The 57667-nt window shown below is 43.2% G+C and overlaps 2 protein-coding genes across 3 annotated transcripts; both read left to right on the forward strand.

Annotated features, from left to right (window-relative positions):
• Positions 1-3584: 3584 nt before the first annotated feature.
• LOC133925448 (glutathione S-transferase T2-like) lies at positions 3585-4482 on the forward strand. The gene is made up of 2 exons (XM_062371375.1): positions 3585-3884; positions 4093-4482. Exons 1-2 carry the CDS (start codon positions 3585-3587, stop codon positions 4480-4482), a joined length of 690 nt encoding a protein of 229 aa, XP_062227359.1.
• A 32671-nt stretch (positions 4483-37153) lies between these two features.
• LOC133924135 (potassium transporter 1-like) lies at positions 37154-44046 on the forward strand. 2 transcript variants are annotated; one of them, XM_062369538.1, is made up of 10 exons: positions 37155-37353; positions 40567-40705; positions 40787-41009; positions 41262-41510; positions 41605-41655; positions 41742-42002; positions 42077-42129; positions 42255-42369; positions 42466-42720; positions 42821-44046. In XM_062369538.1, the coding sequence occupies exons 2-10, from the start codon at positions 40583-40585 to the stop codon at positions 43822-43824; spliced, it is 2334 nt and encodes a 777-aa protein (XP_062225522.1). In that variant the 5' UTR covers positions 37155-37353; positions 40567-40582; the 3' UTR covers positions 43825-44046. The 2 variants fall into 2 exon arrangements, with proteins under 2 accessions (XP_062225521.1, XP_062225522.1); XM_062369537.1 differs by having other exon boundaries at positions 37154-37353; positions 42255-42720.
• Positions 44047-57667: the final 13621 nt, after the last annotated feature.

Consider the following 57667-nt stretch of genomic DNA (forward strand, 5'->3'; position numbering starts at 1 on the left):
ATGAGTCTCATCAGCAATCAAAGCAGATAATACATCAAATGGATGGAGTAGTGGGATTGTTGAGCAGCTGCATATGAATAGATTCCCAAATCTAATTGGAGGCCATGACAAAACTGGTATATAAGGAATTTCTCAATGAAATTATTCTTCTGGTCACAACAACATGAACCTCCTCAGGTGCAGTGAGATACCATTGAGAGCAATGGTCCCATCAAGCAATCAAAAGCGGTGTAGTACTCATCTATGGACAGATCATTCTGCTAAAGGCCATAAAATCCTATCATCAGAGTATGCAAGAGCACCACTATTCTGAACATATCGGCTCTGCAAATAATCCTACATTTTCTTAGCTGTCCAGTGATGTTCAAGACTCATAATAAAATATTCCTTCATACTAGTGACAATGGCGCTCATAACCCTTCCACCATTATTCTACCAATTCTTAACTTCAGCAGCACCAAAACCATCTTTTGACTGATCAACAGGTGGAACATCACTCAAGTGATATGCCAGAGCATAACCCGTCAATACGATTTTCACAGAGAAAGCCCACTCTCGATAATTATAACCATCAAGCATAATTGGGATAGAAATTGCACATGTTGTGACATATTGGAAGCAAATGAAAAGCTGATGAACAGTGCAATAGATAAACAGTAATAGCAACAGCAGCATTAGATGAACAGGTGAAGCAATAGTAGATGAAGAGTGTTGAACAGTCACACAACAATAGGAACAGGAGCAACAATGCTTAACAGTGCCAATTAATACCTCCCTTCAAGGCAACCGCAGAGGAAAACAATTAGCAGCCTGAGCTCATCGATTGAAAGGAGCCGCCGGCAATGAAGAGATCTAGACCCACCAACAAGCCTCTATGACATGCGGGGGGGGGGGGCACTGTGACGAACAGGGCGCGCACGGGAGGAGGTGCAACGGGCAACAGTGGACCTCTATGTGCCTTCATAATGGGTGGGCGAAGGTGAGATAGCCGGTGGTTTTTGTTGATAGGACATGTGGACAACATTGGCAGTTGGAGTCCGCCGGTAGAACGGGTGAACAACATTTGCTGAAGGGCCACCGGCGGATGGATCCGATCGATGATGGGTGGGACTGCAGCTAGCACCATCAGCGGGACGACCCCAGCGGCTGGAGTCTGTCGGTAGAATGTGCGGATAACAGTCGTTGAAGGGCTGCCGGCGGATAGATTCGATCGACGACAGGCGGGCCTACAGCTGGCACCGTTGGCGGGACAGGTGGATGACCTAGCGGCTGCCATTAGCGGAACGAGTGGTGGATGAACCTGATCGATGAGGGGCGGGACTGCAGTTTGTGGCCATTAACGGGCCCCCAGTGGATGGACCCAATCGGCGTCAGGAGAACGACGACTGTTGATGGGATGGGAGGACGACCACAACATGCTGCAACAGCGGCCGACGACGAGTGGAAGTGGGACTCAGCGCGACGGCACCAGACTAGAGACATGCGGTAGCAGGACGTGGCGCGATGGCATCGGACTAGAGACATGCGGTAGCAGGACGCGACGCGACGACACTGGACGAAAAAAGGATCAGGATTAGGGAACCCTAACCCTAGACTCTAGTACCATATTACCTTAGTTGGAATTGTGGATTAGAGATAATGATCATCCATTAGACTTGCTCTCAATATATAAAATCAAAGATGGGCCAACATGGGCCTCGAATATATATGGGCTAGATATACGATATACTAAACAACAGGAAATCTGCAATGCTTGAAATCTAAAAGGTGAACACAGGAAATCAACATATTTGGATGACATATATCAACTTTAATATCTAAAAAATATTATCTACCATGATAAAAGGGTATTCTGTAGGAAATACTTTTGAATAGAAAATACTAAGAGGAGCAGAACACATCATTTTCTGACAGTTACTGATTTGCTTGTCATTACATGATTCTGCACTAGCTCAAGTCATATAGTTCTATCTATCTATCTATACATCACGTTTCATTCTTCCACTGTATCATTTTTCGTTCAGGTGAAAACGTGGCCTGTGAAACGTTAAAACACTTAAGTGCCCTTTAGGCTGCTTAAGGGACACCAAGAAGCACCATTCAAAATTAGTACTCACAACTGAATGAATGAAAGTAGAAAAATAATTGATTATGTCAGATGAAATACGTATCGAGAAAATTTCTTATTTGCCATCAAATAATAAGATTATTCCCTTTGTGCCATCCCGGAGAATGAACTTCCTTGAATGCTATTTATCCCTTCCTCGCCACTACCTCAACCCCATTAGGCCTAACCACCGTTAACCCCATCAAAGGTGTCAGATTATTGGCAAAATGCCATCCTTGCCCTTGTAGAAGCCATGGCCTGGCCAAGGAGAGGAGGCTACCCGCTGGCCCTGGCCTATGGAGCGTGCACATCCTGAGGTGGAGGGAGTGCGATGGCCTGCGCAGAGGGGGAGGCATGGGCAGGGATGGTCTGATGTGTAGGAGGAAGCAGGAGGCAGGTAGGGCCGCACAATGGCTTGTATGGAGGAGCTGTGCAGTGGCATGGGTTGGAGGAGAGCAGTTGCCTAGGGTGTAAGAGCAACTCCAGCAGATTCCCTATCCCCTTCCCTATAGCTAAAAATAAGGAATATAACAAAAAATATTACCTCCAGCAGATTCCCCATCCCCTTCCCTATCCTATCTCCTTCCCTATCCTCCTCCTCCCGTTCCCCAAAGATAGCATACCATCCTCGTTCCCTATCTCGCGTCCTGGAGGTCGGCGGGCGTCCTCGAGCGAGCGGGCGGGCAGGAAGCTCGGCGTCGTCGATCTCCCGCGTATTGGCTGCCTCCCCCATCAGCAGCGCACGGTGGCAGGACACGGCGAGCGGCTTGGAGGAGGAACTGCTCGGTAGGCGGGGCGGCTCGGCGGGTAAGTAGGAAGCTCGGCGTGCAGGCAGCTGCTCGGCGGGCGGGGCAGGAAGCTCGGCGTGCAGGCAGCGGCTCGGCGGGCGGGGCAGGAAGCTCGGCGAGCAGGCGGACAGCGGCTCGGCGGGCGGGCAGAGGTCGGCGTGCAGGCAGCGGCTCGACGGGCGGGCAGAGCTCGGCGTGCAGGCAGCGGCTCGGCGGGCGGGGCAGGAAGCTCGGCGAGCAGGCGGGCAACGGCTCGGCGTGCAGGCAGCGGCTCGGCGGGCCAGCAGAGGTCGGCGTGCAGGCAGCGGCTCGGCGGGCGGGCAGAGCTCAGCGTGCAGGCAGCGGCTCGGCGGGCGGGCAGGAAGCTCGGCGAGCAGGCGGGCAGCAGGTTGGCGGGCGGGCAGGAAGCTCGGCGAGAGCCATTTTACAGGGACGGGGAGATCCAAAAGCTCCATGCTGCTGGTTCTTGCTTTGTTGCAATTGGAGCAACAGGGAGGGGAGGAAGGTGGTAGCCATCAAGGTGGTGGCATTCGCTTTCTGTTTCCTTCGATCTTTGAAGCAAGCTGCTCTCTTGATCTAGGTACTATCTGTTGCTCTGTAAGACTATGATTGAGCCCGTGCAGTTCGTCCCTAATTTGACACTAGAATTCTTCAATTGTTGAATGCAGTAAATTGGTAGTTTGTGAAGAATGGAAAATAGGGAGGACTATTTTGTGAACTTGATGAATGAGAGCAACAATGTTGATGACCTTGAACTGTGTAGTCCAATTGGGGAGCAAGAGTTCCCGATTGAACATGCATCTCCCCCTGTTAGAAAGAGTCAAAAAAGATCAGCCAATTACAGTGAGAAGGAAGATGAGGCGTTGGTGTTGGCATGGCAAAATATTAGTCTAGATGCAGTCCATGGCAACGAGCAATCTCGTGCAACTTATTGGAAGAGAATTCATGCTTACTTCAATGAGCACAAAGAGTGTGAGTCTGATCGTAATGTAAGTTCTCTCACCCATCGTTGGTCTACCATTCAAGAGTGTGTTAATAAATTCGTTGGATGCTATGAGCAAATTGACCGTAGGAGACAAAGCGGGGTGACATTGCAAGATAAGGTTAGTCAATACCTCTGTATTTTGCTTGTAAATGTTTATGTTCGGTAAATTTATATGTGGCAATATGTTTAACAAAATTTATTCACTTGTACAGATTGTGCAGGCATGTGCTTTGTACAAAGAAAAAGACAAGCAACATAGGTCCTTCCAAATGTTGCATTGTTGGAATTTGTTGAAGCACAATGAAAAGTGGATTAGTAGGGCAGTTGAGATGAATGCAAAGAAACAAAAGACAACTGCCAAGTCATCTCCTAGCACATCTTCTCCTAGTACCAACTCAAATAGTTGCGAAGGCCATCATGATGCACTAGATCTTGAGAATGAGACTGTGACTATGAGAAGACCAACTGGCAGGAAAGCGGAGAAAGAAAAATTACGGCGAGGTGGTGATAACTTGTACAAGGAAGCTCTAGATAATTTGTGGGCAAAGAAGGAAGAGGCAGAGGCTGTGAAAGAGAAGAAAAAAGAAGAGCGCTATGAATGAGCATATGCGCTAGAACAAGAGAGGTTGGCAATTGAGGGGAGAGCCTATGAACTTGATAAAGAGAAGGTTGCAATTGAGGCAAAAAAACTTGAGGTAAAAAGCCAAGCGATAGAACTGAAGAGAATTAAGGAGGAAGAGAGAATTAGGTTTATGGATCTTAGTGGCATGAGTGAGGCACAAAAACAATACTACATGAGCCTGCAGAATGAGATCCTGACTCGACGAGCCCGTACCTCTAGTTGAGTAGTTGTTGTAATGTAATATTTTGCAAACTATTATGTTTAGCACTTATCTACTAGCTTTTGTGAAAGTGGCAAGAACACTTGTTGTAATGTTTGTTATATTTTACGAACTATTATGTGTGGCACTCATATGTTAGCTTTTCTGAAATCAGCAGAAACGATCATATTAGGGATAGTTCATGTTATTACATATGCGGCATACAAGATCAATAAAATTACTAAAATAGTCCAACACAACTGCAATAAACTACATCCCACCATGACGTTGCCACAAGTGCTCGACTAAATCATCTTGTAGCCGACAGTGAGTCTGCTTGTTTCCAATACTATGATGAATTTGAATAAACTCTTCTAGTTCGGGAGTAGGAGCATGGGAGGGCCTGGCAGTGTCTCCCATAGCTTCATACTGGAAGTCTTCAGCATCATCTCGTTCATCTTCAATTATCATATTGTGCATGATGACACAAGCGGTCATGATTTTCCACAGTGTGTCCTTATCCCAAAACCTAGCTGGTCCACGAACAATGGCGAAACGAGATTGGAGAACTCCAAAGGCTCGTTCAACATCCTTTCTAGCTGCCTCTTGAGCCTGTGCGAACAATTTTTGCTTGTTTCCTCGTGGAGATTGTATTGTCTTCACTAATGTGGCCCATTGCGGATATATGCCATCTGCAAGATAATACCCCATTGTATAATTATGGCCATTGATAGTATAATTTACTTGTGGAGCTTGCCCTTCAGCAAGTCTGGCAAAGACTGGGGAACGTTGAAGAACATTTATATCATTGTGAGACCCTGGTAAACCAAAGAAGGCATGCCAAATCCAAAGATCGTGTGAAGCAACTGCTTCCAGAATGATTGTGGGCTCATGCACATGGCCACTGTACTGACCGTGCCATGCCGCGGGACAATTTTCCCACTTCCAATGCATACAATCTATGGATCCTAGCATTCCTGGAAAACCATTTGCCTCTCCAATTGCAAGTAACCTAGCAGTATCATTCTCATTTGGTTGTCTCAAATATTCATCTCCAAAAACTTCAACAATAGCTTTCACAAACCTTCTGAGACTCTCTATGACAGTGCTTTCTCCAATGCGAAGATAATCATCAGTAGCATCCGCTGGTACTCCATAAGCTATCATTCTAAATGCTGCGGTAATCTTCTGTATAGAAGATAGTCCAAGATGTCCAGCAGCATTTCGTTTCTGAACAAAATAGCCATCATGGGCTTCTACAACATTCACTATGCGCAAAAATAAAGAACGCGACATCCTAAACCTACGCGGAAAAGAAAATTGATTTATAAACAAGAGATCATCAACAAAGGTGAATAAAACATATGACCTAATTGTAAACCTGCGCCTGAAGACAGTTGGACCATAGGTAGGAGCATCTGAAAAGTAGTCATTGTGTAGTCTCGAATGCCCTGCTTCCCTGTTGCGATGAACTTCTTGACGGCCAGGCACAGAACCGCCATTGCGTGGGGCATTCAAAAGCTTATATTGATTGTGTGCTATGTGTGCAGTAGCAATAATGAGCTCGTCGTCATCATCAGACGACGACGACTCCAATGCCTGTTGCATGAGGAAACTACTACGACTCATTATGGTGTGGTGGAAGAGAGGCATCAAGAACAGGCAATATATAGAAGTTCAAAATATAGCTGTTGGAAAAGGAGCCGTTTGAAAAGGAGCCGTTGGAAATGTAGCCGTTGGACAAATAGTCGTTTGAATTATAATCTTTTGAATTTTTGCCGTTTGAATTTTGCCATTTGAATTTTTACCGTTTGAATTATAACTGTTGGATACAAATGAAATAGAGAATTCTGAGATATAGGGAATGAGTTTTAGGGAAGCTGCTGGAGACTGAAGAGATATAGGGTTGGAATCTTTTTGAGACATTCCCTATATAAGAGATATAGGGAATAAGATTCAGGAAAGCTGCTGGAGTTGCTCTAAGATGGTGTGCAGTGATCTGGATCAGAAGAGTATGGTAGCCTGGGGAGGATAAGGGGGCATGCTGGTCTACACACAGGCGGAAGGAAGGACTTGTTCGACGTGGGAGGCGGCATGAGTGGCGAATATGAGGAGATCAATCGGGAAAGGAGCAGGCTTTGGTGGAGATAGCGAGGAGAAGGAACAAAGGAAAAGGTGTCTTTTCTAGTGCCACTTAAAAATTTTAGGCGTTTGAGAAACCAAGTTGAAATGTGCCTTAGTTTACTTGTGATGAGTGATTGATATTGTCATTTATTTGGTTTGATGATCTTCGTTTTGTATGAGCTTTGATGTGATTTGAATTGATTTGGGATTTTATTTGAGCATATTGATTATGGACTAATTAGAATTAGAGTTGGAGATATGTGTTTGCTTGTCTCATGGTGTGCCGGTGATGGGTGTAACTTGGTGGTAGACAGCGGGATGATTGGGGCTAAGCAGAGTGCTTGATACCAGACGATCAAGGAGGCCGGACGGAGTCAAGGGTGATTCTAGCTGAACACGTGGAGGTCAAGCAAAGCATTGAAGGTGGATGGAGACGGCGTGTTGATAAAGTCAAGCGAAGAGGATGCCGGTGCAAGTGATAAGACGGCCTAAGGGATCAGGAGCGGGAGAGACTTTCTGGTGGTCAGGATCGCATGACGGAGTACACATGTCGACATCAAAGCACTTGCTTAAGGTGTAAACAAGGCGGTGAGTCACGCTTTGACAAGCGTGCCGGCGGTTTCGCGATTTGGCCTTAGAACTGTGTATGAGAGGACTGGAGGAGTACGTGGCACCATCGCGAAGCTTGTGTCGAGGTGAAGCTAAGTCGTGAAGGTACCGTGGCCGTCCGATGAATCAAGAAGAAAATGGACCAAAATATCCTCGGTGGTAGATAGGAGTGTACTACAAGAGAGGGGTATTTTGGGCAAAAACTAGAAAATTTAGGGGTCAAGTTTTCTAGGTTTATAAATAAAGGGGTAGGGCTATGGGAGAGTTTGAACCAGCTATTTAAGCCCCTTGTGTCACTCATATGAGAGCCTTGTGTTAGGGTTTTAGTAGAGAGGAAAAGGAGTGTTTAACCTATGTATTAGGTGAGAGTTTTGTGAGGAAAAATATTTGTAATCCACCTAAAATAGACTGACCTCTGCTGCAATGAAGTTTATTTTTCTTCATGTTATTGTGTTCACCTCCTTCTAGTTTTCCTCTATTGGTTCCCTTGCAAGTTTGCAAGTTTTCGGTGTTTCTTTGTGATTTTCGTTTTGGTTTTTGAGCTGAATTTTGAGCACCTTGGGAGGTTGCTATTCTTGTTGCTAGAGGCATAAAAATTCACATATGAGTGTGCATTTATGGGTCTTAAGTACCCTCGCCTCTAGATCATCAACTTGGAGAGATTCCTTGTCCGGTGATCTTCTCTTTGAGCTGCAGTTTTTCACCTTCGCAGAGTTATTTGTTTTATGCTAGTGGCTTAAACACTCACATCCGCATGTATTTGAGTGGGTCTTGAGTCCCCTTGCCACTAGACTATCATCTTGGAGGATAACTTTATCCGGTGATCATCTTCTCTAGTTTCTTTAAAAGTTACGAGTTTTTATGCACAAAGACAAATGGAATGATCCTAAATGGAACCTATGGTTCATATTCCATCCGTGGAGTCATGTAGCCATCTTCTTGCTTTGTCTCTCTGATTCTTTTACTTCCACTTGAGCGTTTTGAGGTGCGTTGGGTGAGAAATAGAAAAAGATCATCTATTTCGAAAGAAATTTGTTGAGACGTCTATTCATTCCCCCTTCAATTGTCATTCTCGGTCCTACAACGTCAAATGGACAATAGTGATGAGGAAGGAATGAAAATTAGAATTAGTGGTAGTCAAGAAAGTTTATTATCTAGGATGACACAAAGGGAATAATCTTATTGTTCGATGGTAAATAAAGAATTTTCTCAATACATAATGTCATGTCAACTAGCATAGGTAAGGTCTAGCTCAACACTTCAACTAAAATAATAGCAATGAGTGCACCTAAACTAAAATTCTGCTGCTGTTGAAGCCATGTGAAAGTCGTCAGCTTAATGTGCTGCCTTTGAAAGAAAGTTGTTTGCAGGTAGCGCTATGGGTGAAAGTGTAAATCATTTGTTTATTCATCCCATGAATCAGTTATATTCCTAGTCATCGGGGGCAGCCAGGATATTCCGATGTAAAGCAGTTGCATCTCTTTGTGGTGACTTTACATTAAGTATTTGAATGGTGATGAAGAGAGAAATATTCGACATGGATAAAAATTATGCAGTGAGTCAACAGCATAACTGCAATAATTGGAGCTAAACAATACGCTTCTGTATGATGCTAATTTTTGTCAAAGTATGATTAATGAACTGTTGAATATTTTTACGTTCTATTCCTAAACGAAACGGCTTGGGTTAGGTCAAGCTTTTTGGTGTATTCACGGAGGCAGGCTAGTAGAATATGGAGTTGTTTTCGTTCTCTTGTTATTCTTGTTCAGCAGTCCTTTTCCATCTTGGTACTGTTGATGGCAGTACCGCTAGAAGTGCTTTAAAAAACATCTCTTTTCCTGAATTTCGAAAATCAACTAACCAACAAATCCGTAGCCCAGGTAATCTGCCTCCCCTCTCGCCAAACCAAAATGGGATGAATCTTCTCATGCAGCATTTTTCTTATTACGAAAATGAGATTCTGACCTTCCACGACAGGGTCTGGTACTGGATGAAAAGCCATTTCGCGCTTTTGTTATTCGTTTCGATCAATTGTCCCCCCAGCCAGAATTTCTCAGCCATGTTCTTCTTGAACTGCAGCCGTGCATGCTATATATTCTGATTTCATGGTAGACAAAACCCCCTAGGAGCAGCCCGGAATCAATGAAGGAGTTCATTCAGCACCGAGCCGAGCACCTTTATGAATCGATAATATGAGGAAACAGATGCTCCAAAAGACAGAGCGGCAAAAAAGTCAAGATAGAAGGGGCAGTTCCTGAAAAGTTTGATTTTCCTCTTTGCTGATCTTCTTGAACGTAGCATACAACTCCCCGTTGTATTGCGCTCTTCAAGTGTGCTTCTTTCCCCTTCTCCCCCTTACCCTGACACATTCTTTGGCTCTACCTATCCATTATAGAGTAAATAGCTCTTTTCACAATAAGAGTTTACAATCAACCAACAACTAGTCTTATCTTAGTCCATGGAGAGGAAAAAGCAAACGAAGCACGTTGAGTTGACCTCGTTTCAAAAGAATCTTTGGCTATGCTCCACCTTCTGTGCTTTTAACTGAACTCAAGCTGAAGAAACTTATTCAGTGGTCACTGCTAAACGCTTTTGGACCGGCCTAGTACAGCTGAAATTGCTCTTCATTATTGGTTGTTAACATTTGAAGATTCTGAGCATTTCTTTCTCAATGAAAGTATTATTATCCGAGAACGATGTGTACAGAGGAAGCTAGTTCTGTACTCTAGTTCTATCCCCAAGGCACGAGTGAAGCCCTTCTCTAGTAATGGTAAAGTAAAACCGCTTCGGAGTTTATGCTTCCCTTTTTATCTACGGTATGATCGTTTTCCTATTGCCTTGTCATTCTGCTGTCATGAAATAGCTGTTATTGTCTTCCTGGTCAACTTTCGACGAGTGACTCTTGGTTGCGGGGCCAGGACAATGCTTTGATTTTGATCTTGACTTCTTTCTTGGATGTCACATACAATTTAATAACCAAAGGTGCTAGGCCTAGATCGCTTAGCCCCGTTCATCTTCAGTGCAAGGGAGCAAATACCAAAATGAATTGATCCGATTAAATTTCACTAAGGTTAAAAAAAGAGTGGCCCCAATCATAATGGCAAAATAGTCGAACTCGGGAAATAGGTCGAGATAGATGACCATATCACCATATCCTGCACAGATCACTCCTGATTAATCGTCATTATCTCACATCCGAGGAAGTAAACACACGAAGTTCCTCTACAGTTTAAATCACTACTACTGGTTGGAGGCAATGGCTTTAGGATATGCTCGAACCGAGCTACGTATCTTTCCTATGGGCAAGACCCAAGGTGAGATGGGATTTAACATTGAGAATGAATGTAGATTCCTATCATCAAGAAAGTCAGCTACATCAATGAATTGCTTTCCCCTAACATTGCTATTCTTAACCTCCTAAATCAAAGAGCCTCCTTTAAAGAGCAAGTAGTTTTTTGAATGATTCGTGTTAGCCAAGAGTTAGAGATGTACTTTCTATTTCAATGAAGTAACCAACCAAAAGAGGGTGTTAGTAGGCCATTGGCCAGTTGTAGTTCCATTCCGAGCCTATCACGTGCTGTGTTGCTGCCTGATCATTGGGGAGGATGAGTGAATATGTAGCTTTGTCTTCTCTTATTCAATTTCGAGTTAGAGGGAAAGAGAACTCCCCCAAAGTTCATTGAAATTGTTCATTTGGAAATTTCATGAAAAGTTGATATCTAGAATTCTCTCCCAACATTGGTTTTTGACTTCTTCTCTTTCAAAACATGGGACTTCAGTCACCGACTGTTCCCTATATCTATCTCCTTTCATTTGCCCTTACCAGTGGATGTCTTATTTAAATATTTTGTCGACCTACTTATCAAAGCGCACGTAATGGTAGGTATGTTCTCCTATGTGTTGAAAGAAGTGCTTTTCCCTCAATCCGTGGCTATAGTGATAAGGCATGGGTCAAAAAAGAAGATATAGAATTGTAGCTAACGGGGTCGCTTGCCCTCGCCTGTCACTATAGCGTGTCAAGTTCTCTGATAGGTTTCTCAGGGAATAATTGTTGTCGCAACAAAAGGTTCACAGATCACTTTAAATGATTAAAAAAGAGTACGAAGCAATCAACGAATTCCGGCAAAATAGAAGATCTATGTGACCCCAAAGCACAACCAGAGTTCTCCGCGGGGTGGAGCGCTAAGAAAGAGAAAGCGTTATCGCTATATGAAAAGAATAAGTGAAAGACAAAAGCAGCCGGCTTAGGATTTGTAGTGAATAAAGCAAGGCAAGTAAGTTCAAAAAGCGAACACATTCGATGAAAGTCGTATGTACGGCTTGGAGGGAGATCTTCCTGTTTTTCAAGATCCACCCTATAATATGGGGTCAAAAAGCCAAAAAACTAAGTGATTCGTTTAGCCCTTGGAAAAAGAAAACGGATTCTTGAACCTCTTTCACGAACCGTCATAATAAGTGAACAAGTGTAAGCTTTGCTGTCCGATAGTATGGAGTACTGACCACACCGAGGGACAGGCCCTAATGAAAGTTTGAAAGCTCACTGCGGAAAGGGTTTACCAGCTAGTCAGATTGCCCCATTTCTGGTGTGTTATGCCAGAAAGTTCCTCAATCCTGTGCCTGTTTCCGGGCGAGTCAGTCTCATTTTGATGACGAACGACACGATGTGTGCCTCCATAGAGCTTCCCAGTTTTTGATGAAGCCACAGATACTACTCTTGTCTGATACCTGTTGGGTTTATTTGCTGTAGCCTCTTTATAAATATGTGTTTTAATTTGTCAATTATTTGCCAAGATATAGGGACCTAGAGTGGTAAATGAGGCAAGAAGAAAACGTCTATTGTTGGGTTAAGATGCCAATCTGTATTATTACTGCATAAAAAGATCGTCAATACCGTTGATTTTTCTACAATAATTACAAAGTTGACATTTTCCTCGGTTCAATATTACTCTAGCTTAGAAAGATGTGTTTTGTCAATTGCCAAGATACAGGGACCTAGAGTGGTAAACGAGGCAAGAAGAAACTTTTAATTGTTTTGTTAAGATGCCAATCTGTATTATTACTGCATAAAAAGATCATCAATTTCGTAATTACAAAGTTGACATTTTCCTCGGTTCAATATTAGCTTGCGGAAAGGGTTATTCATTTTTATTTGAATATGGTAATAGCAGAGAATGCACTATTCTATTCTTTTAGCTGAAGCAAAGTTAAAAACAGTAAAAATGTATTCTTCAAGGAAAGCTGAAAGGAATAAACAAGACATCACAACGAAATGTGAAGGCAGGAAATTCCTCTATGTTTCTTGTCTCTATGAAACAAAGAAATTGACAAAGATAGACGATAGCTCTACATCATTTGGTAAGTCACCCAGTAGTTGATGCTACCTATTAAGGTTCAAACTCTGGTTCTTACAAAAAAGGACGCCTCACTATGTGTTGTTTTCAGCGTGATCCTAAACAACTGTGAAATCGCTTTTAGAGATGCCACTGAGTGGCTAGCTTTCGATGCCTTTCTCGACCTTTAATTGCGATGTCATGATGGGCTGTGTTCCACTATAGGTCAAGTGGTTTTAGATTTCTTTGCTCCGGCATATATGCACAATCAGATCACCATGCATCAGTATAATTTAAGGGTGAAAACTAACTGAGCCGAGTCTGGCTTGGCTCGACTCAACAAGCTTGCCTGTGGGCGAGTCGAGCTAGGCTCTGCTCAGCTAGGTTACCGAGCTGAAAAATTAGCTCAGCTCGGACTCGTTGCTGGCTCGAGCCAGCTTGGCTGGTTTCAGATTAGCACCGGATTTGTTTCATGCGATCAACAGCCAAGGTTTCAGACTTTCAACCATGGCTGCAGACGAAGCGACAGGGGCTCGGGGTGGCTGTTGTAGTCGACGACCTCGGCGTTGGTGATGGTTCGGGAGTACTGGATGATGGACGTAGTCGAATGCCTCCTCCGAGGGCCACGTCATTAGCCACGCCGCGTTCGCCGTGTAGTCTGCAAAGCTCATGTACATCATCCGCTTCCACTTCACTTGCAAGCAAGAATCAGTGTGCACTGCATTTGGGCCTTTCGTTCCACGGTGAAGAGGTGTTGGCTTGCTTGCTTACCAATTGGGGAGATTGGTGCTAGCTGAACTGGAGTGATGATGCTAGCTGAACTGACCAAGCCCGCTGAGGACGGCGAAGAAGAGGTCCGGGTGGGAGGAGGGGGAGCAGACGCGGCACTCGTGGCCGAAGTGGAAGGGCTGCCTGCTCACGCCGCCGTTGAAGAGTGTGCCACCGACGGTGAGGTGGAGGTAGTCCGGCCAGGATGCCGGGGCGAGGCCGTGGTTCTTGATGCTCCAGTGGGGCACCTCCCCCAGAGCGTGCCGCCCGGGATGTTGCCCATGCCCATCAGCGCGCGTCACAGGCTGGCCATCATCACGTCGAGGGATTTTGGGATCGGGAGGGGAGGTTGCGACGGGGTAACGAGTCAAAGTCTATTGAACGGGGGTGGGTTTTTCCGTGCTAGATTCGCCCGGAAGCCTTTGGCGGCCGCGAGGGGGGGGGGGCAGGTGACGGGGTGAGGAGGATTGGAGGAACACCCAAACCCCCAAGGCCTGAGGTGAGTAAGTCTACGCTAAGCTCATGCACTGGGCTGACCATCGACCCACTGAGCCACTCGCGAGCCAGCTTGAATTCTACTCATTTGACCACCGAGCTAAGAAGGTAGCTTGGGCTCAGCTCTTTGACCACCGAGCGAGCCGAGTCAAGACAAGTTCGAGTTGGCTCACAAGCTTTATTTCCAACCCTAAAATAACATATGAGCTAATGCATGTTCGGAGGAACATGTGCAAACATAGGTACGCTAAAACGGCATGGCACATAGAACAAATTTAACAATCATGTAGCACAGAAGCATCTAGCGAAGCAAATTGATAAAGAATCGCGAAAAGGGAAACATACCGTACAATGCCCGATGACAAGCTCCTTAGAACCCTCCTCCGATCTGGATCTGAAAGGGAGAGTGGCCATGGAGGCAAGGTATGAGGGAGAGGAGAGACACCAAGCAGGAGATTGGAAAAAAAAATCGACTCTGGACGTCTGGTATCACTATCGATTCTTAAGAGAACTTAATAGTGATAAAAATTGATAGTAATAATTAGTATTACTATCAATTATCTTTAAAAACTGGTAGTAATAATAATTTATTATTGCTGGTTTTTCGATAAAAATTTATACCGGTCGGACCGAGTGAACTGACAATGATAATTGGTCGTAGATTAGAGTTTTTGTGGTAGTGTTATAGTACTTTTGGATAACTCATGAAAGGATCAAGTAATTTTCTCTCACCGCCCACGGTTATGCCACAGAAAGAAAAGCAACAATCAATTAATTTAGAAATGAAACCCCCAATTATTCCATCTGATCTAGAATTTAGAAACGAGGACAAGAAAGGGATAAGATTTTCTTTCGTGTAGTTCTGATTAAAATAGCACCAATCAACTAAAAGAATGAATAAGTCCAAGCTTTCAATGTCAGAACCTCAAACTGAAGTTTCGAGGTCAACTCTCAGCAGCACCATTTATTAAAGGGATAAATGCAAAAACCCCCCCAAAAGTCACTTGGATTTTGACTTCCCCCCAAAAGTTGTTTTGTTGCAAAAAAAAAACCCCCCAAAGGTTTGCTTTTGTTGCAAAAACACCCCTAAAAATTCAAAAAAATTGAAAAAAAATCACAAAAATTCTAAAAAAAAACTAGAGACAATTATAAAACCTTTTGTGAAATTTGTTTTCAAAAATAATATCCTTTGCATCATATTTCATGGAGAGTAAGTTTGAAAAAAAAGAAAAAAGTGCAACTCATTTATTAATTCGAGTTAAATGCATAGTTAATTATTTACTAATCCAAAAATCATGAAACAAATTTTTTTAGTCTTCTTACATGATCCTCTATCTTGTAAAAATACATGAAATCTTGAAATAGTTATTGTAACGTGCAGGATTGAGTAAATATATTGCAGATAGATTAATTCATAACTAATCCATAACACCCCCAAAATTAGTGAAACCACTTTTATTAGTTTACTTAAACAATTATTTGTGTAGGAAAAATAATGGTAGACATGAAAAAGTTAAAATAACATGAGTTAATAAATGAGCTGCACATTTTTCTTTTTTTTTCCAAACTTCCTCTCCATGAAATATGATGCAAAGGATATTATTTTTGAAAAAAAAAATTCACAGAAGGTCTTATAATTGTCTCTAGTTTTTTTAGAATTATTTTTGTGATTTTTTTATTTTTTTAATTTTTAGGAGGTTTTTTGCAACAAAGTTAAAGTTTTGGGGGATTTTTTTGCAACAAAACAACTTTTGGGGGGAAAGTCAAAATCCAAGTGACTTTGGGGGGGGGGGGTTGCAGTTTTCCCTTTATTAAAATGCAACTACTAAGATTCGCAATATGTCCGTACATCACGCCAGCATTAGCATTTACAGTTATCTTTCTTATCCGAAATTCTTTGCTCCGCCATATAAGACCATCTCCAACAGCTACCTCAAATTTTCATCCTCAAAACACTATTACAGCATTCCCTATCACTATTACAGCATCCCTTTTTACTGTTGCAGCACTGTAGCACTGGATAGAGGATCCGGTGGAGATGAATTTTCAGTGCTACAGTATACCGCAAAAACACTGTAGCACAGGAAAAGTGAGATTTGAGGACTCTCTTGGAGATGGCGTAAGCACAACCAGATCACCAGGCATCAGTATAATCTATGAGCCAATGCGTGTTCGAAGGAACATGTGTGCATCAGAAGGGTGTGTTTGATTGGTGGGATAAGGTTGAACGAGAGATAGCTATTTATAATTTTGAGATATTTGGTTAGAGGACGGGGGATAGGATCAGCCGACTTTTAAGAATATTTCTCAAATATATTGGATAGAAATATTATTTAAAAATATAATTATTAGTAAAATAATTAGTGATAATTATCATGTTTTATTGCTAATTAGTATTTATTATTATGATATTATGGTTAAATGTTAGGGTGTTTATTAGTACTCCTTCTGGTTGCAAATGTAGGTCGTTTTAGCCTTCTTAACTATTCTCTAAATATAAGTTATTCTCGAACTTCTATGTATTTTTTCTCTTTTGTTTCTGTTTTGTCCTTGTCTAATAAATGCTATCATTCTCACAAATAAATGAGTTATCTTTTCCAATGCAGAATAAATAAATGGCAATAAGATCATTTGATTTACTTTCTTAATCCTTGTGCACAAATTCAAAATAACCTACATTTACAATCGGAGGGAGTATACTATTGATATACTGATTAAAGTATGATTAGTGATAATTAGCATATTTTGTGGTTAAATAGTAATTGCTACGATAAGATTAGCATTATAAGTGGTAGCATGTGCTAATTAGTATATGATTATTGCTCTATTATTATTTAAAATTAGATATGTAATTTAATTAATTACTCTTATTCTATTCACTCTTATCTATCTAACTAAATAAAAAACTAGTTTATCTTATCTTTTCAACCAAATAGAAAATTTGAATGGACATATCAACGGAAAATCACCATAAAACGGCATGGCACATAGAACAAATATAACAATCATATAGCACAGAAGCATCAAGCGAAACAGATTGATAAAGAATCGCGGCAGGGGCAACATACCGTACAATGCCCGACGACAAGCGCACGCGCGGCCGACGGGCGTCCCCATCGACACCCCCTCCTCCCTCTCGGGCATATCGTCGAACAGTTTCCGAGCACGGCAAACCGCGGGACGAACAGGCCAAGAAACGAACCGCCTAGCCGGGATCGTCGGCGCAGGGAGGATCAAACGAGAAAGAAATGCGTAAACCTGCATCGGGGTTTCGGGACACTGGGGCGAGGGATGTACCCAATGCAAGAAACGAGTCCTCGGCGGCCGCGAGAAGCGGAGGGCCTCGACGAGGGTGACGGTCGCGCGTATGGAGGATTTGATCGCCGCTCACCAGCGACTTGCTGCAATGCGAAGGGAGGTAATCTACACATGAGTCGCTTTGAGACGACTGAAGACGCCATCGAGGTGCAAAAACGTACATTGTTTTCTTTTCCGAGGATAACGATCCCTTTTTGGGAACTAAAAGGCTATTTATCCTGCGTGGTTATAGAAAATCTTAATTCTTTTTGATCGCTTAAAAATGGTTTTATGATTATAAAGTAAAAAGATTGAAAACCATTATGGTCATCTTTTTCTTGTGGTTTTCTATGGATGAGCGTGGAGCATCAATAGATATACGTGGATTTATACCAGCCTAATTTAATTAACTAACTAGTCATTTTAATATAAAAATGATTAGTTAGTTAATTAAATTATATTAGCGTGAATCCACAGTACGTTTTACGTCCATTCCTACACTTCCAGCAAGTTTAGAGCAAGTAGCTCGGATCGAGTAAAACATTACTCCCTCCAGTCATCGATACTTAATATTTTGGACAAGGTTACAATTAAACTTTTGAAACTTGGATAATAAATAACTTCAAAAATAGTTAGTTTTCAAACTAAAAATCATCCTTGTAGACTTGTCTTCAGAAATATTTTTATAATATCGTAAGTTTATTAGATTTTATAAATACTCCCTCCGATTGCAAATGTACGTCGTTTTAGACTTATGCACAAGGATTAAGAAAGTAGATCAAATGACCTTGTTACCATTTATTTATTCTATATTGAAAAAGATAACTCATTCATTTATAAAAGTAATATCATTTATTAAATAAGGGCAAGAAGGGAACAAAAGAGAAAAAAAAGTGCATAGAACTTCGAGAATGACTTATATTTAGAGAATAGTTGAGAAGGCTAAAACGACCTACATTTACAATTAGAGGGAGTATATTCTAACAAAAAACAATAGTCAAAGATAATAATGTAAGGAGAGTGAAAAATAATGAGAAAAAAATCCAATTATGTGTATATAAGAGTTGCATGTCATCAATAAATAATACTATAAATAACCTCTTCTACAACTTAAATATAGCATTACCTATAAAATTAATGTAGGCTCGTCTGCAATAGATTGTACGATCAATTGATTAAATGATTAGACTATCTTTTTTTTTTGCGAATACAGGGTAACACACCACTATGCACGTATACCCTACTCACACATCCATAAATACGCACCTATCATACAGCTACAAATAATACTGTTAAAAAACACTCACGTATACGTAAATCGTAGTCATCATAATTTAAAGCTTGACGGGTGGAAACGTACCCTCACGACGCCACCACTACACAAGAGATGGTTCCGGAGTAGACTATCTATTAATCCATCCAATCACAAATAAATAATATTTTATAATGCGATCTCTTAAATATAACTTTTGACTAATACATTTTATTGTAATCATATATTTCATGCCATTATCTACCTGTTGCTCTTGCTAGAAAGACAAGGCAGAAAGAAACATTGGGCATGCCTGTCGCTAGACTCTACTTTTCTTCATATCTTTTCAGCGGTCAGCTTTGGTATGCTACTGCAGGGTTTTCGTTCCTCGTCAGTTACTGTGGAAAAACCCGGTTTATTGATTTTTTACTTTTAATTTTTGTTTGAAAATTTCCGGTCGAATTCATTTGGTAAATCCGAGAAAATTACCGTAAATCCGGTTACCTTAATGATGACCATCGATAAAATTTATTTACTGAGAATGAAAATCATGTGCTAATGGGCTGCTGGTTTTTAACTCACCTTTCATAGGCACTACTAAATAAAATATCATTACTGCCAGTTAAAAAACTACATTATTACCGGTTATTGAACCGGTAATGATTAAGCCGTAATGATAATTATTGATTATCACCGTTGGATATAGAACCGGCACTAATAATAAGTCACTAATAATTCTTAACTTCATCAGTGTAAAAAAACAAAAGACACAGCCGCACGGCACTAATAATAAGTCACTAATAATTCTTAACGTCATCAGTGTAAAACAAAAAACAAAAGACACGGCCGCACGCACAAAAGAATCCTAAACCCCATGGCAAGTCTACCACTTGGGATCGACCACGACGACGAAGATGTAGTCGTTGTCATGGCCTTCATCGCCGCTGTTGTAGCCGGCATCTTCATCGTCTTTGGCTTCCTCCCGCACGTCAGCCTCCACCTCCTCTTCATCCTCCTCATCCGAGCTGCTTTAGGGCTTTTTCGACTTCGGCTCATCGAGGAAGTAGTCCCAAATGTCATCCATGAGGGGGGGGGGGCATTGATTCACCAAAGTCCGAGGACTGCGCCTCGTCCGAAATTTCCGACAGGGCCCGAGCCTCGTCGTCGGACGACGGTGGGGGTGTGGGTCGGAGAAGGTGATGGAGAAGGAGATGGTGGAGTTGTGAAAGTGCATCTAGGCTCCCAATTTTGGTTTTGATGATTGACGACAAACGGTTAAGAGACTAATGTATCCAATGAGCATTTGAATAGGTAAAAGTCTCATTTATACAAGCAACATGATGTTGGTGACCCCAAAATTGAAGAAAGAAGACAATAAACAATTTTACTCTATAATGTACTCTCTTATTTTTTAAATTAAGTATAGGATCACCTTTCTATTAAAAGGGATACAACATTATAGTTTGATCATGAACTTAGTGCTAAAAAAGATCTACACTCTGTTTAGAAAGCGACATAAGTTCACAACATGAACACTAAGTCAAAACCTTCCCAGTGACATCAGATGTTTTGATGGTTTTATGTTTGGCTGGTTGTATAGAATGAAATGACTTAGTACAAGATTCTATTTGGTTGGCTGAATGAGTTTGATTATAAATGTGCTGTATAAGATGATAAAAATACAAATAAATAGAGCTTTACAAGGGAACTCACTTTTTCATCATATAATATGAGACTATAAATAATTTTAGAAATAAGTCCATCAAATAAAAAGATTATTAGTAAATTTTCTTAGATTTTTAGAAATTTATTTGAGACTCTAACAATGTTAGAAGTTATAAAAGTAGATTTTTTAGAATAATTTTAGTTTCAATTCTACACAGGTTTTTTATGAATTCAATTAAAATAGGTTGTACATGTATTATGAAACATGTAAAAAAAATTCTATGATTTTTTAGCAATAGAAAATCATGGTTTTAAATAGAAAGGTAAATTCAAACACGGTGACACGATTTTACTGTTCAGGGGGACGACGGGTTCTGATGGTGTTGTTCTACCAAATTTCCAGAACGCAGCATCTGTAAGAATATTTCCAACCATCTGAACCAACTTATCCCGTATGGGCTCATCTAGTCCAGTAATCAAACAAAGGACGGCACTGTGCATTCTAGATGGGATCATCCCATTCATACTCATACAACGAACCAAATGCATCCTTAGGCTCTCCTCCTGCCCCTCGCCGTGGTTGCATCTGCCTCCGCGGCCGTGCTGCTCGTCGGCGCGGACCATCGCCTGGTGGTCGAGTGCCTGGCCAAGGAGGAGGAGCAATCAGTGCTCAAGTCCGCTATAGTCGAGGGCCACCGCCGCCAGTTATACATGCACGGGTACATCATCAACAGCACTCTGTGGTGGGACAGAATACTGGATCAGTGTCGTCCGATTTGGATCTAAGAGAAAGAGAAGGAACTGAAAGGAGAATGATAGAGCTCATCATGTGCTCGTTGGTGTCCACCTTCTCGGTGCCGTCAATCTCGTCGTCCACCCGTGCGAAGAAGACCTCCACAAAGAAACCCTTTTCCCCGTACCGTTTCTTCTCGCCCCTGGAACCCTCCTCCAATTTGGATTTGAAAGGGAGAGTGGCCATAGAAGCAATGTGAGAGACAGAGACCTCCTTTTGCATAGGCTTTTTTTTAAGTTTTTCTTTGAAAAATACCAGAAGCTATTTAAAGGATTGGTTTTTGGTTTTGGTTTTTGATAGCTTTTGGCTAGCTAAAGAAGTGGTTGTGGATAAAATAAATTAGAAGTTGAGAAGCAAGTTGAGAGTAGCGCTTCTGACTTCTGGTGTGCTGAGAAACTAAAAGGTTACTGTAAAAGCCAACAACCAAAATTCAACAGTCATAACTGTTTTCTCAGCCATCCAGAAGCTCTAAAGCCATAGCTACTACTACAGAAATAATTTAGCAGGACCCCCCTATACAGACGCTTGTTAGGAGCCGTCTGTGCAAAGGGTATCATAGACGATTCTAAACTAGAACTGCTTGAAAAATGATACGGACTAGTTTTCACGAAGTGAGACGTTTTTGTACAGACGATTTTCATTTAGAAACTATTTGTACTAATAATATAGACGGTTCCCAAATAAGACCATCTATACTAAAATGTACAGTGCAGGTGGTCCCAATTAACTGAAGCGTCCCGCATGACCATTGAAATGGACCCGAAACTTTGTTTCAATTAACTTTTTAGCTCATGTACATGTCCACTCGGTTGATATTTTGGAGCCGATCTGCTCCACCTCTCTCATCCACTCATCCTTATCCGCTCGTTTAGGATTGAGAATGATGACTATAGGGAGGTGAATAGACGTCTCAACAAAATTTTTACGAAATTGATGGCCTTCTCCTATTTAAACACCAAACACACATCTACAAGAGAATCAAAATAGAACGCAACACAAATACACAGCGGAAAAACTACACCTACCCAAAAATTCTGAAAACTCTGAAGAAAGATCAAAAATCAAACTAGAAGATTCAACAAAAAGTGGGTCTCATCGTTAGAATCGAACACTAGATTTCACAGCAAACCAATCTATGACTCATCCCCACACAAATGTTGAATCTTGAGAAAAGATCACTCAAGGAACAAGAGAAGAACACCGGGTGAAGAACATCTCCAAGATGATGGTCTAAAGGCAAGAAAATTCAAAACCCTATCACATATACATGTTTATATGAATTTTATGCCTTTAGCATCAAGAAGAACAACCTCCTAATGTGTTAAAATTTTAGGAAACAAGAAAAACGAAAATCAACAACAAAGAAGAAAAACTTGCACACAAGGCAAGGGAACCAAGAGAGGAAAACTAGAAGGAGCAGAATAAGCATATGAAATAAAATAAACTTCATTACTCAAAGAGATTAGTCCTATTTTAGATGGATTACAAAGATTTTCCTCTTAGAACTCCCAACTATTACATAGTCTAAGCACTCATCCTCCTCTCCTGTAAAACACTAGCACAATGCTCTTATATGGGTGGCACAAGGGGCTCAAATGGCTGGTTCATCCTTTTTCATAGCCCTACCCCTCTATTTATAGGCCTGAAAAACTTAATCTTCAAGTTTCTTAGCTTTTTTCCAAAATACCCCTCTCTTGTAGTACACTTTTACCTAACATTGAGGGTATTTTAGTCCACTTTCTTCTCCATTCATCGAACGACCACGGTGCCTCTACGACTTAGCTTCGCCTCGACGCAAGATTCATAATGGTATCATGTACTCCTTCAGTCCTCCCATGGTTTTAAGGCCAAATCACAAAACTCTAGCAAGATTCTCAAAGCGTGACTAGCCGTCACTTCCACCTGAAGCAAGCGCTCCGATGATGACATGTGTTCTCCATCTTGCGATCTTGACTGCCGGCAAGTCTCTCTCGCTCCTGATCCCTTGGGCCGCCTTGTACTTGCACCGGTATCCCCTTCGCTTGACTTTGTCAATACGTCATCTTCATCCTCTGTTTCATACTTTGCTTGACCTTCATGTGTACAGCTAGGTCATCTTTGACTCCACCCGACCCTCCTTGATCATCTGGCACCAAACGCCCGCTTAGCCCCGATCACCCGCCGTCAACCGCCAAGTTGCATCTATCACTTGCACACCTTGAAACAAGCAAACACATTTCTCCACACTTCAAAACATCTCCAGGTTAGCATAAAATCAAAAACTTCAACTCATATCACATCCTGCAGAAAACATGAACACCGAATGTTCTGCTCCTGAATATCGGACCATCCGGTGAGTGTAACACTATCTGTTCCACGAAAATTTTGCTCTGTGCAAGAAAAGGTCCGGTGAAAGCTTCCAGTGATCAGATGTCCATCATCGGATAATCCGATGTGTGCCAATCCACCAAACCACCCTTCTGCAGCCTATCTGCAACAAAAGGTTTGGTGCACTCTCTAGTATTCATAATCTCAGCACCGGACTATCCGGCGTACATAATCAAACTTGGCGCCAAAAATCTCCTCTCTGCAGAAAATACTCTTGCGCTCTCAAAGTCCATCACTAAACCATCCGGTGTTTGCTTTAATTTTTGCTCCAGCACTGAAAATACTCCGATGCTCACTTCACCGTAACACCAGACTATCCGGTGTTGTCAAAAAATCACACACCGGATATTCTGGTGATGCATAATTTCTTGGACTCTGAAGCAGTCTGCTCCAATTCAAAGTTGGTTAGCCATAAGATCTCACACACACAAGCTCATGACAACTAAAATCATTTCAAATCCAACGTTATCAATGACTCATCACATGCAAACTAAGGCATATTTTAACTTGGTTTCTCAATCTCCCCCTTGATGAGTGCATTGACAACCCTCAAAACACAAAGATTTGGGTTTAAAGAATTGAAGCATGTCCAAGTGATCAAAACTCGAGAAAGCGTAAGAACCATGCCGCTTGGCATAAGAAAGATTGCAAAAGGCTGAAGAGAGGCAAAAGACCAGCCAAAACCTTAAAGAGTAAGAAAAAACTCACAAATTCAAAAACAAATGCTCCCCCTTAATGAATGCACATTTTTCATTTTTCTTTGAGGTTTGTTGCAAATATTCTCATTCCTCTTCCTTTGAAGCATATTTATGAATATTGTCGTCTTTGTGCATATGCTCTTTGTATTTGGCAATGCAAACATCAAGGATAAAACATTATGAACATACAATCCTAAATGAGCTTTTACAAGTATATCACAAAGCATTTGCGAGAGCTAGAATGGTCAAAGGGCTCCGAAGGGTAGAACGTTGAGCTCACAATTACTTAGAGGCTCTAAAAGAGACAATGACACAAGAACATGAAGCTTGATAAGTTAAACCTGAGGAATTGATTGGCGCAGTTAATTTCACATAGCCGAATCATTTTCAAAGTGACCACCACATAAGCATACACTCATGTTAAGGCGATGCAAGCATTAACAACTAGCCAATTTCAACCTCAAACTAGGCAAATAAGCGTTATGACAGTAGGCTTTGCAAACGCTCACATATAAAACCAAGACTTAGATTGATCAAGTGATTAAAAAGAATTAAACAGTTAGGCATATTTCTTTGAATTTTATTTTATCCTTAAGTTACCTCTTATCTAAGCAAAGTGTTGTGCGACTAGGTACGACAAACACCTTGAGGCTTCAAGAGACTTGATTTTTCATGATTATTTGGTTCGCACAAGTTATCAAGATGGTCACAAAATCAAGTTAAGTAGTGCATTTGCGACACAGAGAACATATGTTCCCCTAAGGTTCTATCATGAGCTAAACATTTAACAAAGATAAAAAATATAGTGCAATATTTTTCAATCCACTGTCTTGAACCAAGAAGACCTAGAGCAAGATATTCATCAAACTAGTCTTAACACAAGCATTGACTAAGCCTAAACAATTACAAACATGGTGATCAAGAATATAGCATTTCATAGCCTACATGATTTATAAAATTGCCAAATTTCATCTTAAGGAAAGCAAACTTGCTTGAAATGCATCATGTCAAAGCATCAAGAAAAACCTAAGATTAAAAGATTGCTATACATAACTACTCAGCTTAGTCCAAATTCAAGTCTAGCAATCAAAAATGCTAAAGACATACAAGTCAAAGCTCAACTACTATGATTATCTTACATAATAAAATGTAATGTAAATGCAACAAAAATAAGATAGAGTATGTACAAAAGAAAACTCCCTCTCACATAATGCCATAGGGATGGTACACACCAAGCTCTCCTTTCAAATAGGCAAATCTTGTAGTATCTAGAGGTTTTGTGAATATATCAGCTAGCTGGTGTTGGGTATCTATATAGCTCAACTCAATGTCTCCTTTCTCATTGTGGTCTCTTAGAAAGTGAAATCTCAAATCTATGTATTTGGTTCTGGAGTGTTGAACTAGGTTGTTGGCTAAGCTTATAGCATTGGTGTTGTCACACAAAAGTAGCACACTCCTGAAATTCAACTCAAAATCCCTCAAAGTAGCAATTATCCACAAAATTTGTGAGCAACAGCTAGCAGTAGTTACATATTCAGCTTCAGCAGTAAACTGCGTAATGCTAGACTGTTTGCGAGAAGACCAACACACAAGAGAAGTACACAAGAAGTGACAAGTAGCAGATGTACTTTTCCTATCAATTTTATAACCAGCAAAATCTGCATCCGAAAAACCTCAAAGAGAAAGCAAAAATGAAGCAGAAAACTAAAGCCCATACTCAAGAGTATGCTTGAGGTACCTCATAATGTGTTTCACCGTTTGGCGGTGAGATATCCTCGATGAAGCCTGGAAGTGAGCACACAAGCAAACAACGAAGTGGATATCGGGTCTTATCACCGTCAAGTACAGGAGAGAGTCGATCATGCTCCTGTACTCCCGTTGGTCCACCTCCTCACCATCTTCATCTAGATCAAACACGGTCGAGGTAGCCATCGGTGTTACCAAGGGCTTCACATCACTCATGTAGAACTTCTTCAACAAATCTTTGGTGTACTTTGTCTGATGGACGAATGTACTTTACTTGCATTTCTTGATTTGTAGCCCAAGGTAGAAGTTGAGCTCGCCCATGATCGACATCTCGAACTCCCTGCTCATAGTTTCTGCAAACTTTGCCACAAGTGCATGAGGAGAGCCAAAAAAATGATACCTTCTCTCTCTCTCTATATATATATCTATCTAAACAAGGAAGAAATCATTATCAAGCCTAGAGTGAACAAAATTTTATCAGCTGACCCTATCACATACCCATGTTCTAGCAAGAAAGACCTAAGCCTATCATACCAAGCTCTAGGTGTCTACTTAAGCCCATACAACGCCTTTCTAAGCTTGTAAACTCTATGTGGGTATTTGGGGTACTCAAAGCTTAGGGGTTACCTAACATAGACTTCTTCCTTAATGAAACCATTAAGAAAAATACTCTTGATATCTATTTAGTACAACTTAAAACCTCGGGATGCCACAAATGCAAGGAGGATCCTAATGGCTTCTAGTCTAGCTACCGGTGCAAAGGTCTCTTCAAAGTGTATCCCCTCTACCTAAGTGAAACCCTAAGCCACTAGTCTAGCCTTGCTTCTCACTATAGACCCATCCCCCTCTGTTTGTTTTTGAAAACCCATTTTGTGCCTATGGTGTGAACATTAGGGCGTGACTCTACAAGGACCCAAACTTGGTTTCTCTCAAAATTTTCAAGCTCTTTATGTATGGCATTGAACCAACTCGAATCAGATAAAACATGCCCAACATCATAGGGCTCAAAAGAAGAAACGAATGCAGAATTAGTAAAATGAGCATGAGAAGCAGATTTGAACCTCGTTACCCTCTCATTGATGTCACCGATCATCGTCTGTGGAGAGTGTCACCGCTGAATGTGTTGAGAGGCCTCACACTGTGAGTGTATCTCCCCCTCAAACACTGCTGGTGCAGACTCAAAATCAGCTAAAGTGGTAGTAGAGGCTATAGAACCCTCTGCTAGAGTAGAAGAAGCAGAAGCCAGCTATGGAGCAGGTGTGGTAGAGGGAAGTAGTGGATCATTCTCGTCATCACCAAGAGCTGGAAGGTCACCATCTACAAAGATACTCTCGCTCATCTCCTGAGCACCTGCATACCCCAAAACCAAACTAGCACAGGGGGTTAACTCATCAAAAGTCACATCACATAATTATATGATTGTGTTAGTGTCAAGATTATAAACCCAGTAAGCATGACTATGAAGAGAATACCCTAAGGAAAAGCCATCGAAAGAATGCAACTCGAACTTATCAAGATTGACATGCTTTAGGATAAAGCACCGACACCCAAAAACTCTCAAATGAGAAACCTTCGGCTTCCTCCCAAAACGCAACTCATAAGAAGTCAAATTCAAGATTGAGCATAAGAAAATTTGATTAGAGATGTAGAACACCGTGCTAATGGCCTCAGCCTAAAACTTCCTAGGAGTCCTATGCTCATCAAGCATCGTCCTAGCCATCTCCACCAAAGTGTGATTCTTTCTCTCAACCATACAATTCTACTGAGGAATGTATGGGGTAAAAAATTAATGCTCAATGCCATGCTCAAGAAAGAAAAAATCAAAGAGATAGTTCTTAAACTCCGTGCCATTATCACTGCGAATTGCTTTCAATGCACCAGGGAGTTCTTTGAACAATCTCAAAGCTAAACTCCAAAAGTGTGAAAACACTTCATCCTTACTCACAAGAAAGAAGACCCAAGAGTAGCGAGAGAAGTCATCAACAATGACAAGAACATACCACTTCTCGCCTGCCGAACGAACTCGAGAAGGACCGACAATGTCCATATGAAGAAGTTCTCTCTGTCATTCAGTCATCACCAGATTGACTGGTGGGTGGGAGGCAGCAACCATCTTACCATGCCGATAAGGAGCACAAACAAGATTCTTCTCAAACTTGAGCTTAGTCAATCCTCCGATCAATCCTAGGGCACTCAAACGAGTAAGCAAATCAAAACTTATGTGTCCTAGTCTCCTATGCCACATCCAAAGCTCAGAAGAAGGTTGAGCAATCAAGAACAAGAAGAACCAAGAGACTCAGAAAAATTAGCTCCAAAAACTCTCCCAACTCAAGAAATCTTGCAAATCAAAGCGTCAGAAGAATCGAGAACTCGAGAAGTATCGCGTTTGAAATGCACTTCTAAGTCCTCATCTAACAACTGAGATACAGAGAGAATGTTGTTCCCAAATGCTCCACCAAAGCTACATCCTTGAGAGCAAAACTCCCATTCACCCTTACCATACATTTGGCTTTCACCATTCCTTTCCGATCATCCCCAAATGTGATGTACTCGTGTCGCTTCACGAGGGTGAGGCTAGAGAACCATGATGAATCTCCAGTCATGTGGTGCGAACAGCCGGATTCAATGAGCCACTTGTTCTCCAAGTCTTTGTCTGCCACCTACATATGAGAATAATAATAGGTGGATAGCTCAGTACTGGGGTTAGTCAAAAACCTCTTGGGAATCCAATACTGGGTCATCCGCTCTGAAGTTGTAAAACCAGGTGCAGGTAAAACAGGTCTAGTACGCTGAGGACGAGTACCACGATGAGGAAAACGTGGTCTGTCAAAGCGCTGAGACTCAAAGCCTCTTACATGTGGACCAAACCATATGAGTCATGGAAAAATTCATGCTGGGCAACACCTCTAGGAAGAGACTGAAAAGCGCTAGGGACTCGTGAGTGGAAGCGAGAAAAAGGCTCATGTACACCAACAAAGGGGCGGTACATGTCCCGGGTGCTCCACTCCCACTCACGCCGCTCATCTCTCCTACGGCAAAAGTAAAACCCAAAACCCAACTAAGTGACCCTCTCTCCGGCAGTAGGTGCAGTGGTAGCGTCTCTCAGCAACTCGTTTGCCGGTCACTCGGGGCTCTCTCACAAGCTCTCTCATCTTAGGCTGTGGAGCGCTCTTGGGTTGTGGTGCGGGTTTCTTCTTTGTGGGTTGAGGAATGTGTTTCTTGATGGGTTGTGGTGTTGCATTGATTTTAGAGTAGTAGGTGTGGTGAACACAGTCTTACTCTCTTAACTGTAAACCACCCTCTCAAAACCCAACCCAAGAGCCAAACATGCCTTGTCAGCATACATCTTAGTCTTTACCAAGATCAAATTTATTTTCCCTTTGCCCTCTGAGCATTTCTCCACCAAAGAAAGGAGGTACTCATTCTTAGTCAAAAGTTTTTGAACTTGTCCTCTAACCCAATTGAGTTTGTCCTAAGAGATGGTGCAGGTAGAACAATTTGGCTACACATTCTTAAACCTCCCAACACTCTATAATCTAGACTCTAGCTCCTTCAGGCGTTTGTCTTTCAGTTTAACATCATTTGCAAGCAAAAGGTAATTCTTACAAGCACCTAAGAGAATAGACCTAGACTCCTCTTCAAGGAGCTTCTTCTCAGCACTCTCAAGCCGACTGATGACTAGAGCGTGCACATTACAAAGCTTGGAAAGTTCAGCCATGACAATCAGGCAACTCTCACACTCCTCAACTTCGGACCTAGATCTAAGCAATGCAAGTTCAATAGAGACAGACTCATACTTAGACATAAGATCCTTCAACTTACGCACAATTTTCTTATGTAACCTATTCTGGCTAACAAGAGCATCATTCAATGTATCGATTTGGATGAAAAGCTAGTCCTAGGAAGGCAATACCTTGGAAGGATCCAACTCGGGGTCGATGTCATCGTTGTTGTCGTCCGCCATGAAGCAGAGGCTGGTGAAATCCTTGGCCTTCTTCTTGTTCTTTGCTTGCAGTTCATCCTCCTCCGAGCTCTCCTCCTTGCTGGAAGAGGTATCGATGTCGCTGAGAGCCGCCATGAACTTCCTAAAAGCCACCTTGGCCGCCTTCTTGGCCATCTTGTCACTGTTCTTCTTGAAGAGAGATTGTTTTTCTTCTTCTTGTTCTTACTTTAGTCGTGGTCACCATCCTCCCTCTTCTTGAACTTGGGGCAGTCTGCCTTGAAGTGGGTAGTATCACTACACTCAAAACAGGCATGAGAACCACCCCTCCTCTGGTCTCAGTGATTGTTGTAGAAGCGGGTGAACTTCTTCACAATCATCTCAAGGTCCTCACTATCCAGTGTGTCCACCTACTCCTCTGTGACAGAAACCAAGGAAGACAAAGCAAATCCACTCGATGAAGTGTTAGCACAAGAAAAGCCAGCTGTAGACTGATTGCTACCACAAGGTCCAGAAACTAACGCCATGTTCTAAGACAGGGGATTTTCGAGACCGATCCGAGCTGCCTTTGCTATCTCGATAAACTTAAGCTTGCTGAAGAGCTCATCACAAATCAACGTGTCGTAACTTGGAGACTCTTCAATGCTCTAGATTTTCACTTTCCATATTCTACAGTCACGAACATAGAGAAGCTTGATCGCTTTCTCATGGTCAGAATAGGGCAAAACACCAGTTGATCAAAGATTGCTAACAATCCCATCAAAGTGAGCAAACATCGCATCCAAAGACTCTCCGGGGCCTTGCACAAATATTTGGTATTCTTGGTTGTATATGCTTTGGCGTCTGGCCTTAATCTGATTCGTGCCTTCATGAAAGACACTTAGAGTATTCCAGATCTCCTGGGCAGTATGGAGGTGTTGGACCGTGTAAAACTCATTCCGACTCAGGTTAGTGAACAAAATATTTTTGGCCTTATTGTTGGTCTCATACTATTCGATTTAAACCTGAGTCGTGCGAGCGACAAGGATCTCGTAGTTGAAATCAACTACTTCACATATTGCACTTCCTTGGCTTAGAAGATAAGCCTCCATGCACACCTTCCAGTACAAAAAATCACGACCATCAAATAGCGGAATCTTCCCACTTCTCTTCATGTCGCCTACTGATCACAAAGCTGGTTAAGGTCAACAAGTGATCAAACCGGCTCAGATACTAATTATAGGATCGAGAATGGCGACTAGAAGGGGGTGAAAAGGTACTTCAACAAATTTCTTGTAAAATTGATAGCTTTCTATTATTTGAACACTCAACGCACCTCTACAAGATAATCACAACAGAACACAACACAAATACGTAGTGAAATAACTACACCTACCCAGAAATTTCGGAAACTCCGGAGAAAGATAAAAAAAAACTAGAAGATTCAACAAAAAGTGGATCTCATCATTGGAATCGAATACTAGATTCCACAACAAATCAATCCATGACTTATCCCTACACAAAGGTTGAATCTTGAGAAAAGATCACTTAAGGAACAAGAGAAGAACATCGGGTGAAGAAGATCTCCAAGATGATGGTCTAAAGGCAAGAGAATTTAAGACCCTATCACATATGCATATGTATGTGAATTCTACACCTTTAGTATCAAGAAGAACAACCTCCTAAGATGTTAAAATTTCAGGAAACAAGAAAAACAAAAATCAACACTGAAGAAGAAAAACTTGCACACAAGGCAAGGAAAACAAGAGAGAGAAACTAGAAGGAGGGGAATTCAAGCATGTAAAACAAAATAAACTTTATTACTCAAAGAGGTCAGCCCTATTTTAGGCAGATTACGAAGATTTTCCTCTCAAAACTCTCACCTAGTACATAGACCACATGTTCCGGTGAGGTATAATTTCCTGGACTTTGAAACAGGCTGCTCCAATTCAAACTTTGGTTAGCCATAAGATCTCTCACACACAAGCTCATGCTAACCAAAATCATTTTAAATCCAACATTGTCAATGACTCATTACATGCAAACTAAGACATATTTTAACTTGGTTTCTTAGCTCTACCTCCTCTCTCTAGATCTGCTCTCAAGTCTCTCTCGATTTGCTTAGATCCATCGCCCATCAGCGCGAGCTTCCGCGGTGGCCGTTTCTGTAGTGGAGGCAAGCTCGTCGTCATGTGTGGCTACAACCATGACCCAGTTCAGATCTAGATCTCTACCTTGCACTCCCACTGATGTGGGCACCAGCGGTACTCCGCTTTGCCGCAGCGACGCTCAGGATTACGGTGGTCCTCGTCACTGCCTTGTACCTTTTGTTCTCACACTTAATTCTAGAAGGTATTGTTCCCTTTCTCCCTAATAGCTCTTGCCTTCCATGCTGGATTTTGATGGCTTGTACCCTCCATATTTTGCCTTAGCTGTTTGGGCTATTTGTAGGTGTAGATTTTTTTTTTTTGGTTTAGTGAGTTAGAGCTGTAGTGTTCGAGATCTCAACATACTTGTTGTACTTCTCATTGTTTTGTGTTGGATGTTGTTCAGTCACCTAATGAATTGAATAGTTATGGTTTCTATGCATATTGGTTCGATTTGACAAATTATCATATTCAGTGCTAATAACATCACCATTTGATCCTTGTTAAAACAATGGGAAAAATGCACAAACCCCCCCATAAGTCACTCCATTTTTGAGATTCCCCCCATAAGCCATTTTGTTGCAAAAACCTCCCCAACAGTAATTTAGATTTGCAAAAACCCCCCCAGCAATTGTTTAATGCAGAAAATAGGTTTTCTTTAATATAAAAAATATGTAAATTCTTTAATAATTTAGATAAAGGTTTTAAAAATGATTTTTTGGTGAAATAAATAAAATAAAATATTTTTAATTCTATTAATCTTATATATATGTTTTTCAATGATAAAATAAATGTTTTAATTATGTCCCTTAGAGGAATAAGGATATAATTTTATTTATTATTTGTGTTCACAAATAACGACAAATGAATGGAGACTGATGCTAAATCTTGCCAAACTCTCTGCATCTACGGAAGAGAGGCCGGGCGCTGGAATGCGGCCAAGTGCCATGCCAATGGGTAGGCCGGCCGGACAAATTAGAGAAGATTCCCTTTATACCATTGCAACTTATACGTTTGCCTTATGTGTTATCTAAAATTAAAAACATAGAAAACCTAGAAAAATTAAAAATTCCCTTTATTTTCTAATTATTTACCATTTTTCCATAATTAAAAATATAGAAAACCTATTAAAACATTATTCTAGATTTTCTAAATTTTTCTCATAATTAAAACATTTATTTTATCATTGAAAAACATATATATATATATAAGATTAATAGAATTAAAAACATTTCATTTTATTTATTTCACCAAAGGAATCATTTTTAAAACCTTTATCTAAATTATTAAATAATTTACATTTTTTTATATTAAAGAAAACCTATTTTCTGGATTAAACAATTGCTGGGGGTTTTTTGCAAATCTAAATTACTGTTGGGGGGGTTTTTGTAACAAAATGGCTTATGAGGGGAATCTCAAAAATGGAGTGACTTATGGGGGGGTTTGTGCATTTTTCCCTAAAACAATTGATCTGGGAAGGTATAAGAAAGGTATAATACTCTTTTAGATCTATGAATTTTGCCAAGGATTAGGTGCTTTGTGATGGTTTCTTGTAATATTATAGTGGTTCTGCTTTTGGGATCTGTTCTGCTTGTAATATGGCAATTGATTAGCGAACTGAGCAGAGCCGAGCTGATGAGCACCTGTCGGTGCAGCAAGCAGCCGCAACAGGTGCTGATTTTATTTTTTGGTATTTTTTGAGTTAGTACAGATGATTCTAAACTAAGAGCCATCTGTACTCTTCCTGGTTCACAGGCTCGAAGTTACGAGCTGTCTGTGATATTTCTTAGTATAGATGGCTCCAGTTATGAGTCGTCTATATAAATCTTTTGTACAGACGGTTCAAAATCCGTCTGTACAAATCTGATTTGTATAGACTCTTTTTCATGGATGATTCAAAAAAGCATCCTGCATGGAGTTTAAACCGTCTGTACAAATATTTTTTAGTAGTGAGCCTATCCAGATGGGGTCAAAGATAGAGTGGAGAAGTGAGCAAAGAGACGTAACAAAGATGTCGGGTGGGAGACTTAGAAAAAATCAAGTCTGGACGTTGGTTATTACTGTCGACTCTTAAGAAAAAACCGATAATAAAAAATAATATTAATGTTGGTTTTTTCTTAAAAGCTGATATTGATAAGTTATTATTATTATCCGTTTTTCTCTGATCAAACATTTATGCCGGTTGAACCAAGCGAACCGGTAGTGATTGGGGCCTATGTGGTAGTGTTACCGTACTTTTCGACCACGTCATGAAAGGATCAAATAATTTTCTCTCACCGCCCAGGATTATGCCATAGAAAGAAAAGCAACAATCATTTAATTTAGAAATGAAGACCCCAATTATTCCATCTAATCTAGAATTTAGAAACGAGGATAAAAACAGGATATGATTTTCTTTCGTGTAGTTCTGATTAAAATAGCATCAATCATAACTGTTCTTTTTTTTTGGCTAAAAGAATGAATAAGTCATAGACGTGAAGGTCAGAACCTCAAACTGCAGTTTCGAGGTCAACTCTCAGCAGTGCCACTTATTAAAATGCAACTACTAAGATTCACAATATGTCCGTACGTCACGCCGTACAATCCGTTCCATGGACCGAATTCGGGTTAGTTTTAAATCATCAGGTTCTCCTGCAAACATTACGCCTGTACACTATGATGAAATCAGTGTTGGGACGTCTGTGGTTGGCTGGACAAATAAAGAACAGCTCAGCTTAAAGAACTCTCGTCTAGCGACAAGATGACAATTATTGTATATGAGCCTATCCTTTTCCTTTTTCTCTGAGTGATCTCACCAAGTTATTGAATTGCGTGACTTTTGAAGTAAATTGGACAATGTGAATTTCTGATAGTAACAGCATCTTACTTTCAGATCCTGAGAGGAGAAAACTATTTCCGAGAAATTATTGCTAAAAATTACCGCAAAGCTGAACCGTCTGATCAGAGATCAATGGATTAACACATGCATATGATTACAAGGTAGGAATGGATTCTTTTCTAGCTCAATTGGGAAATGAACAATACGTGAGGCTAAAAGCATTCAAACCGTTAGCTGACTGCCTCAGATGAGCACTCCATCTTGCCGTCAATTCGCGTTGAGAATACAGTTTCGATTAGTAACCTGCATGAACCATTTCAAGTAAAGAAGCATGAACAATTTTTATCTATGAAGAATTTGCAGTGTGCATGATATATATGCAGTGGGAAAGTAAGTCTAACCTTTCAGGGCGTGAAGAGACATATTAAGATTCTGTACTGGTTGAAATCAGCAGCTCTTTCACATGGAGATTGATGAAGTAAATATAGAAGTGGTGAACCAGGCACCTAATTGTCTAATGAAAAAAGGGCCATGGTGACTGGCGTTCATCCATGAACAAGTTGTTACTCCCCTAGAGGATGATAGGCCTAATAAACTTTCTGAATTCGTTTTCGACATAAATCCTGAAACTAAATAAGCCATAAAAATATTGTGTTATATCCTAAAACTATGACTTTAATTAAAAGATTTCGATAGGAGAAAAAAGAAAGTATTCTGGTTTCTTTCCCCAGAAGATAACGTAAATACAGTGGATAACCATTGTTTTTCTTTTTTATCATGTCTTTTTTTAGATAATGGCAAATAAGTTTTCAGCCTCTGCTCTGTACAGCGCACACAACCTACTTATCATATGCCTGTTTGGACTTCAGGGATTTGTATCAAAACCATGATCCTGCTTACCCAAACACACCCTTATGCCATTGAAAACCATGATGAACATATGCTACTACATAAATAAATTTACCGGGATTTTGCGCATCTTAACTACTTCCACCTCCCCATCAACAGTTGAGAGAAGGCGACCAGGAGGCGATCCCAATCTAGCACCGTCCCTTCTGGGTTCCTCCTCCTATTCGACTGCTTCCCAGCGCCGGAGGGAAGGGGGAACCTGGATCTGTGACGCCCTACTGTAGATATTAGCTTCTAGTAGCTTCCAGTAGGTTATAGGGTTGTTGATTTTGCCATGGTGATGCGGTCGCCGGGGACCTTTTGTGTTTTTCTGCTCCCTCTCCGTTGATGTATCTCCAGGTGGTGCAGTCTTCGACGGCGTTGCTGCTAATGGGTCCCAAGCGGAGTGGTTCAGGGAAGGTTTTTGGTTCTCATGTTTGTCACCGGTGTGAAGAGCATGTGGATTTTGTTTTCCCCCAATCTCTTCGGCGATGATGGCGACAAAATCGGCATCCTCTTCGGTGAGATTTAGGTAAGGTTAGTATCTCTAGTCCTTTTTTGGAACGATTGGAGTCAGTTGTCATCCTCTTGTGCGACTGCTTCTCCCGGGTCGTCAGTGTGTTCGCCAGCGGCAGTGGAGTTTGCTTCTGGGCTGGTATCTTCAGTGAATCTGCGGGTGCTAGCGTTGATGCTATTGCCCAACCACGCACGAAGAGGAGTCGGTAGCATCTCTTGCAGCGTCTACATGAGGGAACTCCTTTGTAGGTGTGGTTTGGGGCTTCGTTGTCCATCGATAGGGATCTGCCATCATGGCGTCCGGCATCTGATCCCACTCCTCGTGACGAAGTTACGGCCTTTGGCCGTTCGCCGGTGCGTTCAACGGTTCAAGGTCACGGCAACTCATTTGCCGTGCCACTCTTGGCGTATCAAAAATTTGTTTCTCATTCGTCCATGTGGGTTTTGACCTTATGTCGTCGACTTTGTGTTCTTCGTTACTATTTGGCGGTGCGGTGGAGCATGGAGCTTAGGAGATTCCAATAGGTGGCTATGAAGTTTGCAGGAACAACCTCACAAGGACTTCAATGTAATTTGTGTTTCTATCAAGGGTTCCCGTGCAAGGGACTGGATGTAATCTTACCTTCATATATATATATATATATATATATATAAGTCCGACCCGTCTCTAAAAAAAAATTACCGTAGCCGGAAAACAAATGACCGCGCGAGTAGGAAAATTTTGATTTGCATAAATTATTCACGTCTTTGGGTTGCGAAGACTTGGAAACACCTCTGAATCTCTGATCTCTGCAACTGGCATGTCCTGTATACCGCCAGGACCCTCAATAATACAGAACGCTGCATTATTGCGTTTTGTTTATTGTTTTCCACGGAAATATGGAGAACTACCCAAAGTCTCCGCTGCCCAGCCGCGGGTTCTCTCTCTCTCTCTCTCTCTCTCTCTCTCTCTCTCTCTCTCTCTCTCTCTCGTTTTGGCAATTTGCATGCGACTCTAGCTATTTAAAGAATGCAACCCTCTCCTGGCAAGGCAATAGGGCTTCACAGGACAGCTTCCCTTGCCCCTCAGTTGCTCGCTCTCCTGTCCGGCTGCCCCTCTTCAGCTTGGAACAAACAGCTCAGCTCGCACGCCAGGGCCGGCCACCGGCTGACGGAACATCGGTGGCGCCGCGGGGCAGTCTTCAGCCTCGATCATCTAACATTCTCTATCCACAAGCCAGGTAACCAGTCACCTTCTTCAGCTTTCTTTCATGGTTTATCTCTGTCACGCTCACACAAGGAGGAGAGATCCTACTAGTTGTTTCTTCTACTATAACCTGGTTCTCTCCCATAAGGAGACGACACCATCTTCTGCATAACCCTTGCTTTGCTTGCATTAGATCTCTCTGTTTCTCTCTCTAAGATTGCATATACAAAACTGTTCTTTACCTTTTCTCTGCCTGAGAAACTCTCACCAGTCACTGATCTCCCTACTTAAAAAAAGCCATAAGTCATGTTTCGTCAGCCCGGCTGATTCCTCTGCTTATTCCTTTGTCCAACGGACGCCCGTCAATTTCCTCGCGTGTTCATTCGCCCGATCAGACAGCCGTGCCCTTCGTCAGAACGCCCGCATTGCAAGCTCGTATACAGGACCCTTCCCGCAGGCGAGCAGGCTCCGCTTTGTAGACCCAGCGGAGCCATTCTCCGGAGGCTCATCAGAAACATAGGTCTAGAAGTCGGTGCTCCGAAGATACAACAGAGCCACCCTCCAGAGACCCATTGGAGCCGCGCTCTGGATGGTAAGCGGAGCCGGTGCTCCAGAGGACCAGCCTCCGCACATATTTGCAGAGTGCGGAGCGGGCCTCCGGCCTTCACATGCGAAGGGGTTCGGTGAGCTCTGGGGCCTGCTCACATGCGGAGGGGTCTGATGCAAAGGCCAGACCTCCAGATCATGGGCCTCCAGAGCACAGGCTTCGTTGGACCTCTGCAACGCGGTTCCGCTGGGCCTCTAGAGCTCAGGCAAATATTTGTGGAGGCTGGTCCTCTAGATCACCGGCTCCGCTGGCCATATGGAGTGTAGCTTTGATGGGTCTCCGAAGGGTGGCTCCGCTGGATCTCCAGAGCGCCGACTTCGCTGGACCATCGGTCACTGTCCAGCGTCCCCTCTTCTCGATCTCTTTTATCGGCCAAGCTCCGTTACCACAACGCCACCCAGAGCTCCCACCCCTGCCACCTACTCCTGCACCTCTCTCCCTCCCTCGCCTCCTACCAAGCCACCCCTCCCTCTCTGTTTTTTGTCGAACCACCCCTTCCCTCGATCTCTCTCACCGGCCAAAATCCGCCGCCACCACGCCACCCAAAGCTCCATTGCCACCCTTTCCCGGACCACTCTTCCTCTTCCTCACCCCTACTGAGCTTCCCATGAGCTCGGCAGGACCACATCAATAGCGGCTCACCGCCAGCCTACCTTCGCCCCTCCCTTGCTCTATTCTCTAGCAAACGAGTTCGCCACCTCACCCTCGGTGCTCTCGCCGTCGCCAATGGTGATTGGATGCCTTATTCTAGTGAGCTCGTCGCTGTGGGCCAAAAAATAGAGCAGCAGCGCCGCCTGTACCTCTTCGACCGTTGACGTCGTCTACTCCGCCGTCATCTCTCTCCCTATGTGTAATCCTGACACGCAGGCCCGACTCGTTAATGCCATCCTCCCACCATCTTCCCCTAGAGCTTTTTTTATTTTTTATTTTTTCATTAAAAAATTAAATAAATAGATTCCTGATGGAAACAATTAGAAAACTAGACGCCCACACAGGCTCTTACTTACCGGTAGGGCTTAGTATGTGAACAGTAATCCGCAATGAATAGTATTCTCAAGTTCAATTTTTATTTCTATCTTCTATATTTAAAACAGTGATGTTCTGTTGCTCCAAAAATTTTAAAATTTTTTGTACGTGTTTCATAATTCATGTGCAACCCATTTTAATTGAATTCACCAAAAAATCCTGTGTAGAATTTAAACTAAAATTCTCCAAAAAAAAGCTACTTTTATAACTTCTAGCAATTGTTAGTGCCTCAAATAAATTTCTAAAAAACTGGTAAAATTCACTAATATTCTTCTTATGTTATGAGATAATTTCTAAAATTATTTTTAGCAGTAAGTTTATATATGTTTGAATTCAAATTAAGTTAAAAGAAGAATATCACATGAAATTATAAAAATACATATAAATGGTGCATTACAAAGGAATCCACTTTTTTACCATATAATATAGGACTGAAAATAATTTTAAAAATTATCACATCATATAAGAAGAATATTAGTGAATTGTACCAGATTTTTAAAAATTTATTTGAGCCCTAACAATTGCTAGAAGTTATAAAAGTAGCCTTATTTGGAGAATTTTAGTTTAAATTCTATACAGGATTTTTTTGGTGAATTCAATTAAAATGGGTTGCACATGAATTATGGAACACATACAAAAAGTTTTAGAATTTTTGGAGCAACAGAATATCACTGTTTTGAATAGAGAAGGTAGAAATGAAAATTGAACTTGAGAATACTGTTCATCACGGGTTACTGTTTACCTTACCGCTAAGCTGTAAGTCGGTCCGTACCCGCCCCTGAAAAGTGGTAAAAGGCTGTGTGACTGCTTATCGTCCTCTCAGAGAGTGATAAGAGTGAGGCGGTAAGGTTCTTATCATCTTCTAAGAGAGCGGTAGACGTTTAGTTTTGCAATTATTTTTATTAAAAATCTATTTATTTAATTTTTAATAAAAAAATATAAAAATAAAAAAACTCCTTCTCCTACGCCTGCACTGGACCACTCAGCCCAGTGGCCTACAGAGCCTAGCATAGCACAGTTCGGTAGTGCCAGCCCATTAGAACAGTGCAAAGCCCATCTACACAGTAAAATTCTTTTTTCTTTTTATTATATCTCCTTAAGCCTGTTTCTCTTCTGTTTCAACTCCGATTTCGATGATTTTTCCATCAAAATTCACCTAAATTCAAATCCTATATATTCTCATCAATTTCACAATTTTGGATTTCATTTGCATTTGTGTTGGTATTTATTTGTGTTTGTTTGTAATTGTGTTACGTCACTTTTGTTTAACAATTTTTTTGACGATCGTTGCAACGCATGGGTAGATTAAAAAAGCAGCTTGATTGGTTCTATGAGGGTGGTGCAGCAACTATTTTCTCAAATAGTTTGTATTTTTATTTTTGTTTATATTATCACGTGTGAATTTTCTGCTCCTGTTGCAATGTACGGATATTAATCTAGCAAGTAAAAATGTTACTCTTGGAGATATTCTGTACACAAAAGGATCCTTTCTTCCGTAGTGCACGGGCACACATGTCAGTTATCGTTTTGGCCTTTGAAGCCGAGCGATGGCGGTGTACACGACCCAAAGGAACATGTGAAAACAACTATAAAAAATCACCTTGAATTATGCAGCAAAAAGAGATCATAAATGTCGCTCGAGGTCGAGAACCAAGTGAGCACTGAGTCGACCAACCGTCTCAGTCTCAAACGCCATGATTCACTCTTCGGCGACGCAGAGAAGGTCTCTGGCACTAGCCACCATGGCTCCATGGTATGCTCCTGGTGATCATATTACTAGAGCAATGTTTGAACATCTGCCATGGAACAGTAGTAAACCTTGTGGGTGATACAGGGGAGCTGGGCCCGGACTCTGCACCTTGCTTTCCAAAGCGTGGGCATCATCTATGGGGATATTGGGACGTCGCCGCTGTATGTCTACTCCAGTACCTTCCCTGACGGCATCAAAAACAATGACGATCTGCTGGGCGTCTTGTCTCTCATCATCTACACCCTCGTCCTCATACCGATGCTCAAATATGTCTTCATCGTGCTTTATGCAGACGACAATGGAGATGGTAAGCTCATTATTTATACCTCTGAAATTGACAAATTTTACGGTGGTCTCAGAGAAATTTGAGCCATCTATTTTTTGGATCGGATGGTCTAGATTAGTTAGAATACTACCTGTTATTTAGAGGTAGTATGAGTAGTATATGAGAGGAGTATATGTAGTATAAGGGTACTGAAATGTGGGCATGATTAGTTGAGGAACTTGCTGCACGCCTGCTGTTTAGTTGGTACTTAACAACGACACACTGCTGTTATAGGTGGAACGTTTGCGCTTTATTCACTGATATCGCGGTACGCAAAGGTCAGGCTGATCCCGAACCAGCAGGCAGAGGACGCGATGGTATCAAATTACAGCATAGAAGAGCCGAGCTCACAGCTGACGAGGGCACAGTGGGTGAAACAGAAGCTTGAGTCTAGCAAGGCTGCCAAGATTGCACTATTCACGCTCACAATCCTTGGCACATCCATGGTGATGGGCGATGGGACCTTGACACCGGCCATATCAGGTAATGTTAACAGAAGATGCAGAGTTAGAAATATGATCGTATCGTAACCAGCTTGCAGGATACTAATGCGTTCTTGTTCATGGATGTCCTTCAGTGCTCTCTGCAGTGAGTGGGATCAGAGAAAAAGCGCCAAGCTTGACTCAGAGTATGTGAAAAGAAGAGCCGGCATGATCAATGATCAATTGTTACCCTGTGTAATCACATCTAACATTCTTGTTGTTTTTGCTACAGCGCAAGTAGTCTGGATCTCTGTGGCAATTCTGTTCATGCTCTTCTCAGTCCAACGCTTTGGGACCGACAAGGTCGGGTACTCCTTCGCTCCTATTATCTCGGTGTGGTTCCTTCTGATTGCTAGTATCGGACTGTACAACCTCGTTGTTCACGACATCGGTGTCTTACGGGCCTTCAACCCGATGTACATAGTACATTACTTCAAAAGGAACGGGAAGGACGGGTGGATTTCACTTGGTGGTGTTATCCTCTGTGTCACAGGTAATATTTCTGACCAAAAAATGCACTTGATGACCTGTAAGGCTGTAAACTGAATTCCCTGTGATATGCAACAGGAACAGAAGGTATGTTTGCTGATCTGGGACATTTCAATATCAGGGCCGTTCAGGTAATGGCCAAAATGCTTATTTCCTTTCGCTTCACTGGTTTTCACTTTCAACTTACAGAACGTCTAGAGTTCCAGGATCTTAAGAAAAGAAGCATCTTACAGTGGTTTTGGTATTTCTCTTGCAGATCAGCTTCAATGGCATATTGTTCCCGTCGGTAGCACTATGTTACATCGGGCAGGCGGCTTACCTGAGGAAATTTCCAGAGAACGTTGGAAACACCTTCTATAGATCCATCCCAGGTATAAACAAATTAAGACTGCAGTTTCACTTCTTGGAAATGACTTGCTTCACAAACATAGCACAATTTAAGATTGACTCTCTTTTTTTGGCTGCAGTGCCATTGTTCTGGCCAGCCTTCATCATTGCCATTCTTTCGGCTATCATTGCAAGCCAAGCAATGCTCTCTGGCGCATTTGCCATCCTCTCCAAGGCACTGTCTCTTGGTTGTTTCCCCAGGGTTCAAGTGATCCACACCTCAAACAAATACGAGGGGCAAGTGTACATTCCGGAGGTGAACTTCATGATGGGATTGGCGAGCATCATAGTCACAATCGCCTTCAGAACAACCACCAGCATTGGCCATGCTTATGGTAAGAAGATTGCTCGCAAAGGATGAGACCATTAATTGCGTTTTGAGGCCTTGAATGGGACACCGAAACATTCATCTGGTCTGGTTTTGGTGATGTGCAGGGATCTGTGTGGTGACCACATTCTTGATCACCACCCATCTGATGACCGTTGTGATGCTCCTCGTGTGGAAGAAACACGTTGTCTTCATCCTTCTGTTCTACGTCGTGTTTGGTTCCATAGAAGTAATCTACCTCTCCTCCATACTGTCGAAGTTCATTGACGGAGGATACCTTCCATTCTGCTTCTCGCTGGTCCTGATGGCCCTGATGGCGACATGGCACTATGTCCATGTCATGAGATACAGGTACGAGCTCGAGCACGTTGTGCCTACTAACGAAATGACTGCTCTCCTCGAGAAGAACGACGTGCGGCGGATCCCTGGAGTGGGACTCCTGTACACGGAGCTCATCCAGGGTATACCCCCGGTGTTCCCTCGGCTGATCAAGAAGATACCATCTGTGCACTCCATCTTCGTGTTCATGTCGATCAAGCACCTGCCGATCCCGCACGTGGTGCCTGCGGAGAGGTTCCTCTTCCGGCAGGTCGGCCCGAGGGAGCAGCGGATGTTCCGGTGCGTGGCGCGGTATGGCTACAGCGACAGGCTGGAGGAGTCCAAGGAGTTTGCGGGGTTCCTTGTGGATAGGCTCAAGATGTTCATCCAGGAGGAAAGCGCATTCGCGCAGAACGAAGCTGAGAACGACGAGAGTAGCCCGAGCACTGAAGTTTCTGAAGCGCAGACAAGGCCGAGGCGGTCCACGCACTCCGTCGTGCACAGTGAGGAGGCGATCCAATCGCGGGTGAGCAGCCACTCGAGGAGGATCACTTTCCGTGCGGATCAGACAGTTGAGGAGGAGAAGCTGTTGATTGACAGAGAGGTGGAGCGAGGGCTGGTGTATCTGATGGGAGAGGCCAATGTGTCAGCTGGGCCCAAGTCATCAATCATGAAGAAGATCGTTGTGAACTATGTCTATTCATTCTTGAGGAGGAACTTGCCGGCGGGGCACAAGGCATTGTCCGTTCCCAAAGATCAGCTGCTCAAAGTTGGGATCACATATGAAATATAGGGATTTTATCGAAGCATGAGGTGTGCACCTGACCGAGTGTTTCTTGGCGCATAATATTGATTTGAAAGGGCAAAGTGCTTTGTTTGTTTCAAATAAAGAGGCATGTGTGAGTGGGCTTCTCTTTTAGCTCTGGAAGGCATCTTTTCATTCTCTGTACTGTGTGGTGTTATTAGAATGTGTCAAATGTAAAGGTGATATTGGAAGTAAAAAATGTTTCGACTAGTGAGGTGTTATGCAGTGTTTCAAGATGTGCCCAGGCACAAGAAAACCTCATGACCTTTTTTATGTATTAAGGGGAATCAGACAGACATAGTTACCCTATTTACAGCCTATCACACTGTTAATGATGCTAACTTTTTCTTGAAAAAAATGAGCTTTGTTAATTCTTATCATTGCATTAAGATGATACAACCATACAAGAGTTTTTCCTGATCTCTGTATTAGTGAGATGCACACGTAAAGAGCAAGAATGTTACATAAGACACCTAATACGAAGAAACACATCTTCTCTACCGAAGTTATTGTGCTTAAGCTTGGATGTGAAGTTTAGATTGTCATCCAAATTGGGTAAATAGCTCTCTTGCCGCACGCTCTAGCCTCGTACATCAAGCGATTCTCCTGCCGATGTAGTACAGACCACGAACAGAACCAGTGTGTACAGATAAAAATAACCTGCAAAGAAGAAACATATTTTTTCTTGTTAAAGACAATATTATTTCTACATAGCCATAGCGCCCAACAAAATATGGTTGTTACTGCCATTATATAGCTTTTCATATTTTTACTAAGAACCTAAAGCCAGTTCCCAAGCATATTTTGAATGCTTCGCGGTTGGTAAAGATTTGATACTACCTAGACTATTAGCCATGCAGAACATGCAAAATAACAATTAAAGAAGAGGTGCTTAATTGTCTCAGAATTGTGATAAAAACAACACTTTTGATCTCCAAGCTATTGCCTTTTCCTAAGGTTATCCTTTGTCAACAAAACCCTTTTATGTAAATATCAAAGGAAAATTTTAATTTTTAATGGTAGCTTTAAGTTCCACATTTTATTCTTCTGGATTGGTTCATCACTTTGCACCAGAACCTTATACAAAGAGCTAACCGTAAATTTTTCATTTTGGTTTAAGCTCCAATTGAACTCATCTTGGTCATCCGACAAAGTTGTAGCATCTAGGCTCCTAGGTAGGTGGTAAGTATTTCGGCGATTAATGACAACCGTATCATTGTGTCTAACAACTGTGTTTTCAAGAGTATCTAAAATAGTTTATAATGATGATTGGGTATTCTTGGTTCTTAAGTTGATTATATAGACGATCAAAGGACATATGCATCAAGGTTAAGAATCTTCTAGTTTTAAGTGTCACATAGGAGATGAAGGACAGCTAGAGTAGTATAGGCCTTCTTTCTTAGTCTTTTTGACCATACTATAAAGAGAAACTAAGAGTAGTAGCTTGATCTAGTGAGTCTAGCTTGATCTAGTGAGTCTAGCATTGGTTGGATGCATACTTGTGAATTTCTAGCACTAGGTAGCTCATAGAAGCCCTTAGTTGAGTCGTCAAGAAGTTAGAGCTCAAAGAGTGTTGAATTAGATGAGCTCAGCAACAAATATACCTCACCAGATAGTCCGGTGACTTAAAAAGAATTCTCATCAGAGTTTTTCTTTTAGTTCAGAATAGAATAGAACTTAGTGCACATGATGCTCCGGTGTCTAACTAGTGAAATCACCAGAAGCTTTTTTTTACATGTGTTTAAAAGTTTTCGAAGTGTTTCACCGGATGGTCTGGTGTTAGAGTGGTGAGTGAACCAAACATTTTTCTATAGAAGCAAAATTTCCAAGGGAAAATGAATTTGACCTCACCAGATTATCCGGTGATGGAAAGAGGGGATCACCGGACTATTTCTTGCACAAGCAAATTACAAGTGCAGAAAAATGAAGCTCTACTCACCGGATAGTCCGGTGTTTACATTTTGCTCACCGAACAAATGCACCAGAGCAATGTTGTAGAGAGGTTCAGAAGAGGCTTCACTCACCGGATGGTTCAGTGTGGGCAAAGATGACATCATCAGACTAGTTCTTGCAGAGAGGTTTGCAATGAGTGTTTTGGCCTGATTCTTTTGATCGCATTGTCCGGTGTCACTTCAATGGTCACCAGATGAGTACTCCAGAGGATCAACGCCTAATGACAGCTAGCACAGTTATCTCTGGAGTTTTGACTCATCGGATTGTCCGGTGTGAGTGAGATGGTACTCACCGGATTATCCAGTGTTAACAGAAAAATGGATGGTTAGGCAACAGCTAAATTGGATCTCTAGCCTATAAATACCCCCTCACTTGATTTTATTGGGCTCTCTTGCAACCCAGAGGAGTTCATACACTGTGTGTGTCATCAAAAAGCAAGGGAGGGAACTTGAGTTGATTTACACGTCCCTAGTTGAAGGTTAAGGAATTCATTAGTGCTTCAAGAGTAGTGAGTGTGCATCTAGCTGTTGTACTATATCATTTTGTTGTATATTTGACCAAGCATACATACACAAAAAAAGAGAAGCTTGGCTGCCCTTTTTGCTTTTGGCCGGCCCAGCCCTTTTTCCCAGCCAGACCGGCCCAGCCCGGCTTCCCCCTCTCCTTTTACTGGCTAGGCCGGCCTGGCCCAGCCCGGCTTCCCCCTCCTCCTTATCCCTTCCCTGTCACCACCTACCCTAGGGCACTGCCTCCCTTGCCCCTTTCGGCTCCCCGTGTCGCCTCTCCCCTCATGCATGTCGCCCGCCTGGCTCCCTCACCCATGCCACCGTGCGTGTGCCCGGCCAAGCCGGCTCTCTCCTCTCCCTCGCGCTCCCCAGCTGCATGCCTCTCTCTCCTCGCCCTTGCCCCTCTCTGCTCCTCGAGCCCGAGCCGGCTGAGCGCGCTGCCCCGGCCGTGCTCGTGCAGTGCCTGAGCCACGCCACCCCGAGCCGCTCGCCCCTCCTCATCTCATCCCCGTGCTTATCCTCTCCCCCATCCTTATCTCTTCCCCTTCAAAATCCTAACTCCCGATCCGTAGTCTCCGCGTGAGAGCTTCCCCTGCCATTGGTTATAAAGGCATATGGGTGCTCGCGGAGAAGAGGAGGCCGAATTGGAGAGATAGAGAAAGAGAGAGAGAGAGATAGAGAGAGATAGAGAGGGAGAAGAGAGGCAACACAGCGAGGAAGAGAGAGGAATCCAGAGAGAGAAGAGAAGAGAGAAAGGGACCCTCGCCGCACTGGTCCTTTTGCCGTCGACAATGGCCATCGTCGGTGGTGCTCGATGTAGTGGGTTCTTGCTGTGACCACCTCTTCATCTCCTTCTTCTTTGCTACAAGTTGGCCATCAGTTTGTTGATGAGTTTCCGACCAGCTTTGTGCTGCGACCGCGTGAGATACAAGTGTGGGCTCCGGCCGGCCTCGTTACCGCGACCGTAGAGATGTTTTGTGCATTCATTTGGTGGCCGTCGGTTTGTTGATGAGTTCCGGACGGCCTTCGTGCCGTGATTATCGATGGGGGTGTTCTCCGGCCGGAGTTCATGCCGTGGCCGTGTGAGAGGTGTGTGCCCATGCGGCCCGCTGTTGGTTCTTACTGATCTCTGGTCCTTTTGGTTTGGGGTAAGCTCTAGCTGGTTTTGCGCCATGGCCGTGGATAGGGGTGTGTGGTCAGGTGTTTTTGTGGGTGCGCACATGCTCGATTCCCCTTTCTTTATTAAATGTGTCACCAGCTAGGAGTTAGAGGGCCGTCGAGATGCCGGCAGGGGGTCTAAGCACCATTGGGCACGTGTGCTGTCGCTGGGAGTGCCATGGCCATAGAAGTGCATGTGTGCCACTACCGCCGAGTCAAATGCTGGCTATTTCTCTTGATGTCATTGTTGAGGCGTGTATGCCTGGTTTGTGATTCCAGCCGGCCCGTGTGCTGCTTTTGTTACGGTGGGGTGTTGGCCGGCCATGCTTGCTCTCTGCCGTGTGTGTGCTATGGTGTTCGTGATGGATCTTGGTCACCATAGTCCTTGTCTTTGTTTAATGTTGCTGGCCTTATTCTGCTAGCTATTACAAGTTTCTAAGTTAAGGTTGTCCCCGTTTGGCCTGGGAGGTTCAGTTGCCGGTCTTGACTAGTAGATTTGGAACCACAACGCTTTTAGGTGCTTGGTGGTGTAATTTATGCTCACTTCCTATTGCCATATGGCTTTGTCACTTGTTCCTCTGCTAGTTCTGTATGCCACCATTGTCGGGGTTGCCTGTTGCTGGATGGGCATATGGTTATATCCCTACCTCATTCCCTGTTGCCATATAGCCTTATCATCTGATGGTGCGTGTTTGGTGGAGTGGCTTTCGATTGACAAGTGAAAGTGGTAGCCTTTTGGCTATGCTATTGCAATTCACTTTGATATATATATGGTGATGGGGATAAAGCCTTGATGCTATGATCTTGGTGCCTAAGATGGAGGGTTGTAAACATGTTGCCTTTGAGACATAGCAAAGCATGAGTAGCTGAGGCTGGGGGGATGTGCCTATTGCCTGTTTCTATGTTGCATGCCGATGATGTTTTATTGAGGCCCCGATATCATGTTGCTTATGTCGATGGCTGTGAACCTATTGTCCCTTTTAGTGGGTTGATGACAAATATATGTTGCCTCAGATATGTTGCTTTGGATATGTCACTTATGAGATGTTGCCGAGACCTATGATGCTTGGGCTGAGGTCGAGGGAGGGTTGGCGTGGCTAAGCCGATCACTGGGCTCCCGAGTAAAGCCGGTTGTAGCTTTACGAGATGTTGTGCCCGCCTAACCTTTCTCTCCCGTTCTATATCGCCTGAGGTCATGGCCGATGATGAGCGATTATATACACTATTCTGAGGCTCTTTAGCCGATGATGACCCAGGATGTATAAACAGTCCATAAATCTCATGCTAGACTATTTGTCCCGTCTTCTACTTAATTTATCACTAACGCTTACTTTGGTCTATTTTGATACATGTGACTATAGCCTTGGAAACTCAGAGACGACCACCAAATAACGATTATCAGCGCAACTTAATCGAAGGTTGTTCGTGTGTTTGAGCAATCGTAATAGGATGAAACTGTACTTTATGAGTTCGATAATGAATGAATAAAGTTATGTGTTTCTATTACAATTGTCTCTGTTTCTTTCCATATACTGTGTGTATACTGGCACGCTCGCGATGAAGCAACATACATATACAGCAATTCAAATACAAAAGCGCGAGTTTCGAATCCGCAAAACAAAATGGCACGCCCGGTGTAACACCCTAAATTTCAAATGTTTGAAATAGTTTAAAATTTTGCTAGAATTTAAATAGGAGTTGCAATTTTGTTCTATAGAGAGAAATTAATTTCTAAATTTAATTTGGCCATAGGTCATATAAGTTTGAAGCATTCATGTCGTCTTAGTTGCAATAGGTTTTTATGCATGAAAAAAGTTTGCAAAAATTCGCTAGAAGTCGCTCATGTAAAACCTCTTTTGAAGTTTGTTTAAAATCCAAAAAAAAGGTTTTGCAAAATGGAAATTTTTCCTTCGGGTTGATTTCCTTCCCTCCGGCCCACTTCCCTCTCCTCTCTCCTTTCTCCCCACCCGAGCGGGCTGCCTCTTTCTCCACGCGCCGGCCCGCAAGGCTGAGGCGGCCTTCCAGCTCCCGAGCCGGCCCCCTCCCGCCTGGTCTCACCACCAGGTGGGCCCGACCTGAGCCACTCGCGCCAGAGCCAGCTCCCCTTAATCTTCCTCCCGCCGCCCGAACCTGACCACCCCAAATCGCTCGGCCATTTCAAATCGCCCCCCCCCACGCCATCACTCGCCAATCAAAGTGCATGGCCACGATCCTCCCCCTCCCAATCAAGCGCCCGACCGTTTTCCCCCTTGAATGGCCCTCTCAATTGCTCAAACCGCCACATTTGTCCCCTTTGGAGCCACCGACCAAATCCCCTCAAATCCAACCCCTTCTCTCCCTCTCTCGAGTATATATGCCCTCCATTACCTTCCTTAAGAGGTTCCGCACTCATTACACTCTTTTCCCCTTGTATTTCGCACGGATTCAACCCCAACGCTGTCATCTCCATTGTCGCTGGTGAGAGCTCTGCCACTGCCTTAATTCTCCGTGGTTGAGCCTTCTTCGACCTCGTTCATTGCTCCTTTGGTGTCGCGGGACTTTGAGCAAATGTTTCCCGACGATCACCGGAGCTTCTCCCGCCGCTGGACGCCGCCGCACCAAGCTCGAAGGTCTGTTGACCACCCCTCTCCGTCGCCAGCCCTCCTCCGACCTCCTCCACCACCGCCAAGCCCTCGGTGACGATCCACATGCTCCCCTCTTTCTTTTGCCCTTTGTCCTGTCACAATTTGTGACAAGATGCGCGATTTCGCGCATCTCCAGCGAAGCTCTGGCCGTCCGCCGCTGTCGGCCGCCACCTGCCCCTGTCCACTGCCGCTGGCCAAGGCCCAGTTAAATCCCAGTCGTCCAATCCTCATCCGACGACCACAATCACGTACCCCTTCATTTTAAGGAGTTCGGTCCACCGTGGACCCGTGGACCGGCCTTGAGGCCGTGGTCCACGGGCTCATGAGCCTTTTCCATGAGATTTTCCAGTAGAAAAGTAAATAGATTTTGCTTTATGACATCATAAATAACTTTTCTAGTATAAAACAATTCGTTTTATTCTCGGAAATCAACTAAAAATTGCAGATAAGCCCCTGAAACTTTAAAAGCTCAACACTTTTTGCTCGTAGCTCCGATTTGGGCGATTTTCACGCTCAACTATTCGTAGCGATGTGTAGAATCTTTTTATAGGGTTTTTTTTAACCTAGTTTTAGTACTGTATGGTGTATTGTTCTTATAGTTTTTTCCAGGTGTGCTTTTTCCGGTGTATCGCTTAGGAGGTGAGCAGTTCGGTAATCTTCACGATCAAGCTTTTGAGGATTTTGAGAAACCCTCCACTGAAGGCAAGTGTCCTTGAGCATTTTGCCCCTGTTTTAGGATTCATAAGTAGTTAATTTTCCTTCAATTGCATGCTTGTCTAAATGGAATCCCACATTAGGGTTTACTAATTTTGAATGATAATTCCTTGTCGCCATTGATGGATCATAGATTAAATGGGTAGTTCTCGCTAGTGCAGTCATAAGTTGGGGAAATGTTAATATTGACTAATGAATTATGCAACAAGAAAATCGAGTAATGGTAATCTTGTAGCAACATGGTGTAGGGATCTTACAGGATGGTTGGTTTGAGGTGGTGCTATACAACATGCTAGTATTTTTTCCTGTATGGGTCATAAGGACCGATTCTTGAACATGTAACCAAGTGAATCTGCACAACCACAAGGCCTATATGGGTACAGCCTAGCCAACTAATTAGCCACCCCTCTAACTCTGTGGGCACCATCGGACGGTTAAGTGGCACAAGAGGGGGCTTCTGCAACGATATAATCATCTGTTAGCGGTGAAACCTCAGTGTGTGCTTGCAAGTTAGCAGGAGCTTTGTAAAGGCCTTGTAGTGAGACCCCGATTCCACACCTCGGAAGTGTGAAGCAACCCTGGAATCACGACTCATGGGGAAAGTTGTGCAGACTCTGGACTTCTTCAGGATTAAATGGGATCAGGGTTTGGTATGGTTGGTTGGGTAGCCGGGTAATGGAATTACCTGATGAGTCTTGGTAGTTGGATGGAATCCGATGAGTCAATCCTTTTGTTTCAGTTGAGTCTTCTCACCTAGTAAATAGGATGCCTGTTGTTGAAGCCATAGGTCATAGTTGCTTAGTGCAGTTAACCAGTGTCTATCATTTCCTTGACTTAAGCCCGATAGCATGTTTTTTCCACTTGCGGAGTACATTTTTGTACTCACACTCGTTGTCCCTTTTCTTGCTTTCAACCGCTGTTCAGATGCCATCAATGAAGCTGCAACTTTCGATGAGGACGACTTCAACCCGGAGTTGTTGTTCTAGGCTGGAGCACCCCAGTCGACGCCTATGGAAGATGTAAGCCTCGCTGGCGCTGAAGACCTCTTTTTTTCCGCTGTGTTTTCTATAGACCCTCGGGTCCTTTTGTATTAAGTTAATACCATTGTGATAATGACATTGTGATGATACACTGATGATGTAGAACTTGTATGAAAACTTGATCCTGGCATATATGTGTTGTGCCCAGTTTTTTTTTCTCTTTAAAACTGGGTGTTACAGAAGTGGTATCAGAGCCGTGTTGACTGTAGAACGCAACCTAGGTAGAAAGGATGTGCTAAGGACCTCTGTTTGGACAAACTAATTTTGTGAAATTGTTTCCCCTTCGGTTTTTCCCTTTCTCTGTCTATTGCTCTTTATATAATTGTTAGTAATTTTTTGTCCTCTTCAAAATTTTAGATGGCCAGCACGAAGATTACCCCATGCAAGCTCATGTTGATTCCTGAGCTGGAGATCCCTGCTGGTGCTGTCTTGGCGCACCAACATCCTGCTGAGTTCTACTCCGACGGACAACTTCCCGACTACTTCGCCTGCACGTTGTGGTACCTGCTTCAGGGTCTGGGCTACCACGACGCCCCACTCTACAAGGGAGTCATAGTTCCGCTTGGAGGCTGTGGTTACTCCTGGTCAGTGGAGGTGACCATGTTCAAGAAGCCCACCGACGACGGTATTCGTCAAGTTTGTCAAGTCCACATCGTCGTCGCCCCTAGAGCCACCTTCGAGGCTGGGATCAAGGACGCCACCCGCCAGGCTCTGGCTGTTCTTTGCAGGGAGAACAGACAGGACCTCTACTTCACTCAGTTTGGGAAGTTCCCGCAGCGCCCATCCGACAGTCTGGAGGTCATCTACGTGCCCGTCAACAACAAACTAGATCTTCGTCTGAGAGAGCAGGTCCACCTCACCGCCGCCATCTACGCCGAGCTCGACAGAGCCCTCAACGAGTTGGAGGATATGCATCAACATCACACAAAGCAAGAGCAAAGCATCCGTGAGCTACAGATTCTATTGGAGGACCCCGACTAGTTCCCCAAGGAGGCTCCCGAGGCACCTGTGGCTGCACCGCCCCGTTCCCCTCCGCGCAAGAAGCTTCATCTGGCAGATGCAGCAGGTCCTTTAGGCACATCAAGTGAGGAGTAGAGTCGAGCTAGGAGGATGTGAGAACTTGCGTCGAGGTGTAAGATAGAAGCTGAGTTGGTCGTGGCACTAGATGCCGTTTGTGAGAACTTGCGTCGAGGCGTCACTCTTGCTCGTTCAGATGAGAGACTGCATGCACATCGGCACTACCAGCGAAGGATCGCTAAATCCTAAGGGTTCCGACAGTGGATCGCCTCTCGGCTCACTCCAGATTGTACCACAGATGAAGAAGCAGCTTTAAATGAGGCCCTTCCTCGCGCATGGACTCACCATGCGACACGAGCCAGGCTCCCCATTCGGGAAGCCATAGTAGAGGAGTTTTTGTCTCAGCGCCTCGGAGGAAGGCGTAGGTTCTACAACCCTAGTCTTGCTGGCTCTCAGCACTGGGTGCCTTGCTTCCACGTTGGTGCGACATCCGACCCCTCTTCTGCTAGGGATACAAACTAGTTCATCATACTTCCAAGTGAAGTGCCAGCACCCCGCCCAGATGAGTTGCAAAGGCAGCTACAGCAGCTTAGAGACCAAATGACTGGTCTTGAGAGACAGCTCTGCAGCGCTGTTGTAACGGGAACTCCGCTAGTTGGGGGCAATCCCCATCTCACAAATCATCTTGAAAATCAAGACAAACACACAGAGGCTTCTCAGCCAACAAACACACAGAGGCTTCTCAGCCAAGAGGTCCTCCTCCTCCATCCTATCGGCCACATCAAATGAGGCTGCCTGCTAGATGGGACCCTGAATTCTGGCGTCTTGAATATGTAAGAAGGCCTTTTGGACGATCGGAGGCCCCCCTACGAGGCAGCTTCTTCCAGTCATGAGGCCTATAGGCATGAGGCTCCTACTCAATCAGCGCGTCATCCCTCTTTACCCGACAGGTATCTCGCTTTGTATGGTCCTAGTGAAAACCAACAGAGGCATGAGAGGAGAAAGAGGAACTAGCAAGCTTGGTTATGAGAGTTACAGGACCTTGTGCTTCATCATGTACAGGTCCGTGTCCAGGTAGATGGTCAAGTCCACCCAGAGGATGGAAGAGTGGGTGTTCGGGTAAGACCAGACCTTGAGTGAAATCCGAGATATAACTTCCTCCTAGAGCGCTGGCTCCCAAGGCCGCACCAAGTACAAGGCGTTGGCACTACCCCTGTTCTAACAGGGCCTACCACCCAGCAGTAGAGGGGCAAGTCATCTCGACCCTCGTCCATCATTGTCACAAAAGAAGGTGACAAGACAACAACGGAGGACAAGTCAGCAACTGACCCCAAGGAAACTGCATCACCATCCACCGTTGATGCATCGCAACAGCTGGTAGAACTAGGTTCGGATGCTTCAACTAGCTATGACACTACGTCTGAAGGATCAAAGAAGTCCAATGATGCAAATCTCATGATGTGCGGCACAATCAGGGTATTAAGCCCCGAAGGATCAGATTTTGACTGGGAACCTCTTCCCATCACACACGAGTTAGGGTGCTCCTCCGATGAAGAGATTGTGCCGAATCCGAAGGCTTGGTTCAACTGGTCCTCGCAGCTTGTTGCAAAGCTACAGAAGGAGGCCATAGTTGCCCCTTGCTTTCCTGTATCTGGAAGATGCAAGTCACTTAACAGAGGGTCATCTCCGTATGACCACGCGACACTTACAGGAGTATTCCATCACATTTGCCGCAAGATAAAGGGCAGTTAGACACGGTGGCCACACATTCTGGCCCCAATACATGCTTGAAGATGACTGCTCGACAAAGAATAGAGAGTAGCACCAGCACATCAGAGGATGAGGGACAATCTAGCCCCGAGGCTCATACAGTAGACTCTCTTGAAACTCGCTCTCAGTCGCCGCATTATTCCCAGCTAGCACATTTGGTTTTATCTGGGGATGAAGGAGAGCTAGAAGGAAACAACATTGCTCCTGTAAACATGGCTAATGAAAATGAAGGTACTCATGAAGAACCACCCGTAGGGACGGGTACAAATGGGCAAAACCAGCAGGTACCCCCGCATTCGGGCGCTCAAGATGAGCAAAATAGAGCCCTTCGAAGGCAAGTGAATGAGCTATCTGCAAGAATAGATCAACTCTGTGACATGATGCTACATTTCACGTCGGGTGCGCATAGCTGCCACCGCCTCATACATTATGGGTTTCTCAAGTTGACCCGCAAGTTGCAAAGATGGAGGCCACGTCCCAGTCACACCATCCTCCTCTGATGGGGGCAGGGGCGCACCTAGCCATCAGATAGATGCCACTCCTCCACCTATCATTGTTGCGCCAACAAATTCAGTCACACACATTGTGCCGACCATAACATTAAGAGATTACCATAGTATTATAGAAGATTTGGTTAACAGGAGAATGCGTCAGCTGGCTGCCAATCAGGCCCCAAGAACATTAGAAAGCGAGCTCGATAAGCTATATGAATTATGGCACGACCGAGTCGCGTTTCCCGCAGGTTGGCATCCACCAAAGTTTTGCCTATTTGATGGAACTGGGGACACCACTAAGCACCTTGTGTACTTTGAGTCGGTGTGTGGAGATACCACCAATAACCCCTCGTTATTACTGTGCCAGTTCTCGACTTCCTTGATGGGAGCTGCCTTCCACTGGTATAGCCGTTTACCTGCGGGTTCGGTGCCCAGTTGGGTTGCCATGAAGGAGCTCTTCAAATCACACTTCATCACCATGAGGAAAGACATATCGATTCTAGATTTGTCTCAAATAAAGCAAAGGCGGGACGAGAGAATTGAAGATTACATCGTCCGCTTTAGAAACAACTATGTCCGGCTTGCAAGAGAGATGCATCTGGAAGACGTCATGCAGATGTGCATCCATGGCATGTTACAACATTGGTTGGTCGGCGTGTCAAGGCGTGACCCCAAGACATTCAGTTCGCTTGGTGATGCTATTGCAGCTACCAAGCTTGAGTTCAAAAAAGTATATATCATGGAGATGTACAAGAACGCTGGCTTCATCGACAACGCCCGGTAATTCAGGTCTACAAGCAAGCTGACAGGGAATGGCAACAAAGGGAAGACACCCATTGAGTCAAATGCTACAAGTGATGTTCCAGTCTTTGGTCCAAAAAATAACAAGCCAAGACCAGTTGTGCGTCCTAATGTTCAGGAGATGCTGAATAAGCAATATGTCTTCTGACTGGACCTCCTCAAGAGCCTCTTTGAACAGATGAACGAGCAAAAGCTTGTAAATCTGCCTACACTGGCGAGACTCCAGCTGCGCCAAATGAATAAGTGGAGGGGTATTTATAGTCTCAACCCCACAGACTAGCTGTTATCCCAACGACTGAAATAATCTGTGAACACCGGATGATCCAGCGTTAATAGAGGTACAAGCACCGGACCATCTGTTGTGTACATTCTTAGAAACTAGCTATTGGAACTCCACTAAGAGTTCTTCTGAACACTGGATACTCCGGTGTATACATCATCTTCATCACCGGACTATCCGGTGAGTTATCTAGAGCCAGACCGCGCCAAACTTCTTCTCTGCACAAAATACTCCGATGTGCACTGTCTTCATCACCGGACTTTCCAGTGTGTAGAACTTCTTTTTTTCTGGGTTTTCCACACACTCTGTTACATGCTCCGTGAAGCCTCCGATGTGCACTGTTTTCATCATCGGACCTTCTTGTGTGTAGAAGTTCTTCTTTTCTGGTTTTCCACATACTCTGTTAAATGCTCCGGTGAAACCTCTGGTGTGCACTGTCTTGATCACCGGACCTTCCGATGAGTGTAATCCACTCAGACCCCTTCTGACAGAATTGCTCTCGCGTGTATATTCTTTATCACCAGATCATTCGGTGAGGCAAACTGCCTCTGAACATAATGCTCCAGTGAGTGTAATTCTTCCAGCGTCGGACCTTCCAGTAAGAACAATTTCTCTGGGACCTTTTCCAATTAAACCAAACTTTATCACAGTTGCAGTGGCTTCTTGATGTATTGTATCCATGAGACCTACTAATATATATTCTTGATAAACATGTTAGTCCCAATGACTATGCTGTCATTAATTACCAAAATCACAATCATGGTCTAATAGGGCCATTTTCGCTACAACAGCTATGATACCGATGACGAGGACGAGGACGATGACGACTACTATTTCTTCATCGTCATGGCCGACGACCGGTAGTCACGTTTAGGGTTTTTTGTGTGCGGCCGTGCATGACATTTGCTTTTGGTGTGCAGTAATAGATTAGTGTGATATAAACTATAATATTATAGTGATTAGTAATATAAAGCTCGGTTAAATTATTGTCTGAATGCTTAAATTGTAATATATTTTTTTGTCATAGATTGAGTATCATTGTCAGTTCATAGCTAGAACTAGTAGTGATAAGTATACAAACCGACAGAATAAGCTCAAGAACCGGCAATGATAGTGATATATATAATCACTGTCGGTTCTGTAAGTGACAGTGATAATCATGGATTATCACTAACGCTTATTCATGCCGGTTCAAAAACCTGCAGTGATGACATTTTCTGTAGTAGTGGACTTATATACACTCTCAATATTCAGCCCGCCATGCCATCTAATTACATATCTTTATGTACATTTAAAATCTATTATCTTAATATTTGAGTGTTAAAAGGAGTCTCCGCATTTTCACCACATTAATCGGTGAAAATGAGAGAAAGTTCTCAACTATTGATTTTCGTGGGACCAAGTTATAACGATTAGATTCGGGAGTCCATATGCTGATGTACATGGATTCAGTGCTAAAGATGAAATTTGACTA

This window comes from Phragmites australis, chromosome 7 (assembly GCF_958298935.1).
Source record: "Phragmites australis chromosome 7, lpPhrAust1.1, whole genome shotgun sequence".
Lineage (NCBI taxonomy): Eukaryota > Viridiplantae > Streptophyta > Magnoliopsida > Poales > Poaceae > Phragmites > Phragmites australis.

Excerpts from the sequence above, each read along its gene's own strand:
- LOC133925448 (XM_062371375.1), top strand. The coding sequence starts at position 3,585 with ATGGAAAATAGGGAGGACTATTTTGTGAACTTGATGAATGAGAGCAAC. Across the intron at positions 3,885-4,092 it reads AGTGTGAGTCTGATCGTAAT|ATTGTGCAGGCATGTGCTTT; the intron begins GTAAGTTCTCTC and ends TCACTTGTACAG.
- LOC133924135 (XM_062369537.1), top strand. The coding sequence starts at position 40,583 with ATGTCGCTCGAGGTCGAGAACCAAGTGAGCACTGAGTCGACCAACCGT. Across the intron at positions 41,010-41,261 it reads TGCAGACGACAATGGAGATG|GTGGAACGTTTGCGCTTTAT; the intron begins GTAAGCTCATTA and ends CTGCTGTTATAG. Across the intron at positions 41,511-41,604 it reads CTTGACACCGGCCATATCAG|TGCTCTCTGCAGTGAGTGGG; the intron begins GTAATGTTAACA and ends GATGTCCTTCAG.